The following is a 72,089-nucleotide window of genomic DNA, read 5'->3' on the forward strand; positions in this document are numbered from 1 at the left end:
TTTTGAGCATGTTTTTCCTTTGAAAAATGAAGTGCCTAGCGATGTGCAAAATAATACTTCCATATCTATGCTTGTTAACTCTCATGTTATGCCTGAATCTGATGCTATTGCTAATGAGCATGAAAATGAATTGAGAAGGAGTAAAAAACGTAGAACTGAGATTAGATTTGGTCCCAATTTTATCACCACCTTCTTAACTGAGAATTTTGATATCGATACTTTAAATGGTGAATTAGTGTCTATCTACTTAATAGAAGACGACCCTAAGACATATGATGAAGCAATGAGTTCAATAGATGTGATATTTTGGAAGAGGCTATTAAAAGTGAATTAAACTTTATAGTTTCTAATTACACATGGGACTTGTATGATTTGCCTAAAGGTTGTAAACTCATAAGTAGCAAGTGGATATTTAAGAAAAAATTGAGGCCCGGTGATAAAATTGATAAATATAAGGCTAGATTTGTGATTAGGGGTTTTAACCAAAAGAAAGTTGTTGATTATTTTGATACTTATTCTTCTGTGACTAAAATAGCGACCATTAGGACTCTTATTGCTTTGGCCGCTATTCATAGTTTAGTGGTATACCAAATGGATGTCAAAACTATATTTTTAAATGGTGATTTAGAGGAAGAGATCTATATGACTCAACCTGAGGGTTTTATGGTCCCGGGACAAGAGTATAAAGTATGCAAATTGAGAAAGTCCTTATATGGACTTAAGCAGGCACCTAAGCAGTGGTATGAAAAATTTAATTTCATATTAATAGATAATGGCTTTATTGTTAATTCATCTGATACCTGTGTTTATTCTAAAATGATATGATTGGATTGTGTGATTATATGTTTATATGTGGATGACATGTTAATCTTTGGCCCTAATGTGAATGTTGTAAATGAGACTAAGAAATTTTTATTTTCTAAATTTGAAATGAAAGACCTAGGAGAAGCTGATGTGATTTTAGGAATAAAAATCAAAAGAACTGTTAATGGTTTCTCTTTGTGTCAGTCTCATTATATTGAAAAAATATTGAAAAGGTTTTGATTGTTTTGATGTAGTTTCAGTGAGAACTCCTTATGATCCTAGCATACACTTGAAAAAGAATAAAGATTTCAGTGTTTATCAAACTAAATATGCTAAAATAATTGGGAGTGTAATGTTTCTCATGAACTATACTCAGCCTGATATAGCTTATGCTATTAGTTCATTGAGTAGATATACTCATAATCCCAGTAGTGAACATTGGCATACTCTCCATCGCTTGTTAAGGTACTTGAGAGGTACTATGGATTTATGTTTGCATTTTACTAAATTTCCAGTTGTTTTAGAAGATTTTTGTGAAGCAAACTGGGGTACTGATAATGATGAAGTTAGCTTGATCAGTGGCTATGTTTTTACTTTGGGTGCAGGTGCTATTTTGTGGAAGTCTACAAAGTAGACTTGTATAACACGTTCTACCATAGAATTTGAATTCATTGCTCTCGAGTTGGCAGGGCAAGAAGTTGAGTAGCTGAGAAACCTTTTGACAGATGTGCCTTTTTGGGGAAGACAAGTGTCACCAGTCTCTCTACATTGTAACTCACAGGCAGCAATTGGGATTGCTAAAAATAATGTATATAATGGTAAAAAGAGACGTATTCGCATTAGACATGGTGCAGTTAAGCAATTTTTGAAATATGGTGTTATTTTCTTAGAATATGTAAGGTCCAAAATAAATTTGGCGGATCTTATGACCAAGGGTTTGACAAGGAAAATGATCCTTGAATCGTCGAGGGGGATGGGGCTAAAGCCCATGGATTGAGGTAATATGGTGGATACCCATTTGCAGTCAAACGAAGCTTATAGGCCTTCAATAAACACTACATATCCTATCCCTATGGCGTGAAGTAGTGTATTATAAGGTTGAGCTTATTTTTGCTCTTAATGATCCATAGCCTTAAGGCGGTCTATGAGATAGACTTGATAGATCAACTACGTGAGTGTAAAAGGTTGGTCACCTTTTTATGAAAGACTTGGATTATCTTTCTAGAGCACTCATGAGACCAAAGGTTTGTATGCATGACCATAAAAGCACTTTGTAGTATCGCTGAGGTTGCTTAAAATTCAGGATATGGTATGTGTTATGAGGGTCACAACTTATGTCCATCTAGTTCAAGAGTACTTTACTTTTTGGATATTTGTTGTTGCCTCATATCACTACGTGTCAATTCAATCGAAAGATATTGACACTTAAAGTACATGTTCCTTTTATATGCCTAAAAGTGTTTCTATTCTTTTGTCTTTGCATTTGTGGGGGATTGAAAGCATTAAGAAATGGTTAGAAAGCAAAGTCAAGGTCTAAAGCTTCTTTAAGCTTATCCAAAAAGAGAAGTCTAAATGGATTGTTATAAAAAACATTTACAAGATACATTGTGAGAAAATAATGTAACTTCTTAATTTTTTTTGTAACTGTGTGTTTTCAATTCTCCTTGAACGTAAGAATTCATTTGATGAGTAAATTTTTGATAAGTTAATTCATTCCTTGAACGGATGAACTGATTTGGTAAGGAGTTAATTCATTCAATTCACCATTAACTCACTCTTGTAACATTCTTTGTTCTTCACTTATATAAACCACTCTATTTGAGAACAAAAGATACACCACCAACAAAGTAAAAGAAAAATATCTTCCTCCCAAGTTCTCTACTTTTGGACAATAGTTTTGAGCAACCTCCAAACTTTCAGCCACGAGTGCACGTGTTTGAAAGTAGCTGTGGAACCTCGGAGAGCGACCGGCTAGAAGGATTTGCACTGGAGTTGGGTCGAAATCGCTTTCAAGGCAGTGGCTTGCCACGCCACAGTATTTGTGACTATTTTATTATAATTATTAATTTCAGTTTTATATCAATATTTTAGTACTTTTTTCAACATTTACAACTTATGATACCTATTATTGAGCAATATAAGAAGTTTTATGGATAATTTGTTAATCAAAAAAATTTGGATTATAACGGGTTCAAATTATCATTGGACTTAGAGTCAAAGTCATCCTTTTTTTTTACGTAGAGCAATAATAATCCTCCATGTTAATAGTAATATTGGTGTTAGTTTAGTCGACCTTCAAACTTTTTGTCTTTGTTCCGTTTTTTTTAAAAGATTAGAAGGTTCATCATGTTAAAATCACGTGCAAATAGTACAATTTTTCTTTCAGTGTTACAGTTTTTATACAATAAATTGATATAATTCAAAAAACAAAGAGAAATTATTGGTTTAGCTGATGTTTGAGCGTATAAAATAAGGACCATTTTTCTTCTCACCTTATCTCATGGAGTTATTATTTCTACAAAACATAGAGTAAGATGGCTGAATAATTCATACACTAAATTGTGGTAAAATCAACGTAAAAAATTAAACCTAAGTTGTAGGAAAATTATTTAGTTATTTCAAAATAATTTACATTTGAAGTGTATTGATAAAGCCATATCTTTAAATGTATTTTAGAAGGCATCAAGAGATGGACTTGAGAAGACTTACTCTAGAAGTCATCAAGAGATAGACTTGATAAGGCTTACTCTAGAAGTCATCAAGAGATAGACTTGATAAGGCTTACTCTAGAAGTCATCAAGAGATAAACTTGAGAAGGCTTACTTTGGAAGACATCAAGAGATATACTTGAGAAGGCTTACTTAGGAAGCCATCAAGAGATATACTTGAGAAGGCTTACTTTGGAAGTCATCAAGAGATGTACTTGAGAAGCTAAGTCTTACCTATAAATACTCTTTCAATCCTTATAACAATTCTAAACATTCTATATTTACAGCAATCCTGAACATTCTAAATTTTCTCTTTAGTTTTCTCTTTCTTCTTATAATCCTGTTTAGTGATTTTGGTTATTATTTAAACCTATGATTTAACTTGCTGACATTTGTATTAATAATTTTGTTTATTCTTGTATCCTCTGATTAATTAGGAAAGATTTATTTAACTCATAAGATCCTATAATTGATCAGGGAAGTGCTTGTTTAATCATGGGGAAACACTTCACACTGCTGAAATAGTTTCTTAGGACAGTGCCTAGCACGACTCAAGTATAATTAATATACTAACATGTTAAGAGGTAGTTAGATTACTATTATAGTTACCATATTTATTACAGTATTATCACTGAAGTAGTAATATTATTATACACTGTTGTGTTATTATATTGCTAATATTGTTATTATCATATCTTGTTAATAGTTAAATAATATTGTTATTATTATTTTTTCATTATTTCCCAATAATCTAAGAAACTATGGCAAATTATTCCACTCTTGGTACTTTTGCTACCGAAGCAACTCCTAATGCTCCTGTTCTGGTTATTCTACCATATGCAAAACCGTTTCCTGATGTTTCAAATATTGAAATATTCGCTAATGAAAACTTTAAAAGGTGGCAAGAACAATTTTATTCACTACTTGATGTTCACTGTGTTTCATATGCTTTGGCACAAACACAACCTGTTGTAGACGTTGATGGCAAAATTTTGAAGTCATGGCAATACGCTAATAAGGTATATCTCCATACTATTTTACAAACAATTTCTAATGAATTATTTGATGTGTATTGCAGTTGCAAAGAAGCAAAAGTCATCTGGAAAGCTTTAATTAAGAAATTCACAGCTGAAGATGCAACCAAACAGAAGTTTGTGGTTGGAAAATTTTACAATTGGCGAATGAGCAATGTGAAAGAAATAAAAATTCAAATAAATGAATATCAAAAACTGTTAGAAGATTTGAAAGCTGAGGACATCGCTTCACCAGGAAAATTTGTTGCTGGAGTATTAATTGAAAAATTGCCTGAATCATCGAATGACTATAAAAATAACTTGAAGCATAAGCAGACAAATTTTACTATTGAGGAAATAATAACTCATATCTATTTGAAGATACCAATAGAAAGGAGTCATTCAAAGCTAAGCAGGCTGCGCTCAACGCAAATTTAGTACAAGGTCAACACAACAACAACAGAAGGTATGGTAAGAAGTCTCAAAGTTATAAGCCTAATAGTCCCAATTTTAAGAAAAAAGAAGGCACTTGTTTTACTTGTGGAAAATCAGGTCATTATGCTGCTCAATGTAGGCACAAAATAAGAAATCACAAAGAAATGAGAAATCCTCCCAAAGCTAATTTAGCTGAAGGAGATGAAATAATTGCAGCTTTTATTTCTCAAGTGAATGTGGTGGCACATGTAAAAGAATGGGCGGTAGACTCTGGGGCTACTCGACACATTTGTACAAATCGAGAAGTATTTGCCTCCTATACATTAATAGGAGATGACAGTGAAGTAGTCTACCTTGGAGACTCAAGAACTGCTAAAGTTTTGGGCAAGGGTAAAGTACTCCTCAAATTCACTTCGAAAAAAACTTTAGCCCTAATGGATGTGCTATATGTTCCTATAATGCAAGCAAACCTAATTTCTATGGCTTTGCTGGATAAAGCTGGAATGAAAGTGTCTGTTGAATCTAATAAGATTATTTTGACAAAAAATAATGTATTTGTGGAAAAAAGTTATTGTAACCATGGACTTTATGTACTTAATATTATCAATAATATTGGGTCTACTTCTTTATGGCATGCTAGATTAGGACATGTTAATATCAAATATATAAAGAATATGCAATCACTTAGTTTAATATCTGATTTGGATTCAAGTAATTTCGATAAATATGAAATATGTGCTAAAGCTAAAATTACTAAAAAGTCATGTTTTTTAGTTGATAAAGAAACTGAACTGTTATCTTTGATTCACACTGATTTGGGCGATTTAAAACAAATTATGACTAAAGATGGTAAAAGATATTATGTGACTTTTATTGATGATTTCTCCAGATTCACTAAGTTGTATTTGCTTAGAAATAAAGATGATGCATTTGATGCTTTTGTATCTTATAAATCTGAAGTTGAAAATTAGCTTAGTAGAAAAATCAAGAGAATTAGATTTGATAGAGGTGGAGAATATGTATCTTTAAATGCCTTTTATGAAAAAAAAAGTATTATTCATGAAATAACTCTTCCTTATTCATCTGAGTCTAATGGTGTAGCTGAGAGAAAAAATAGGACACTGAAAAAAATGATGAACTTTATATTAATTAGCTCTAATGCACTTGATAATTTGTGGGGTGAAGCTATTTTATCAACATATCATTTACAGAATAGAATTCCTCATAAAAGAATTGAAAAAACTCCTTATGAATTATGGAAGTTATAAACGTAATTTAAAATATTTAAAAGTGTGGGGTTGTCTTGCTAAAGTTCTACTTTCTGAACCTAAAAAGAGGAAAATAGGTTCTAAAACTGCTGATTGTATGCTTATTGGATATGCTAAACATAGTGTTGCATACAAATTTCTTGTCTTGAAATGTGATGTACTTTATAGTAATATTATAATTGAGACAAAGAATACTGAATTTTTTGAACATATTTTTCCACTATGTGATAAAATCTCTCATGCACTTATTGAAAGAGAAAATGAATTTACCTCTAATATTGAGGAACTGAGAAGGAGTAAAAGGCCTAGAAAAGAATATTTTTCTTATGGAAATGATTTTCAAACTTTTCTTGTTGATAATGAACCATCAAATTATTTTAAAGCTGTATTTTCTTCCGATGCTAAATTTTGAAAAGAGGCAATAAAAAATGAACTTGATTCAATTATGAAAAATAATACACGGGTTTTAACTGATTTACCTCCTGGTGCAAAACCGATTAGTTGTAAATGGATTTTCAAAAAGAAACTTAATTCGGATGGATCTTTCGATAAATATAAAGTTTGGTTAGTAGCTAAAGGATTTTCTCAAAAGCAAAATGTTGATTAATTTGATACATTGCACCAGTAACAAGAATTTCTTCCGTCTGAATATTAATCGCTTTGGCATCAATTCATAAGTTTTTTATCCATCAAATAGATGTAAAAACAACTTTCTTAAATGGCGATTTAGAAGAAAAAATTATATGGTTCAACCCGAAGGATGTGTAATTTTTGGACAAGAAAATAAAGTTTGTAAATTAATTAAATCTCTTTATGGCCTTAAACAAGCTCCTAAACAATGGCATGAGAAATTTGATCAAGTCTTAATAAAGGATGATTTTTCTTTTGTTGAGGTGGATAAATGTGTTTATCCAAAAGTGGTAGATAATGATTATGTGATAATTTGCTTATATGTTGATGACATGCTTATAGTTGGTACATGTTTAAATATAATGAAACGTACCAAATTATTTTTGTCTACTAACTTTGATATGAAAAATCAGGGTGAAGTGAATATGATATTGAGAATTAAAGTTATAAGGAGTGAAGATGGTATAATATTGTCACAAGAATAATGGAGGTAACTCCTGTAGCGACTCCTTATGATGCTAATTCTAAATTGAAAAGGAATAATGGTGACCCAGTTGCTCAGTCTAAGTATGCACAGATTATTGGGAGTTTGATGTATTTAATGAATTTTACTAGGCCTGATATAGCCTATGCTGTGTGTAGACTGAATAGATACACTCATAATCCCAATAATGAGCATTGGTCTGCATTAATACGTTGATGAAATATTTGAGAGGAACTGTGAATTTTGGTATCTTGTATAGTGGATTTCCTTCAACTTTAGAAGGGTATTGTGATTCAAATTAGATCTTTAATTCAGATGAGACAAAATTCACTAGTGGTTATGTGTACACTCTTGGTGGTGGTGCAATATCATGGAGATCAGCTAAGTAGATGATCATTGCTAGATCAACTATGGAATTAGAGTTTGTGGCTCTGGAGTTAGCTGAGACTGAGGCTGAATGGCTAAAAAATTTCTTAGAAAATATCCCTTTTGAAAAGGATGATCTGTTTCCTCATAGCCCTTTGAAAAAGGATGATTTGTTGTCTAATATCCCTTTAAAAAAGATGATTTGATGCCTCCTATATATATACACTGTTATTGTCAAGCCGCAATTGCTATTGCGAAGAATAAATCTTACAGTTGTAAGAGTAGACATATGAAATTGAGTCATGATGTCATTAAGCAATTGCTGAGAGATGAAATAAATTTCATTAATTATGTGAAGTCAGAATTGAATTCGGTCGATTCACTAACTAAACCTGTAGGAAGAAAATTAATTCTTCAAACCTCAAAAGAAATGGGGTTAAGGCCAACATGATTGTCAATAGAGATGGTAACCCAACTTATGTTATTGGAGATCCCATAAAGTAGGTTCATATGGGTAATAACAAGTCGATATTGACTCTACGCACTTATTGAGAGTGATTGAACTGCTACTAAAATTGATGGATGAGTTATTAACTCTTAATGAATTCATAGTCTTTCTAGATGGTGTATTTAAAGCAGTATACACTTGATGAAATCACCTATATGAGAAGTGGAATGAGGTCGTTCCTATGAGATTTTTGGCCTTAGTCTCTTGAGCTCTTATGAATACCAGACACGCGCATGACCTATTGGCGCAAAACTGCATTGAACAATAAAATTACGATCAAAATGTGATTGATAAAATCTCTGGCTTACAACAAGAACTATTCGGTTCATAAAAATATTATATTTCACCGATAATTCTGTAAGTTAAATTTTATTGGTCTAAGTTTGGTTCATAGTCCAAAAGACACCAACTGCATTTTGTCCATGCAAATCCAGCAAGTTAAAATTCCTTTTCTATAAATTATTTTGAAATAATGTGGGGATTGTAGGAAAATTATTTAGTTATTTCAAAATAATTTGCATTTGAAGTGTATTGAAAAAACCATGTCTTTAAATGTATTTTAGAAGCCATCAAGAGATGGACTTGAGAAGGCTTACTCTAGAAGCCATTAAGAGATATACTTGATAAGGCTTACTCTAGAATTCATCAAGAGATATACTTAAGAAGGCTTACTTAGGAAGCCATCAAGAGATATACTTGAGAAGACTTACTTTGGAAGTCATCAAGGGGTGTACTTGAGAAGCTAAGTCTTACCTATAAATACTCCTTCAATCCTTACAACAATCCTAAACATTCTAAATTTACAGCAATTCTGAACATTCTAAATTTTCTCTTTAGTTTTCTCTTTCTTCTTATAATCCTGCTTAGTGATTTTGGTTGTTATTTAAATCTATGATTTAACTTGCTGACATTGTATTAATAATTTTGTTGATTCTTGTATCCTCTGATTAATTAGGGAAGACTTATTTAACTCATAAGATCCTCTAATTGATCAGGTAAGTGTTTGTTTAATCCTGGGAAAACATTTCACACTGCTGAAATAGTTTATTAGAAAAGTGCCTAGCACGACTCAAGTATAATTAATATATTAACATTTTAAGAAGTAGTTAGAATACTGTTATAGTTGTCATATTTATTACAGTATTATCACTGAAGTAGTAATATTATTATACACTATTATATTATTATATTACTAATATTGTTATTATCATATTTTATTAATAGTTAAATAATATAGTTATTATTCTTTTTCCGTTGTTCCCCAAAATAAGTTTGGGGCGGACCAAAAATGCATTAATATTGCGAATGTGGAGGACTTTAGCGCTTCATGTTAAAAAACAAGAGTGGCTTTGAGTGATAGGCTAAGGATAAACTACTATTTTGGGCATTTTATTAATTTTCTTTAAAGAATTTTAATATTTGGTACAACATTCTTATGTAGAAAAACATATATCAAATCATATTAAAAGCATCTTTTTTATTACTAGATACATATATTATTACTTTCTTTGTTCTCTCTCTGTTTCTCACTATCTCTCTTCTATCCATCTATCTATCTATCTTCTATCTATCTATCTATCTATCTACTAGTTTGATCGTACGTGTAACTTTTGATTATTTAATATTAAAGATTTGTCTATTGCGAATATTTTTAATGACGTGCAAAAAGTTCAAATCACTTCTATAAAATCTTACACACTTCAATATAATAATGTAAACATAAATTATATTTTATTGTAAACATATATATATATATATATATATATATATATATATATATATATATATACTACCATCAGAAGTTTAAGTGTTTAATGGATTATCACTTTTGCGCTCGTCATGCATTATCTCTTTTTCTTGTTGCTAGAAGCTAAGCGAGGCGCATCGATTTGAACCATATTTGTAGTACGTTATTTTTTAATTTATTTTTTCTATCTTTAAAATATTTACTTATTTTAAAGTTAAATTTTTAGAAAATCTTTGATTACTTACTTAAAACTTTTAGAAATTTGATATTTCTTATATTTTGCTTATTTTAATGCTTTCATATTTCTTTCTAGATTTTTCAGTTCTTAAAATCAATTTTAGTTGATTTAGAATTTTAAACTAATGAAAAAGATATTAGTTGTTATTAATTATGATGACTTCTAATAAAAAAAGGTTTTACTATAAATATTTAGTTAATTTGCAACTCTTAAATATATAGAAAAATAGTGAAAAGATGATTTAATCTAAAGCTGAGATAGAAATTCTAAAATTTAGAATTTTTTCAAATAAGTAAAATTTCAATAACCAAAATTTATTTGGACAAAAATTTAAATTAGAATTTTATTTGGTATAAATAAAAGTTTAACTACCTATCATAATTTTTTTTTTTTGAGAAAAAAAGGCTTAAAAAAAAAATACTCGTGGGACTTTTTCTCTTTTAAAATCGTGTCCTTTTTAAAAGAAATTAATTCTTAATATCCATCTTTTCTTTTAGGTGTCCTAAATTTTTTCCTAATATTTAGGAATAATAATTTCTTTGCTATTTATATATGCTAAAAGAAACCTCTCAATATACATATTTTAGGAGTCTATATTAATTAGATCTTATCATATTTTCTTTCTATACCATATATTTTAGGACTCTTCGCATATACTTTAGGAGTTGATATTATATATAGAATAATACAATAATTGTAGAAAAAAAGGTGAAACGACAATTTTGTCTAAAGATGAGTGTTTTAATAATGGGCAAAAGGTTCAATTCACTTTTCTAAGGTCTTCACACTTTTAATATATTATAAATTATAGATTATATATATATATATATATATATATATATATATATATTTGACATTTACTTGCTTACCTTAATTTTTTTAAAACCAATTTGCTGTGTCATCTTTTTCGCATTTAGCCGTTTAGAAATTCCAATAACATATTTCAATTGTCGACCTATATATATATATTTTTTTTCATAATGAGACTTGAAACTAACAAGCTTAGACACGGACTGCCTATCGCAACATGTTTGGTTTTACTGCATACGTTATAATCTTAATAATTTTACTTGCAAATCTGTCTGGCAGGTTATGAGGAAAAGGAACAATGTCACCTTATTCAGCAACAAGATTTGGCATAAGAGATTTCCCTATAAAATTTCTTTCTTTACGATAAGAGTTTTACATGACAAAGGTTGTTAAAAAAACTGCCGTTAGCTTGTCTTCTATATGTACTATTGTTCTATATAAAAATTACATGTAAAAATTACATATATAACGACATGCTTACTAGTAATTACTAAAAATCCTAACTTTTTCTAAAATCTCATAAAATGCCAACATTTGATCATTGAGGATACAAGTTAATTAACTTAGATACATACTATGGATACATGTTTTAATTAAACTAATTAGCAAGTTTTAAGGGAAGTAACGGATCACTTAGCATTAAAACAACAATTAATCTAACTAATTATAGTAAAAATAAAATAAAATCCCTTGATTTATGGCAATTAGTTTGTTATTCCACCTTTCTAATAAAAAACCTTTCACATAATCTGTTTTGAAATAGCAAAAACTTCATATCGCGTGTTCCAAAGATTCATACGATCAATTGTTTTTTGATTTGTTGATTTTGTTTGTTCATTTGAAATAAATATTTCAGTGTTGTTATATCATTCCGGTGTTTGAGTTAACGAAATCAACTATGTGGGCTATAAGAGCAATAGAACCGTGATTAGTGAACATGTAACTTATGAAAAACTGATTTCGACAATTGCTGGAGAACTGAAAATAGACAAAACCAGAAAAAAATTGAGGCTTGTTACATTGTTGAAGGAAATGCCTGTCTGTTGTTGATTCGTTAGATTGACTGCATAAGTTAGATGATATCTTTAATTGAAAAATCATACAAACAACTTGTTTCTGCCAATTTTGATTATTTGCTGCAGTATTGCTGTTGGGTTTTTTATTCTGTTCTTATGTTGTACTAGATACATAATAACAAAAGATGTATCATCATATATTAATATGTATCTTATTCAATTATTGATCTTTCAAATACCTTCACTTTTCCTATAAATATTTTTAAAGTAAATTTTCATTACTATATGTATTTCGGATTGTGTGATATCTATGATGATGTATTACAGTCTATCTCATGAGGTTGTTACATTGACTGCCCAAATTACAATAATTGTTTAAACTAAAGATTATGCAATGTTAACTTGTTTCTGTCAATTTTTGATGATTTCCTGACAGTAAAGATATTTGAAATGTTTTAGCTAAATGTATTTTGTATTAGATACATAATAACAAAACATGTATCTTTCTTTATGAATATGTATCTTGTTCATTTGTTGCTCTTTCAGTTACCTGCATTTTTCCTTTAATCACATTAGATACATAAAGAATTTAATTTGTATCTCTTTCAATTTTAATCATTACAGTTGCCTGCTCTAACATATATTCCATTTGATTTCATTTTGAACAGCATGTATTCCATTTGTATGTATCTATTATAAGAAAACATATTTTAATATATAATGATAGTAACTAATAAATTTTTATATTTTTATGTATCTATAACCATTTTTTGTTAATCGAAATACATGTTTGACTCTAACTTGCATAACAAAAAGCAAAATTTATATTACTAAATCTTAATAATATTGACAAATTATATTTTATAATTGATACAAATTTTATAAACTTATATCTATAAATTTATGGGAAATACATCCTATAAGAATGTATCTCTTTTCAATCATTTACTATGACAGAACTACTAATATACTATTTAATAGCATTGTTAGTTCAATATATCTTAATTTCTATCTGATGTTTCACAACAAAATACATAATGAAACCAAATATAACTAATTAACCAAGGAACAAAAAAGCTATTTATTTCGGTAACTGTCTTTCTTAAAATTTTTAAAAAATAATAATATCATCAATTAAAATGTCGAATTAGATAGATAAAAAATTCACTAACAAGTTGAGAAACTATTCATCATTATTTATCAGTCAACTACGTTGTCACTCCTTCTTTGGAAAGAAGTTGCAAGTACGTCTGTTGTGACCTTTATAACCACATCTCCCGCAATAATTACTGCTCGATGTCATTATTTCACTTGATTTCTTGTTCTTGTTTTTCTTAGGCCTTCCAGGTAGACGTTTGTATTTTGATGGTAGCTCAACTTCGTCCATAACTTCTTGTGGCACAATCCAATACTTCTTATCGGGCATTAAAAACATCGATTCTTCTTCATATGACTTCCTTAATATTTCAGGATAGTAAAACTCGAAGCAATAAGGCTTCATATCAACTACATACTTGCTTCTTAAATTGCATGAACTTATAAATCTAAGAGGATGAGGTGGAATTTCCTTTATAACGGAACTCAGTGCCTAAAAATAAAATAAAAAAAATAAGTTGAGATGCAACAAATACATTAAGACAATACAATATATACAAAAACTCTAAGAACATCATAATTTAGATACAAAATGTATGTTTAACCTTAAAAACATTTATCTTAGAAGAAAAAAACATGTATTTTTTATAATACGTCTTTCAATAAAATTTAAACAATAGTAGATACATGTCAAAACATTAACAGTAACTCACAGATACAAGTTAACACAAGATGTATCTATGTAGTTATAAACTTGTATCTTTTGTAATACGACTTTCAATAAAATTTAAACCACACTAGATACATTTCAAAGCATTAATAGTAACTCACAGATACCAGTTAACACAACATGTATCTATGAACTTATAAACTTGTATCTTTTGTAATATGACTTTCAATAAAATTTAAACAACACTAAGTACATTTCAAAGCATTAACAATAACTCACAGATACTAGTTAACACAACATGTATCTATGAACTTATAAACTTGTATCTTTTGTAATACGACTTTCAATAAAATTTAAACCACACTAGATACATTTCAAAGCATTAACAGGAACTCACAGATACAAGTTAACACAACATATATCTATGTACTTATAAATTTGTATCTTTTGTTATATTAATTTCAATAACACATAAAAAACACAAGATACATATAAAATTGACAACAAAGAATCAGACAAACAATGAATTTCTAAACGTATCATCCATGTCTAAATATGTATCTCGGCTTAATATTTATCAGATCTAAACATGCCAATAACTTTGAAAGAATAGACCTTCTTAAAACGTTGAAAGTTCATCGTTTCTCATCTAATCAAAGTTCTAATGTAAATCGCAGCCTGGATGTACAATTCATTAGGAGAAATCTCTTTAGTATTAACAGCTCACCCTGTTCTTGACATGTCTTCCATTAACCCATACTGTAAAAGAACGGTGCAAAAAGAAGGTTATCATCACTTTCACTTTATCCTTTCACATTGTTTAAGTTTTTTCCAGTTTTCACTTGAAAAAGGAGGAGGTTGCTGTAAATGACCATCACTTTCTCAAGAACAGAAGCCAAAAGGAACAACTACGATAAATCCACCAAAACAGTTTCAAGGTTGTAAATTGCCCTATGAAAATCAAATTGTAGTTGGATTGCTGCACGAAACTGCAAGTTCATAAAAATTGATAAATGACGTGTGAGCATAAACAAAAATTAGATAAACAATATTTTTCAGAATTCTACCGAACTACTGGACCTAAATGATTTCGCAGCTTATTCATATATTCAAATCAATAGCAAAAGGAGAAGTAAATATCAACAACAACATACTCAGTATATTTCCAAATCTCTATTCATAATGTTAATTCAAAACAGTATATCCTAAACAAACAATAATAAAATAAATTGCATAACAAAAAAACTGAAAAAATTACTTTGTAAACCCAATAGAAGGAAACAAGCATGACTCGCAGAGCACTAGTGCTGCGACAAGCAGTGGTCTACTCTCTCTATGTCAACAGTATGATAGTGATGAAGATGATTGATTCGGTGATCTCTGTAACCTTTATATGTCCAGATAGATCCACCAAAACTATTAATCATCGGTGTGATTTGCTTGTGCTTTAATAAGAATAGAAGAAATTGAAGTTGATTTTAGGGAGACAATTTACTTTAATTCAAAGGTTTGAATTTTAGAGAGAAATTGAATAGAAACTTCTGCTTGAATTAAGGCGTATAAAGAGGAGAAAATGAGTTAATTTTTGGTAAAGTTACGGCTAAAGAAAAGGAGGTTTTAATTTGTATCTCAATTTTACCAAAAAATTGTAAATGTTGGGATTTAAGTAATATTTTAGAAGTGGAAGGATTTTTAGTAGTTTAGAAACATAAGTTATTTATTTAGGTGATTATTCCTTGTTCTATTCATAGAGAAGAAATCAATGTTTACCTTTTTAGTGGTGTCAATATTGCTAGAAAAGCTTGGAAATTAGTTGGAATCATGATCATATCAAGCAGAATGCAATGAGATGGTGGATTGTCAAGGGCAATAATAAAGTTCATAACTTCATTCTTCAATGTCTACCAACTATGATATGTAGGGAAGTATAGAAGAACATATGGACAACCATATTTTTGAGAACAAAACGAATGTCCTCTTATAGAATTATCTAACAAGTGGATAAATTTATGTCTAGGTCTATTAAATGTCATTTTATTGATCTTCGTTTTCCATCGAATTGCCAGGAAAAGTACAACAACAACAATTACATACCAAGTATATTCCCATAAATAGAGTTTGAGAAGGGTAAAGTGTACGTAATCTGTATCACTACCTCAAAAGAGAGGTAGATCGAGACTGTTTTCGATAGACCCCAACTCCCGCGACTCTAGGAACGGCACAAGATGAACGATACAAATGGGAGAAACCTGAAGGATAGGTTGGTTCATGTTAAATGTTTCGAGCTGCATCAAAGGAAATTTAAGATCAACTGGTGGTGGAGGCATCATCAGAGATCACAAAGGAGAAATGATCAAAGATTTTACAAAATATTATGAACATTGGAGTAATAATGTAGTAAAAATTTATGTAATCTTGAAAGGGATTAAAATGCGCTTCAAGTATAGGCTTCTCAATGTTGTGATAGAATCTGAGTTTCTCTTAATCATTAATATACTCAATAATTATTAATATATGGTCAACACGTACATTGTAGCTTGTCCTATTAATTTTGTACACATCAAAAGAGAAATTAGGAGAATCTATTATATTATCTATTTTTTAAAAAAAAATTAATTTTTTGTTTGGCCTCATGGCCCTTTTATTAATCATCCAAAACTATCTGGCACAAGGCCCATTCTTGCACAAAAAAATCAAATAAAGTTTGTTTTGGACCAAATCAATTTCTAAATAAATAAATGAATAAAAAGGTCCCACTATCGAAACTTGAGAATGCTTTCCATTTTCACTTTGCCTTTCCATGTTGCCTTGTCGGTGGAAAAGTAACTTGATAGTTCTGCTTCTGTGATCATTTGTGCTCCTTTTCAGTGGATACCAATCTTCTTTTTATAGTACACGAAATGGGATTGTGGAAGTTGTGAAGGTCGTCTGAGAAAGAGGTGCTCCCAGAGGTAATCTTTTCCTTCTCTCCCTTCTTCCTAAATGAAAATCAACAATTTCCTTAAAGACAATAGGATTGTTGGTGGACCTGCTGCCCTTCTGTACTCATTGCTCAAGCTGGTGCCGTCCTGTATTTTGGTGATGTATTTTGTGCTAACTAGCTTAGCAATCTGATTAGCGTCTGTAGATCCTAGAGTTGGGAACACTTGATGTAAATATTGTTGCTGCCTAGAAACTGCACCCGTAGGTGCTTTATCTCTGTTGTCCAAACTCTGCATATGGCTTGATGTATTTAGTTCTTATCCGTAATGAAGGTATTTGTGTCTTCTCCATGTTGATAATTTGTCTCCCTTTGCTTGGTAATTGTTGAAATGAGTGAAAGCTCAGCTTAGTGGTATTGTCAATAGCTAAATTAGCTGTGTAATCTGCTAGAGCATTCCCTTCCCTGTATATGTGCTTAATTTGTATCTCTAGATGTTCCTCATTCCTCTTGATGTCCTCTAGAAGCTCAATAACCTCCCATGGAACTTTCCATTCCCTTTTAAGCACTCTTACTATTAGCAAAGAGTCTGACTCAAGTTTCACTCTTCTGATGTTGTTCTCTCTGCAATACTTAATTGCTTCTTGTATCGCCCTCATTTCAGCAATCACATTGGTTGTAATACCAATATTTTCTCCTTGGGCATACACCAAATCTCCTTCTCCATTTCTTAGACAAATACCATATGCTCCAGTCCCTGGGTTGCCTCTGCATGCTCCTGTTGGGTTCTATATGTGTGTTGAATGGAAAATGGAGAAATCAAGTGCAAGAGAAAAATTGAGTTTACACCAAAATGGAAGTGTACTCAAAATTGGAAAGTTTACTCTTTCTCCCACGTTGGTGGAAGAAGAGAACTTTAAAGTGTTTATATTGTGAAACACACTTCCACATGGATAAGTGAGGCAAGAAAATAGAGATGCCTCGTGTTGTCGTCGTCGCTTGCTCGGCTCGGATTTGGAAAATGATCGATCGATGAGATCTATCTTTTTGGACGAACTTTATTTGAATTCCGAACAATGCCAGGAGAAAACGCAGTAAATATTTTCTGTGTTTAATCCTCCATTTACGTATGTATATATGCATGCAGTAACACAGTAAATGTTGCATTGCTTCAGAACTGATGCACTGTTTTCTACTTTTTAACTGAAGCACTGTCACTGATTCATGGAAAGATAAAGGATGCAATCTTTGATGAACAGACATGAACTTACAGCAAAGGTGCAACCTTTGGAGTGAACTATTGCCTCCTTTCTAAAGAGGCATCTTGTGGCTATAAATAACCTGGTTTTCATCCACAGGTTTGATATAGAAATTACAGAAATTTCAGATTATAAACTCTTCATCTTCTCTTGAAAAAACTAAGAAGTGTGATCATTAAATCGTTCAGTGCGTTCGTAGAATACGCCTATTTGAGGTACCGCTATAGTCGGATTGAAGGTCATTTTATCCTAGGAGGAAAAATTCCACAACTTCGGGTACAGTGAGGGGAATTATTTCCTTAAGGAAAATCCGTGAATTCGGACGACTTAGCCTTATTCATTTCTACTTCATCTATTATTTCTGAAAAAATAAATACACCTCTTGGAAAGATCATTTTGATCTTGTGTTGAGGGCATTGATATACTTCATTGTGTTCTTGTTTATAAACTTGAACTAGATGAAGTTGTTGTTCTGCTATACAGATTCTGCATACCTGAATATATTGTGGAAATAACAATCTTAAGAAATAAAGTTTACAAAATCTGTATTACTTGTTTTTGGAGATTAAAGCTTAAGCTTTCTACTCTGCTTGAATTTAACTAGTGATTAGAAGACATAAAATCTTCATCACAAGTTAAGGTTCACTCGGTTGACGATTTGAAGTAATAAAAACTTCATCGCTAACTAGAAACAAGAAAAAGAGTTTCAAGTGATTTAACTTTATAAATAGTATTCTGAAAAATACTAAATTTTTCTGTCTTGTGGTGACAGGAAAAATGACAACTGAAAGTCAAATGCATGACGTGGCTATGACTGTGGGGGTAAACAATATTGCTTCATCAAGTCGCACAAATGCTCCGCCAATAATGGCACCGGTGAAGAAGTCCGAAAAATTTTTGGGCATTGACTTTAAGCGGTGGCAACAAAAGATGTTCTTTTACCTCATCACTTTATGTCTACAACGGTTCACTAGAGAAGACGCTCCTGAGGTGCCCGAGGGAACCTCGGACAAAGACCGCTTCGATATTGTAGAAGCTTGGAAACATTCAGACTTCCTTTGCAGGAACTATATTCTGAGTGGTATCCAAGACGACCTCTACAATGTCTATAGTGGAACCAAGACATCAAAGGAACTGTGGGGGCACTTGAATGGAAATATAAAACAGAGGATGCGGGAATTAAGAAATTCCTTGTTGGACGATTCCTGGATTTCAAAATGATAGATAGCAAATCTGTTGTCTCTCAAGTACAGGAGTTGCAAGTCATCATACATGATCTCCTAGCAGAAGGTATATCTTTGAAAAATACCTTAGTTGAACAAATTAAAAATGTTCTTAATACTCACATAAACTGTTTTGTAGGTTTAATTGTGAATGATGCTTTTCAAGTAACAGCGATAGTTGAGAAGCTACCACCTTTGTGGAAAGACTTCAAAAACTGCGTAAAGCATAAACACAAGGAGATAACCGTTGAAGATCTTATTGTCCGACTTCGTATTGAAGAGGATAATAAAGCTGCCGAAAGAAGGTCAAAGGGGAATTCTACAATTAATGGAGCACATATTATAGAAGATGATCGAAACAATTCTAAGAAGAGAAAGAAAGCTGAACAAGAAAGCAATCAACCCAAGAAGAAATTCAAGGGAAAATGCTTCAACTGTGGCAAGATTGACCACAAGTCCACGGATTGTCGAGCCCCAAAGAAAGGTAAGAAAAAGGACCAAGCGAATATGATTGAGTCCAACAAAGAATATGATGATCTGTGTGCTATGTTCACGGAATGCAACTTGGTGGGGAATCCACGCAAATGGTGGATGGATTCGAGTGTCACACGCCATGTTTGCACAAACAAAGAGTTATTCTCATCATTTTCTCCAGCTCAAGCAGAAGAAATGCTCTACATGGCCAACTCCGCTACTGCTAAGGTGGAGGGAATAGTAAAAAATTGCTTAAAGATGACTTCCGGCAAGGTCTTGACACTGTACAATGTGTTATATGTTCCGGAGTTACATAGGAATTTAATTTCTGTTTCACTCCTAGATAAGAACGGATTCAAATGTGTAACCGTTTCTGGGAAAATTGTAATTAGCAAAGGAGAAATGTATGTAGGAAAAGGCTATCTGACCGAAGGCCTTTATAAGATGAAAGTAATGACTGTTGAAATAAATAAAAGTTCGAATTCGTCTTATTTACTTGAGTCTTATGATTTATGGCATGAACGTTTAGGCTATGTTAATTATAAAACATTACAAAAACTGATTAACTTAGAAGTTTTGCCAAACTTTGAGTGCAATAAATCTAAGTGTCAAACGTGTGTGGAATCAAAGTATGCGAAGCATCCTTATAAGTCCGTTGAAAGGAATTCCAATCCCTTAGACTTAATACACACTGACATTTGTGATATGAAGTCAACACCATCACGTGGTGGGAAAAAGTATTTCATAATTTTTATTGACGATTGCACTAGATATTGTTATGTCTACTTGCTAAGTAGTAAGGATGAAGCAAAAGATGCGTTTAGGCAATATAAAACTGAATTTGAAAACAAAAAGATCAAAATGATAAGTGATATAGGCGGAGAATATGAATCTCCCTTTGCGCAAATATGTTGGAATAATCCATCAAACTAAGGCCCCATATTCACCTCAAATACTGTCAGTACTACAAGAAGTACGAGGCAACCCATTTAGGAAGTCTATTGTGATCCGCTCCCACTTCCACTCAGGACTAGGTAATATCTGAAGAAAACCAACTAGGCTTTGATGCTCGGCCTTCACCTATTAGCAACACAAGCAATAAGTTACAAAATCTGCCATATCCTTCCTTATGCCACCCCACCAGTAAAGCTGCATTAAATTATGATACATCTTGATCACACCTAGATGGATAAAGTATCTAGAACAATGTGCCTCCTCCAAAATCAATATCACCCATCCACCAATACACAAACTTGGCCTCCAATCCTCAATACTTTATCAGAATCAAGAGATGCCTCCCTTGCATCACCACTCAACACCTTATCTTGAATCACCCTTAAACTATCATCATCAAATCGGTGAGCTAGAATCTTGTCTATCAGGGAAGATCTATCATCAACAAAGGGTAAAACATGCTCGAGTGTTGAAATATCAAGCCTAACCAACTGGTTAGCTAAGCACTAAACCTCCAAGGCTAAAGGTCCCTCCTAGTTCAAGAGATAAGCTAAATTCCCATACTAGTCAACTTCCAGACAAGGAATCCACAATCATATTAGTCTTGCCTAGATGATACAAGACAGTGAGGTCATAATCCTTAAGAACCTCAAGCCACCACCGTTGCCTCATATTAAAATCTTGTTGTTTGAAGAAGTACTAAAGACTACAATGGTCTGAAAAAATCTCACAAGGAACTCCATACAAGTAATAATGACACAATTTCAACACAAACATTGTAGACAGGTAATTTTGTCCCTCTCAAAAAACATTTTTTCCATTTTTTACCTTATCCTACCGTGTACCCTCAACCATATAATCATACCCCACAAAAATACAAAAATAACAAACTCCCTACCAAATTAAATCTCTAATATTCCCTTATCCCAACAAACCTTATCCTAACCAATTCCCTATTCACCACCCCATATCCCATACCCTACCCTACTACCCCACTACCCACACTACCTAATAGTTACACGTCACACAAAGGGAAACATTGATCACATACTCCTCATGGCCTCTTACTTTCATAGAGAATACATATACGCAAAAGAAGGGGCATGTACAGGGGATTCCATTTTTTAGCCCACAAAACACACTCCAATTATTTTTTTTCTTCTTCACGGGCACACAATCACAAGGGACTCCTCATTACAATTCTCCCTATAAACACATAAACCTCATTGAAATACTCACAGAGAAGGGATTAGGCAGTCACTCCATTTTTCTTTTCTGAATAATGCACATCACACACACACTCATAGAACAACAATACACCATCATAAAAAAGGCACCTCATATAGATACACAATACAGAGGGGAAGGGAAGGGAAAGGACTCCATTCTCCCTTTTTATTTCTGAATAATGAAAAACACATAGATATCCACACTAGAGAACACATAGAATTCATCTTCTTCTTTGCACACACTCACCTCACCAAGAATGCACAGACACACATATTTTCCATTGAGAAAGAGAGTGAAATCGAGTGAGAGAAAGAGATAGTGAGATGAGAGACATAGAGAATCAAGAGACAGAGGCGAGAGAAATAATTGTGAGAGATAACTGAGAGAGGCATAGAAAGAGATCTACAAGAGAGAGAGATCTGCAATTGAGAAAATTTGGGTGAAGATCGAGCGGGCATCAAATTTCCCAGCTTCTTGACTATTTTTTCAGCGAGTTGACTATTTTTTGATGATTCTTTTTGTTAGAATTATTTACAAGTCATTCTTTGTCGAGTTTAAAGTTTGAAATTCTAAAATCTCATCTATCAGTCTCGGTTTGTTCGTATTTTATTATTGGTATTCATTTATTCTTCGTCAAAGTGCTATTGCGAGTCGGGTTTCGGGTCTGTTGCGGTTCAAACTAATTTGGGAGTCGAGGTTTGACATTCGTCGAGGTTTTAGAGCGGCTTTTATCATCTTCTTAAGTTAATCAAAAGCATTTGGAAGGTCCAATTCTATCTTCTCTCTTTAATTTTATGTAATCATGAATGATTTTGTATGTTTGAATTTTGATTGTGTATTGGTGGATGTTGGATTTGAACGTTGAAAACTTGAATTGATAATCAAATCAAGTGTTAATCATTGGTTAATGGATTCGGGGGATCGAAATTTGATAAAAGAAGAATAAATTAGTTGTTTTGATTCATTGTTCTTGTTACTTTTGCGTCTAATTGTCAATTTTGCGATAGTATCATGCTAGGTCAAACGGGGTAGGCAAATAATAGGTTCAAGTAGGAAAATTTAGAACTCGTGGATTGATTGCATGTTGAAAATGTATGTAGAGTAGCTTGGTTTGTATAGTTTTTTTTGGATCAATTGTGTTCATTTGGCCAGGGTATGCCTCAAAGGAGATTGTATTTATTCACTGGAGAATGCCTCGATGTATCATGTTTTCAAAGGACGTTCGTGATCAAGACCCGAGGCATCAGGTCAATCACGAGAGCACAATTCAAGATTAGAGTAGGTTAGAATAGGATTTATTTTTTGCATTTTTTTATTTTGGACTGTATAATTGGATTGAACGCTAAATTTTGTATTTGTTTTGTTTTGTGTGTTTGATTGATTGTTTTATGTGTTTTGTGTGGTTTATACATTTGTAATGTCAAATTAGCTGATACACTCCATCAAGAGACCGTGGTCGAACTACGAGATCGAGGGGTGCCTAACACCTTCCCCTCGGTCAACAGAATTCCTTAGCCGAAATCTCTATTCACAAATCAATTTTAAAGAGTCAAAACCATTTTAAAAAAAGGATATCCAAGGGTGACTTGGCACACCCGATTTATGCCAAGTGACGACTCTGAGTTAATTGTAAAACGAATCCATTTCGAAACAAATCTCATTTTTTGTCACTTTAATAATAAGAACCCTTTCAAAATTTAAAATCAATTCTTTTTGGGAGTTAAAAAAAAGGGGTGTGACTGCTCTAGCCATTCTGCTGGGGACTATTTCAGAATTCGAGCTTATTTTGGAGTTGTATCGGCTTAGTTTGGCACTATTGGTGTATGTACATTTTGTTTGTGTTGTTTTGTATTATTGTATTATCATTGTTGAGTGCCTACATGCTCCTTGTCTATAGTTTTTATCTTATGTGTTACTGTTTTATATATAGCATTATGTGCATAAACCGAGTCATTCTTTCTGCAACAAGTCCGTAGTACACATGTTGTATACGACCTCTAGTTGAGTCACCCTTATATTAGGGGGAGCCGTCGGTGTTATGGAGTAGGTGGTAAGCAAAGTAGCCACTATCGACTATACGATCCCCCGAACAGTCTTGTTAGTGAACCCCAACATAGGTCAACCGTTAGGTCATGCTTATGTGCATCATATTAAAGACCTAGCGGGGCTCACTTGGCCCTTTGTAGGAGACTAGCCTCTAAAGCATCCCTACGTGCTAAATGTTGCATCTTTGAGGGTAACGTGGTCATTTGACGGACTAATTTGGGGAAATCATGTGTTAAAAGTAAAGTATGTAGACAAGAAATCGTTTGAAAAAAAAAGAGTTTCGTAGCTTTTGGTGTTCTTTATGGCTTTTGTTCTTCACAATTCAAAAATTCAAAAATATTTCTTTATTTTCTGCACTCATTTGTTCAAAAACCAAGACATCAAGAAGATTTCTCACTTTGTCTCCTTTAGCATGCATTTATAATTTGAAATTTTCAAATAAGATTTTTTAGCAGTTTTTATAAAAGAAAATGAAAAATGGTAGAAGTTTTGTACATTTCATATAGTGAAAATGCCAAAAAGATTTTCTTTCATAATTGTTGGTGTCAGTTTTAGTTGAAGTGTCTAATTAAAAACCCAAAAAAGATTTTATTTTCATCGTCTGTCTTTAGTTGTGTCTCTCAATTCATGGTTTAGTTTATCATTTAATCCTTAATTGTTCAATCTGGACGAACTACGCACCCCTGATTCTCCTCTCTCGGGAGTGAGATACGTAGACAACCTATTGTTGGTTTGGGGATCTTATTTAAAAACTTCAAAAAGATTTTCTTCACTCTTTATTAAAGTGGATGTCATATATTTCTTTAAAAGAAAACTGCAAAAAGATTTTTCTTAATAGTTTCAAGTTTCATTTTCGTATGAAATTCAAAATTGAAAACCCAAAAATATTTCTCTTTGGTAATCATAGATGTCATTTTGTATAGGGATGTTAAAGCTGAAAAATCCAAAAAGATTTTCGTCAATTGTTTTGACAAGTTGTTATTTTCTTTTCTTCTTAAAGTTTCGAGAAAAAGAAAAAAGAAAAAGAAAACAAAGAGTTCAATTGGCTATTTTGGCAAGACTTCACGAACTATGCACACCTGATTCTCCTCTCTCGGGAGTGAGATACGTAGGCGCCCTTCTTGGGTTCGGTGATCCTTTCAAAAAAAGAAAAGGAAAAAGAGGTTTTGAAAAGGTGTTGAACTCTAACACATTTATTGCTTTTTTTTTTTTAGTCACATCACACCAGATCCAAAGGGTTAGTTGTGTCCAACAAAGATATAGAGAGTGACATCATGGATCAAACAAAGAATCAGGAAAATGAAAGTTTGAAGCAAGAGATTAGGAGGCTAAGACAACAAATGACAGAAATGCATCAAGCTTGGGCCAGTGGGTTGCCTCCTCCTCCATTTCCCTTTTTTGATTCTACAAATACCTCAAGTTTTCCACCAAAATCTCAAAGTCAACTTTCTACTGTTGTTGATGCACCACAACATGACTCAGAATTCATTCCAAGCCAAAATCATCTCAATACTTCCACCACTTTTCCTCTAGCTTCTCGGCATAAGCCTGCTACATTCACAACACCACATGTCGTCTGTGATCTTGTTGCTCAATCCTCTACTGGGACTTCCATACTGGCTCGCCCAACGGTTGTGCGTCCCCATGCTACTAGTGAACCTATATTCAATACTCTTGGTGATCATTGTTATACTCCTAAGCCTGCTTTTAAGTTAACTGGACCACCAAAATTTCTTAACAAGAAGTACAGTGTGCCAGAAGAGTCGGAGAAAATAGTTGTAAAAATGAAGAGTGCAGAAAATGCTATGAAAAATTCTCTAAGACCTACAGGTAAAAAAGATGTTTCATACCAAGACTGGGGCATGCCTTCAAGTGCTAACGTTCCTCCAATCTTTGAGATGTCAAAATTTGAGGAGCAAGATGGGCATGAGGAATCCGTGAAACATTTAGGACAATATTGCAATCAATTAAGGGAACCTGGAGGGAAGAAGAATGAGAAAGATGACACTGCTATTGTAGTTAGAGAACGGGCACATCCAAGAAGACGTCGTCGTCGTTGTCGTCAGTCTCAAGCCTAAGTTCATACCTAAGCTCTCCATAATCACTCCCGAAATCCATTATACTCTATTTTCCCACCTCCATATCTAGTATATTGGGCACAACCATATGTTCAATTCCCCCCTTACCCACAGTGGTGCGCACCAACTCCTCAAAGTCATCCTCCAATTCCACAAACATACCAAAGCCCTTCTAGGCCCGATGTTTGATCCAAGTTAAACAATGAAACGAGGTAGAAATTGAGGGATAATTTCTCACTAATTAGAGAGTATGCCAGTTTATTTTAGAGATTGGCACAACGAGGCATGATACTCCCTTAGGTATACTCCTGACCCGCATTCAAGAAGTTTTGATCCTAATGTACGATGTGCATATCATTCTGATGTTCAGGGTCACAGTATTGAAGATTGTCGTGCTTTGGAAACAGAAATTGAAAAGATGATTCAAGACAAATTGATTATGGTGCAGAACATTGACAGTGAGGAAAACTCTAGTCATGCTGATATGCAAACCAATGGCTAAGATGTCAGGCTGAGCAATTGAGAAGTCACCCCTCTCCCTACTAGGAAGAGGTCTGGTAGTTTGTTTTGTTTTATTTTCTGTTATCTGTATTATTTTAGGGTTTTAGTTCGAAACCTATCTTGTTTTGTCCATTTGTCGTTATGTTCAAATCCTTCTATATTTTATTTTAATTAAATGGAGTGTCCCTTTTTCCTTTGTATTTTAAATTTTTGTTGTTTGTTTGTTTTCTTTACATAGCACATTTTATGTTGATTCTAGTGAAATGACATGCTAGCGGAATTTTCAGCTAGATCTTGAAATCCAGTTTAAGTATGAATATTGACTCAGAGGTTTGAGTTAGTAAAAGAGAACATTTGAGGAAATAGGTAGAGTGCTGAGACATTTGGTGACAAGTTGAAGCCTTCTTTGAAAATTAAGGCACTTATTTTGAGAATCACAAGAATAAATTGGTCATCAATCGAAAGACATATCTCAATTAGGTCAAATAGTGGCTGCGTGAACAGAATGAAAATCAGCTCTACAAAATCACGAGTCATTCAATGTGAGGAATATGCAACAAAAGTGGAGTTGTATGCTAGAAAAGTGCAGAAGAAATAGTGACGCATAGACTCAACCAAAGTTAATGTTGCAAAAGATGTCACAAATGATCTTCATCTTTCACTTCCATATTGCATGATATGTACTTGCATTTTTAAGGATTGATATGACGAAGGCATTTCATTCTGCTATCCAAAAATGTGTCATCCTTTGTTTACCCAATTTGAGCTTTAGTCCTATTTTCTTTCATATCCCTCTTATGGAATCAAGATAGAGTCAGTGAAACTAAAAAAAAAGGTGTCGAGAAAAAAAAGTATGTCCCAAAGGAAAGAAAAGAGAAGAGTGTCAAAAATAGGATCAGAAAAAAATCTCAAAGAGAAAAGAGAAAAAAAAAAAAGAAACAAAAATCAGAATCAATCAAAAGAACAAGCTGCCAGAACTACGTATAACCCGATTCTCCTCTCTCGAGGGTGAGATACGTAGGCTGCCTTACTAAGGTCTTGGTCCAACCAAATAAAAAATTTAGAGTCACCCAGTCAAAAGAAACTGGGGCATGAGTTAATCCTCATTATTTGAGTCGATTCTAAAAGTTGTAAGTCCTACCCCACTTCAAGTGTCGTTTGGGCCCCATGCCATTCTTTCTTTCTAACCCTATCTAAAAGCCAACTTACAACCAAAGAAAGACCTTCAAATCAATCTTGGAGGATGTTAAGGCTAATCATGCAAGGGATATGATGATGCATTTGGGAACTACTTGTCTTTCTCAGCATAAGAAGTCTGGAGAGAAATAAAAATGAGAGAGTCTTATTGGTAAAAACCCTCATGGGCACCATAAGAGATGGTAAGTTCAGAGAGATAAAAATGAGAGAGACTTATCAATGAAAACTCTCATGGGCACCATAAGACGACTGTGAGTTAAGGGAAATAAAGATAAGAGAGTCTCATTAGTGGAAAACCCTTACAGACACCATAAGGAAATGGTGAGCTGAGGAAAAGAAAATGAGAGAAGCTTGTTGGTGAAAACCCTTCAGGGCGCCACTAGCCGAATGGGGTATTAAATGCAAGTGGCCTAAGGAGGGAACTCAGTTTCAAGGCCATTAACTCAACAACAATGGGTAGAAAGTTTGGATGAAAAGATCAAGCTGCTTAATCCAAAATTCATAGCATAATCATTAGTGTTGACTGTCATTTTTAGATGAATTTTTTGTTTCTTTGTTTCAAAAGGGGACATTCATTGTCTTTTCTTTCTTCTCTTTATTTTTATTTTATCTTTCTTGAGTCAGTTATCCAGACAAAAATTGTCATTCTTTTTTTTGCGTTTCTTGTCTTTGAGTTAAGTCCGTGTCAAAATAAGTGAAAAAAGATTTTATAACTAGCTACCAGCTTCTTTAATTGCACAAAGCAAGACAAAAGCTAGCACATGAAAGAGATATAATTGTGAGCCAAAAAAGGGCATACAGAAAGTTTTGTTAACAGAGAAGTCAGGGAACTCATGGAAATACCAAGGTTCAAAGGGTTTATCTGAGAAGCATAGCAAAGCAGAGATACTGTGTTTGTTTTAGTCACTCTTAATAATCTGAGTTCGAGTCAATAATTCAGCAAGTCAATGATAAATGCTAATGGTTAGAAGCAAGGTTAAATATGATGAAGGCAAGAGCGATCGCCGCGAAAGCTAAAGCCACAAACCAGCCACTATGTTTTAAACTCACAAGTTTTCTTTGATGAAACATGAAACATATAACATATTACCTTCAAAGCAAGGACTTCATAGCATAAATATCAAGGGCTACAATGCTTCACTTCTACAAATACAGGAAACAAAGTTGCTGCACAGGTTTGATAATCAAATTATGGTAAAAAATCATCATCCTATATCCCTTGGCGACACACTTTCTTGGTTTGGCAATTTAAGCAGCATTGATAAGAAGATGCACTTCTCTGGTTTGGTAATTCAAGCGGTATAGGTAAGGAGACGCACTTCCTTATTTTGGTAATTCAAGAGGCATTGGTAAGGAGACACACTTTCTTGTTTTGGTAATTCAAGAGACATTGGTAAGGAGATGCACTTTCTTGGTTTGGTAATTCGAGCGGTATTTGTAAGGAGACACATTTCCTTGTTTGGACAATTCAAGCAATATTTGTAAGGAGACGTACTTCCTTGTTTGGGCAATTCAAGCAACATTTGTAAGGAGACACATTTTCTTGTTAGGACAATTCAAGCAACATTTGTAAGGAGACGTACTTCCTTGTTTTGGTAATTCAAGCGGCATTGGTAAGGAGACACACTTCCTTGTTTTGGTAATTCAAGAGGCATTGGTAAGGAGACACACTTTCTTGTTTGGGTAATTCAAGAGGCATTGGTAAGGAGATGCACTTCCTTGTTTGGGTAATTCAAGCAACATTGGTAGGGAGACACACTTCCTTGTTTTGGTAATTTAAGAGGCATTGGTAAGGAGACGCACTTTCTTGTTTGGTAATTCAAGAGGCATTGGGTATTTCTAGCAACATTTGTAAGGAGACACATTTCTTTGTTTAGGTAATTCAAGCAACATTTGTAAGGAGATGCACTTTCCTTGTTTGGGTAATTTAAGCAGCATTTGTAAGGAGATGCATTTCCTTGTTTTGGTAATTCAAGAAACATATGTAAGGAGAGGCACTTCCTTGTTTGGGTAATTCAAGCAAAATCTGTAAGGAGACTAACTACAACATTTGTAAGGAGACGCATTTAGTTATTTTGATAACTCAAGCAACATTGGAGCCCGCCCGAAGCACAAGGTGAATAAATGGAAAGTCAAGCAACAAGCTGAAACAATTGAAAGCCAAGCAACAAATTGAAATTGCAAGTCAGGAGCCCGCTTGAAGAAAAGGGTGATGAAACTCAAGTTAGGAGTCCAAAAGCAACTGCATAGATAGAATTTTTTTTGGAATTCCATTTATGTTTTAACATTGTAATTTTCATTTTGATGTACTAACAGAGCCACGGACCGAAACCTCGACGGGACCTCACTCGACTCTCTAACTCGATTGTCCTTCTTCCTTTGAATAATGGTCGGGTCAAAATTCTATCTCATTGTCTACATCTTTGTATGAAAACACTTTGTGTTTACATGCAAAGAGGGGAATTATGTAGACACGTAATTTTGTCCCTCTCAAAAAGCATTTTTTCCATTTTTTACCTTATCCTACCGTGTACCCTCAACCATATAATCATACCCCACAAAAATACAATAATAACAAACTCCTTAACAAATTAAATCCTTAATATTCCCTTATCCCAACAAACCTTATCCTAACCAACTCCCTATTCACCACCTCATACCCCCTACCCTACCCCACTACCCCACTACCTAACAGTTACACGTCACACAAAGGGAAACATTGATCACACACTCCGCACGTCCTCTCACTCTCACAGAGAATACATATACACAAAAGAGGGGGCATGTACAGGGGATTCCATTTTTTGGCCCACAGAATACACACTCTCCAATTGTTTCCTTTTCTTCTTCACGGGCACATAATCGCAAGGGACTCCTTATCACAATTCTCTCTATAAACACATAAACCTCATTGAAATACTCACAGAGTAGGGATTAGGCAGTCACTCTATTTTTCTTTTTTGAACAACACACATCACACACACACTCATGGAACAACAATACACCATCACCAAAAAGGCAAATCACATAGATACACAATATAGAGGGGAAGGGAAGGGACTCCATTCTCCCTTTTCATTTCTGAATAACGAAAAACACACAGATATCTATACTAGAGAACACAAAGAATTCATCTTCTTCTTCGCACACACTCACCTCACCAAGAACACACAAACACACATATTTTCCATCGATAAAGAGAGTGAAATCGAGTAAGAAGAAGAGATAGTGAAATGAGGGAGATAGAGAATCGAGAGATAGAGGTGGGAGAAATAATCGTGAGAGAGAACTGAGAGTGGTAGAGAAAGAGATATGAGAAAGAGAGAGAGAGAGATTCGCGATTGAAAAAATTTGGGTGAAGATCGGTCGGGCATCAAATTTCCAGCTTCTTGACTATTTTTCTGGCGAGTTGACTGTTTTACGGCGATCTTTTTCGTCGGAATTGTTTACAGGTCATTCTTTGTCGAGTTCAAAGTTTGAAATTCTAAAATATCATCTACCAGTCTCGGTTTGTTTGTATTTTATTGTTGGTATTCATTTATTCTTCGTCAAAGTGCTATTGCGAGTCTGGTTTCGGGTCTGTTGCGGTTCAAGCTGATTTGGGAGTCGACGTTTGACATTCATCGAGGTTTTGGAGCAACTTTTATCATCTTCTTAAGTTAATCGAAAGCATTTGGAAGATCCAATTCTATCTTCTCTCTTTAATTTTACGTAATTATGAATGATTTTGTGTATTTGGTATGTTTGAATTTTGATTGTGTATTGATGATGTTGAATTTGAACGTTGAAAACTTGAATTGATAATCGAAGCAAGTGTTAATCATTGGTTAATGGATTCGGGGGATCGAAATTTGATAAAAGAAGAATAAATTAGTTGTTTTGATTCATTGCTCTTGTTACTTTTGCATCTAATTATCAATTTCGCGATAGTATCATGCTAGGTCGAATGGGGTAGGCAAATAATAGGTTTGGATAGGCAAATTTAGAACTCGTGGATTGATTGAATGTGGAAAATGTGTGTAGAGTGGCTTGGTTTTTTTAGCTTTTTTTTTTTCGGATCAATTGTGCTCATTTGGCTGGGGAATGCATCAAAGGAGATTGTATTTATTCTCCGGGGAATGCCCCGACGTATCATGTTTTTGAAGGAGGCTCGTGATCAAGACCCAAGGCATCGGGTAAATCACGGGAAAGCAATTCAAGATTAGTGTAGGTTAGAATAGGATTTATTTTTTGCATTTTTTTTATTTTGGACTATATAATTGGACTGAACACTAAATTTTGGATTTGTTTTGTTTCGTGTGTTTGATTGATTGTTTTATGTGTTTTGTGTGGTTTATACATTTGTAATGTCAAATTAGACGATACACTCCATCAAGCGACCGTGGTCAAACCACGGGATCGAGGGATGCCTAACACCTTCCCCTCAATCAACAGAATTTCTTAGCCGGAATCTCTGTTCGCAAATCAGTTTGAAAGAGTCAACCGTTTTGAGAAAGGATATCCAAGGGTGACTTCGCACACACGCTTTATGCCAAGTGGCAACTCTGAGTTAATTGAAAAATGAAACCTTTTTGAAACAAATCTCATTTTTTGTCACTTTAATAATAAGAACTCTTTCAAACTTTAAAATCAATTCTTTTTGGGAGTTAAAAAAAAAAAGGGAGTGACAAATATTACGGTTGCCAACTTAAAATCATGGGTAGGGTAATTTTCCTTATGACTCTTTAAATGATGAGAGGCATAGGCAATCATCTTACCTTCCTGCATCAACACCGCATCCAAACTAACATTAGAAGAATCACAAAACATGGTAAAACCCACACCCTCTTTAGGAAAAGTTAATTTCGGAGCCAAAATCAACAACTCTTTCAGCTTTTGGAAGCTCTTCTCTCATGTATCTGACCACCAAAAAATCACCTTTTTTGAGTCAATTTGGTCAAAAAAGCTATAATATATGATAAAACCTCTATTAAATATCAATAATAGCTTGCCAAACCAACAAACTCTGAATCTTGGTAGGAGAAATAGGTCTAGCCCAATCACGACTTGTTCCTATCTTGGTTGGATCAACCATAATACCATTCTTGGTCACCACATGACCTAAGGAAGAGATAGAATCCAACAAAAACTCACACTTAGAAAACTTAGCATACAACTTCTCATCATGAAACCTATGAAGTATCATCCTCAAATACTTCACATGGTCGGCCTTACTCTTGAAAAAAACCAAGATGTTATTTATAAATACAATCACAAAGAAGTCGAGAGATAGTTGAAATACCTGATTCATCAACTCCATGAACACTGCAGGAGCAGTAGTCAATCCAAAAGACATGATCAAGAACTCATAATGATTGTATCGAGTCTGAAAATTTATCTTTGGAACATCCAAAGCCCTAATCATTAAATTGTGATACTCGAATCTCAAATCAATCTTGGAAAACACCAAAACTCCCTAAGGCTAGTGAAAAATACCATATTACAAGAGAAAGGATACTTGTTTTTAATTGTCACTTTGTTCAACTGCTTATAATCAATACACATTTGCATAGAACCATCTTTCTTCTTAACGAACAAGACTAAAGCACCTCAAGAAAATACACTAGATCTAAGGAATCCCTTACTCAATAAATCTTGCAACTGCTCCTTAAACTCCTTCAACTTAATTGGGGCCATTCTATAGGGAAGAGAAAATAAGCCTATTGCCCAAATCCACATCAATAGCAAAATCAATATCACGATCCAAAGGCATACCAGGCAAATCCATAGAAAATATATTCATAAACTCATGAACAACCTAAATTTAATCCATGAGAGGCGGTGAAGCAATGCTAGAATCATGGATATCAGCTAAATAAGACAGATACCCCATCTCTATTATGCCACAAGCATGCAAAAAGATATAACATCTTTGGACCCGAATTAAGGATACCCTTTTAAGTTAACCTCAACACACCCAATGTAGCTAAGGGCACGATCTTAACATAATAGTCCAAAGTAGCATGATCAGGAGCGTATCAATTTGAATCCAAGATAATATCAAAATCAACCATATCTAGGACAATCAAGTCTACCCAAGTCTCACGGCATGCAAAGGTAACAACACAAGATCAGTACACCAGATCCACCACTAAAGAATATCCTATGGGGGTATAAATATGAAAAACTATAGCAAGAGGCTCACATACAACATCAAAACTAGAAAAATATGTACACTCGTAGGAGAAGGTCGATCCAGGGTCAAATAGCATGGAAGTAGATCTGTAGAAAACCAGGACGATACCTATAATAACATCATCAGAGGCCCAGATGTTGCCTCGATTTTTCCCTTTATCATCCAATTTTGTGCGGGCATTCACACACTTAAAGCTTCTAAGAATAGTCATGGTGATTATCCTATCCCTTTTCCCCCTTTTCCATTTTTTTTTCAGTTTTTGTATGAAATTACACCATTTCCAGCACACCCAATCCTTATTGAATGTTTGAAAATTGACAAGCCAAGTATTGGAGTAGGATTTGAATGTGCAAAGCAGTGCTTTAGAAAAACTGGACCCTTGAATGGTCTGACCTGAAAATTTGACTCTTTTCCTCTCTTTTCATCCCGATGAAATCAAGCCGAAGTCGAGGTGGCATTCTTCAAATCGTCGTCTCATTTCGCTGCCCGAAAAAGGGTAATATTCCTTCCCCTTTTATAAAATTCTTGTATAGCTTAAATTTATTGTTTGAGTAGTCTACGTTTCTCTTTGGTTTAGCTATAATCCTTGCTTGTCTTAGCTTCAATTTCACTCATCTATTTCGTTTATGTATTAGAAGTTAATGTTGTTATTACCTATTTGTATTATGTAATTTTGTTTGGCTCAGATTATGCATTTGATCCTGTTTGGTTGGCCTATTAGATTCTATATTAGAATGATAATATTATCTGATTTGTTTTTTAAATTATATTATCATTGATTTCTTCAGTTGAAGTAGCTCATTCTTTCTAGTATAATCTCAATCTTTCATATATGCTAGCATAGTTTGGATTCAAAGTTCATTTCTAAAGTTTCTCCTGCTGGTGTAGCTTTTCATTTTTAGTTTGTGCTATTCTATTTCAAAGCTTAATTATTTTGTGAATATAACCACTCAGCTACGTAGTGATTTCATATAAATGTAAAAAATGTCATTTTTAGATAAATTATACCCACATATAATAACTAAAACAGATTGGATTATAACTAAAACAGATTGGATAAATTATACTGAAGTTATCCGCACCCCCTCAAGTTATCCGCACCCTCCTTCAAATGCTAATTAAAGTTATGGAAGTAGTATATAATTGGATTTATTTGATTAATTTATTAATCATGATAAAATTAGATTTAGATATATTATAAATATCGTTTAGATGAATAACATACAAAAACCACAACAATATAAAGAATTAAAACAAATAATATCTGAAAAACGTAAAGAATTAAAAATAAGGATAGAAAGACTACAGTATAACATAATTGCTGGAGTTAGTAAATTCAATAAATGCACAAAAAGAAGAAATAACAAATTTAGAATCAACAATAGATAGTCTAGGATATATATATCAACATAACTTATATACATTTAAATAAAATGAACAAAGAAGAATTTATAATAGATGAAAAAACATATGAAAATCACGAAGGATTAAAAATAAAAATAGTATTCTCTAATTTAGGAAGGAGATATAAGAAAATAGGTGAAAATTTATATTTAATGTTAGAAAAAGAAGAATTAAAATTAGAAGATAAGTTGACAGCCATGGTAAGAATAGAAAGAGAAAACGAAGAGATAGACAGAAAAAAGGAAATAGATAAAATAAAACAACAAACCACAGAAGAAATACAAAAAATAGAAGAAACTAAAAATAGTAGGATTGCTGAATTAGAAAAAGAACTACAAATGCTAAAAGATTTATATGAAAAGAGACAGAAAGAAAAAGAAGAAAAAGAAGAAAAAGATAAAGAACAAAAATTATTAAATGACATAAATCAATTTAAAGAAAAATTAGAAATAAAAAATAAAGAACCAGAAACCAGTGAATTAGAAATAAATACAATAGATGCTGAAGAAATAGATAATTATGATTCGGAAGATAGTGAAACATATACGGAAATTCTAGAAAACATAGGAAAACTAGAAATTAATGAAAAACAAGAAGTAGTTAATAAAGAAAATCTAGAACTAATAAATACAGAAATACATACTCTAGATAAAAATATAATACCTAGTACATCAGAAATAAGAAAACCAACCTATAATTACAAAAATAAGTTTAAAAGATATAATCCAAAAGATGAATATAATAAATGGACACCAAAATAAATACTTAATTACAACTTTTTAGATTTAGACTGTGTAATAGACACAAATAAAATAATACAACTATGGGTAGGATACATGTCAAAACAATTATTAGATAATAAAATAGATACAACAAATACACCAGAATATATAGAACAGACATTAATAGGAACAGTAAAATTATGGTTTTTAAACCTACCCGAAGCAAGTAAAAAAGTACAAAGATCTGATAATAAAACAGAAGGAACATCAATACCTACTAAAATACTACCAACAAAAATATGAAATAGCTATAAGAGAAGAAATTAGTAGTATAACAACAGAAGAAGAAGAGCAAAATAAAGAGAAAGATTCGAATAGGAATTTAATGTTAAAATTAGCAATATGTAATATGTGTTATATAGATGAGTATACATGTGCATTTAAAGAATATTATTATAAAAGAACATATACTATAGAAGAAAATAAAGAAATAAGAAAATTATATTTTAGTAAATTACCTAAACCATTTAGTTCAAAAGTAATAAAGAGTTGGGATGAAGCAAATATAGTAGATACCCTAGGAGCAAAAGTAAAATTTTTACAACAATGGTATAGAAATCTATGTGAAAAATATAGAGAAGAAATAAAAATAGAAAAAATATTAATAAGAAATTTAGCATGTTGCAAATATAAAATAACACCTCAATTTGGATGTGAAGAAAGATATTATAAGAAAAGAAAAAGACATAAGAAATATAAGAAATACAAAAAATCAAAATATAAATATAAGAAATCAAGAAAAAGATATTATGTAAAAAATTATAACCATAAAAGACCATATAAAAAAAGAAATCTATAAAAGAATGTACTTGTTATAATTGTGGAAAACTAGGACATTTAGCTAGAGATTGTAAATTACCAAAAAATCCAAAAAATAAACAAATATCAGAAATAAAAATAGAAAATACAGAATATATGTAGATAGATTATATAGATTATGAATTAGAAAGTGAAGATAGTATATATGAAATTTCGGAGAATGAAATAGATAATGAAAAAGATAGTGAATTAGATGAATCAAATGCCTGAAAAAGATATAAAAATGAACCAAATAACTGAAGAAGATATAAAAATAATAACAAAGAAGAATATTTAAATGAAGAAGGAACAAATCAAAAAATAATATTTGATAGTCATATATTTGATGAAATAAAAGGAAAAAAATTAGATTTAAGTGTAGAAAAAATATTTAAAATACCAACAATAAAAAACATATTTAGTAGAGGAAAAGAAGAATACTACGTAGTAAGCCAAAAGGAACATGTAATAGACTGTAGATATGCAAAAGAAAGAGCTAGTATACCACTAGTAACAAAAAGAATAATTAATAAAGAAATAAACGATATAAAAAGCAAAGACCCAATAAAATATGTACACCTTGGAGGAACAGAGATATTAATAAAAACATGTTTTAGAGAAGTAATAGACACACCAATAGAACTATATTTAGCAGATGATAGAATTATAAAACCTATGGAAAAAAGTATAATAACAACCATAAAAGGAAATTTAATATACCAAAAATTTAAATTTATAATAAGTGCGAATTATTCACTAGCAATAACGGATAAAAATATAGATAAATCATTAGTATTATATTAGAAAATATCAGGAATAGAACTAACCCCAGGAAGTAAAATATTTACAGCAAGATGTAAAAATCTATATGTATTAACAACAAAACATAAAATAACAGGAAAAAATAAAATTAATAAAATACAAATAGAAAGTCCTTTTGAACAATTTGTAAAAACAATTAATAATAATGATTATAGTTACAAAGACATAGATATAGAAGAAGATTTAGAAATAATAAATGATAGAATAAGTATAACAAAAATAATAGCTCATGAAAAAGCTAGAATCATCAAGCTTATAAAAAAGAACAAGTTATGAAACAACTTCAACAGTTAATTTAAATCAATATTATATAACAGGAACAATAAATGAAAAAGAATATTTAATACTCTTAAACACAAGACAAGAAGAAAATTATATAGCAAAATATCTAGTAACAAGTGAAGAAATAAAATCTAATAGTGATATATGCCCAGATCTACCAAGGAGTCTAATGAAGATTAAAGATACGACAGAAAAAGAAATAATAATAGGAGTCAGAAAAATAAAAATAGAATTTGAAATAAAGGAAGAAATGCAAAAAGCAGACATAATATTAGGAATAAAATGGTTAGAACAAGTAAAACCATACAATATAGAACATACACAATTATCTATAACATATAATAAAGAAAGATTATTCATAAAAAGAACTTTAACATGATATGAAAATATATGTACTTGTAAAAATAATCATAGAAGGATATTATAATAGGTATTATACACCTTAGCCAACTTTGTTTTTCTCTAATTCTTTGAATATATTCTAGCATTTCTTAATCTGTATAATATCTATCTGAATAATTATCTAGGTAGTAATTGTGATTATCATCACTTAAGTATATTTCTCCTAACTCGTCTTCTATCTGGTTTATTTCTAACTCTTCATCTGGTCTCCGAATCTCTTTTGTTATAACTAAATTTTGTATTTTCTTTGTTAGCCACCAGCGAACCTGGGTATTATCTATTTTCACAATAATTTGTTATATACAATATATGGTTCAAATGCTAATAAACATTTATATAACGAACATAATTCTTTTCTATTTATTTTCCATTTTATTTCTGTTTCATTAAACGTACCTGAGTAGTATCTGCAATGAGAAGTACTCCTCCATAACTATGTTCACTAGCATCTGCTTCTACTATATATATAAATTTTTTATTTTCGTCTGGGAATTGTAATTTTGTAATTGTTTGCAAAGTATTTTTATTTTTTGGACTTGTTTTTTTATCTTCTTCGCTGTAATTATATTCTACATCCTTTTTTAAGTTTTTCTGTAAAGGCTTTAGGTTTTCTGCTAATTTTGGTATATATTCTCTTACTTGGTTTACTAATCCTAAAAGTGATTGTAATTTTTTTTGTATCTAATTCTTCTTTTGAATTTATAATTTTTGTACTATATGTTGTTGAATTTTTACTCTACTTTTAACTATTTGTATTCCTAAAAACTCTATCTGTTTTTTCATAATTTCGGATTTCTTTTCACTTAAACTTATTCTTAATTTTTTTATTATATCTGTAAATTGTTCTAATAATTTTAAATGTTCCTCTTTAGTTTTTGTATATAGTAGTATATCATTTATATATACTATACAATTAGGTAATTTTTTTAAAATAACTATCCATAAAATGTTGATATCTACCTGGTGCATTTTTATATGCAAATGGTAATACATTCCATTCATAAAATTCATGTGGTACCGTAAATGCGGTTAATTCCTTAGATTCTTCTTCTAACTTTAAGTGGTAAAATCTTGATTTACAGTCAAATTTACTAAAATAGTTATATCCTTGTATTTGTCTTATTTTTAATATCTTATTTGGTATTGGATAATTATATGTCATTGTTTTTGCATTTAAATTTCTATAATCAATAACCATTCTATATCTTTTTTATATATTCTGGTGTATTTGTTGTATCTATTTTATTATCTAATAATTGTTTTGACATGTATTCTACCCATAGTTGTATTGTTTTATTTGTGTCTATTACACAGTCTAAATCTAAAAAGTTGTAATTAATTATTTATTTTGGTGTCCATTTATTATATTAATCCTTTGGATTATATCTTTTAAACTTATTTTTGTAATTCTAGGTTAATTTTTTTTATTTCTGATGTACTAGGTATTATATTTTTATCTAGAGTATTTACTTCTGTATTTATTAGTTCTAGATTTTCTTTATTAATTACTTCTTGTTTTTCATTAATTTCTAGTTTTCCTATGATTTCTAGAATTTCTGTATATGTTTCACTATCTTTCGAATCATAATTATCTATTTCTTCAGCATCTATTGTATTTATTTCTAATTTACTAGTTTCTGGTTCTTTATTTTTTATTTCTAATTTTTCTTTAAATTGATTAATCTAATTTGATAATTTTTGTTCTTTATCTTTTTATTTCTGTCTCTTTTCATATAAATCTTTTAGCATTTGTAGTTCTTTTTCTAATTTAGCAATCCTACTATTTTTAGTTTCTTTTATTTTTCGTACTTCGGTGGTGAATACTTTATGTAATTCTTCTATAGCTGTTAGTTTTTCTCCATCTTGGGTATATACAGTATTGAATAATCCATAGTCGAAACAAGTTTTTATTAAGCCTGGGTATCTCTGGCTGCTGCACGATATCTTCCGGTATAATCATATCTCTGGTTAATCCTATTTTTACAATTTGTATAACTGGTTTGATCTCGTCGTATAATATCTCTGCTGGTGCAGTATAAAACTTTATATAAAATAGATTTCCTTTGGTTACTCTTTTATAGGTGGTCAAAATAAATCCTTTCCTAATGTCTCTTGCAGTAGATTATTTTTCTGGGTTAAGTAACATCATTATCCATTGTCTGACATCTTTCATATCTGTTTGTCGTAGTTCTCTTGAATTTGAATAAATCATTTTATGGTCTCTTGAATAATAGCTCCATATTGGGTTTCCAATGATATAATTATTTTCTAATTCTTGAATAATTGTAGCTATTCCAATAAGTCGTTTATTTGCGTAAAAATCAGGTAGTGACATGTAGATAGCTTTCTTGATTTCCTTTACGTAAATAATGTATAGGAACTATTGGCTTTTTAATTTTGTTGACTTTTTGGCACTTGCCATAATTGCTTTTTTGTCTTTGGGTGTGGATAACTTGGGTAATAAATAGATCTATTATAGTTCTAATGAATCTATTTTTATTTGTGGATGTATATTTCTTAACTTCTCTAAACATTTTTATTTTTAGTGTATTTATTTTAATTTTATTAATGTTCATATCTTGGGGGTGATTAGATGATATTTGATTAAATGTTTTACTGTAATATTCTTTAGTGTTTTCTGTTAGTCTTTGTAATTCTTGTATATTATTTTGGAGGTATTCTAAATATTCTATATCTTTTGTTCTAAAATATTCAATTAAATTTCTTTCCTAAGTATTTCTGTCAATCTTATTTCTTCCATATCTTGTCTCCAATATTTTAAATACTCATAGTCTATCATTTTATCCTAAAGTAGTTGTGATACTGCAAATTTCTTTGTAATAATTTATTCTAATTGTACTATATCTGATATTAAATTCTAGGTTATCTATTTCGTTAATTATCTTGTCTTTTTCGTTTATGAATAATTCTATGTCTAAATCATATTCTAAACTGTCTTTTAATTCTAGTTGTTTTATGGTTTTATTTATCCAAATTAATCTTTCTTTTAATTGTTATCTTCCTTTTCTAAGATGGTTTCTATAATTAATTTCTTCGTATAGCCAACTTTGTTTTTCTCCAACTCTTTGAATATATTCTAGCATTTCTTAATCTGTATAATATCCATCTGAATAATTATCTAGATAGTAATAGTGATTGTCATCACTTAAGTATATTTCTCCTAGCTCGTCTTCTATCTGGTTTATATCTAAATCTTCATCTTCAATGTTAAATATTTTTTCCCATATTATTTTCTATACGTCTATAATTTCTATATCTCTAAGTATGTATAAAACTAGTACTTCAAAATTATCTGTCATTTAGGTGGGTTAATTAAATGATTTTTCATAATATTCTTTAGTTGTTTGTTTTAATCTTATTAATTCCTCTATATTTTCATTAAGGTATTCTATATATTTTATATTTTTGGTTCTCATATATTCTTCTAAATTTGTTTTCATTAATTTTTCTATTAATTGTATATTTTTCATATCCATTTTCCAATATTCTTAATTTATCATGGTTGATGTGTAGGTTTGATATGTAAGTATTTATAAGAGTAGTTAGGTAGGTGAGGTATGTAATTTATTCTAGTCATAAAATATTTATCAAATATTTTTTTCAATATAATTTTTCTTATATCTACAATTTCTATATCCTTAAGTACACACAAAATAAGTATTTTAAATTTATCTACCATTTCGTCAGATAAATAAGTATTAATTTTTCATATGATGCTTTTTTAAAATATTCCCTTCAATCATACACATAACAAAATATGATCATTTTAGATTACTATATACTAGATTATTTTTCAATGACATATTCTTCGGTCACTATTAGCATGATAATCTGGATACTTTTTCCTTAAACAGTGCCTCTACTCTGGCTACTCCCCTATTACGACTTTCTTGCCTCACCAGTTTCACCTTTAGGATGACATAGTTCTTAGGGATTTTTCTCCTTTTTCACTTTGCTAATAAACTTCTTAACATGCTTTTTTTTCAAATAATTCTACTATAAAGTAACTAACATGAACTTATTTTATCATATCATGATTGTTAGGAATTTATGAATTTAGCTATTCATAATTATAAATAAATATACCTGTTCTGGTAGGTTTGATAATTCTGGGCTTTGTTCATCCATAGCTTTTGCTTAGAAATATATCTGTTTTTTCTTAAATATTCAAAAGTTTTTTGTTTACAAAGAAGGAGGCTTGCTTCAACACATGAAGACTTGCCTCTAACTGAGCAAAATGCTCGTCTATTTATAACCTAAGAATAAAAGTGTGTATGCTATTTTACTTTACACCTGTCCTAATTTATCTTTACACGTCTCCTACTAAATAATTACTTCTTTTACAAAAAGTCTTACAAAGACAAAAAAGCAATTATGGCAAGTGCCAAAAAGTCAATAAAAATAAAAAGCCAATAGTTCCTATACATTATTTATGTAAAGAAAATCAAGAAAGCTATCTATATGTCGCTTTCATGATTTAATAGCTTGTCTTTTATTTTTTCTATTATTGCTCCGTTGTTATCTTCTAACTGGCGTCCTTATCTTCTTGGTTGATTTTTTCTTTTATTCTAGCTGGACTTCTGGGATAATATTATCTTCTCCATTACATCTCGAACATTGATGGTCTGGATATTTGTGTCTAATTATCTTGCAATATCTTGTTAATAACTCATCTGAAATAAATTCTTTCCTAATTGCTCTTGCAGTAGATTGTTTTTCTGGGTTAAGTAACGTCATTATCCATTGTCTGACATCTTCTATATCTGTTTGTCGTAGTTCTCTTGAATTTGAATAAATCATTTTATGATCTCTTGAATAATAGCTCCACATTGGGTTTCCATTGATATAATTATTTGCTAATTCTTGAATAATTGTAGCTATTCCAATAAGTCATTTATTTGCGTAAAAATCAGGTATCTCGATTTTGGGTATCTCTGGCTGCTGCACTATATCTTTCGGTATAATCATATCTCTGGTAATTCTATTTTTACAATTTGTATAACTGGTTTGATCTTGTCGTATAATATCTCTGCTGGTACAGTATAAAACTTTATATAAAATAGATTTCCTTTGGTTACTCTTTTATAGGTGGTGAATAATTTATGTAATTCTTCTATAGTTGTTAGTTCTTCTCCATCCTGGGTATATACGGTATTTAATAATCCATAGTCGAAACAAGTTTTATTAAGCTTGGGTTGGTTTTGGGTAGTGCGATTAGCTTGTTGTAACCTTGCAATTTTTGGGTTATATAGTTTGTGTTTGGTTCTTGGATATTTGTAGCTCTGGGGTTAAGGTTTAGAAAAGTTTGTACTTTGTAGATATTTTCTATGTATCCTCGGGCTATATGGTTATAAGCTTTTTTATCTTGGTTCAAACTATCTCGATATGTGGTAATTTGTGGGGGTATGTACAAGGGGTCTTTTTGTGCTTTTGGTATAAATAGTTTTTCAAATATTTTAGTCATGTTCATGTTCTGGTATCTTTGTCCACTAACTCTTTTGCTTGTACCTGCAATTGTAGATTGATAAACGTTATGGGTTTTATGGAGTGTCCCAACGTCTTCTTTTAGCTCTGAAATTTTAATGTCTTACGATCGACATAGCTCTGCACACTGCTGAGTTAGCTGATTTGTAGCTTCAGACTTTAGTTTAAATTCATTAGTCTTTAACTTTTCTATTTCATTACCCATACTGTCCACTTTTATTGAAAGCGTAGTTAGGGTTTTGAGTATCTTTTCTAAAGCATCATCTTCTAGTATATCAGTTTGTGTAACTTTGTCTTGATATGTATTCTGCAATAACAATTTTGTTAGTACTTATTACTTCAATTGTAAATGTAAAATTTAATATACTCAACACTAGTCTCCGAATCTCTTTTGTTTTAACTGAGTTTTGTATTTTCTTTGTTAGCCACCAACGAACCTGGATATTATCTGTTCTTACAATAAATTTGTTATACACAATATATGGTTCAAATGCTAATAAACATTTATATAACGAACATAATTCTTTTCTATTTATTTCCCATTTTATTTCTGTTTCATTAAACGTACCTAGGTAGTATCTGCAATGATGTTCTAATTTTTCATTTTCATACCTATATTTAAGTACTCCTCCATAACTATATTCACTTGCATCTGCTTCTACTATATATGTAAATTTTTTATTTTCGTCTGGGAATTGTAATTTTGATAATTCTTTACAAAGTATTTTTATTTTCTGGACTTGTTTTTTTATCTCCTTTGCTGTAATTATATTCTACGTCCTTTTTTAATTTTTTCTGTAAAGGCTTTATGTTTTCTACTAATTTTGGTATATATTCTCTTACTTGGTTTACTAATCCTAAAAATGATTGTAATTTCTTTTTTGTATCTAATTCTTCTTTTGAATTTATTATTTTTTTGGATTATATGCTGTTGCATTTTTACTCCACTTTTATCTATTTGTATTCCTATAAACTCTATCTGATTTTTCATAATTTCGGCTTTCTTTTCACCTAAACTTATTCCTGATTTTTTTATTATATCTATAAATTGTTCTAATAATTTTAAATGTTCCTCTTTAGTTTTTGTATATAGTAGTATATCATCTATGTATACTATACAATTAGGTAATTGTTTAAAATAACCATCCATAAAATGTTGATATCTACTTGGTGCATTTTTATATCTAAATGGTAATACGTTCCATTCATAAAATCCTTATGGTACCGTAAATGCGGTTAATTCCTTAGAATCTTCTTCTAACTTTAAGTGGTAAAATCCTGATTTACAGTCAAATTTACTAAAATAGTTATATCCTTGTATTTGTCTTATTTTTAATATCTTATTTGGTATTGGATAATTATATGTCATAGTTTTTGCATTTAAATTTCTATAATCAATAACCATTCTACTTTTACCTATTTTTTGTTCACTATGTTTATTTACTATAAATGCTGGACTGTGGTGTTTACTATTACTTTTTTGTATATATTGTTCTCTCTAATAATTCATCTATATGCATTTTAAATTCTTTTAAATCGTTAAAATTATATGTTAATGGTTTTTGGGTTATTATGCTACTTTTATCTATTAATTCAATTTTTATAGTAGTTTTATGTTTTCTCTATCCTCTTAATACTATATAATTGTCTTAGTTTTTTCTTTATTATTTCTACCTTATCTTTGAAAATATAGTTATTTCTTTTTTATTTATCGAAAATACAACTAGTTCTACTGTGTTTTCTGCATTTTTTATATTTTCTAACTTTTGTGTAATTTTTTCACTTCCTTCTATCAAATCAGTTTTCTTTCTTATTTTATAAATAACTCTTTTTGCTCTTACTTTTTGTTTACATGGTGTTGTAAACCACCAATATGTATTAGTTATTATATGTGGGTATAATTTATCTAAAAATGACATTCCTAAAAGCATATCTTTTGATGTTAGTTCATAATTATAGATTTCTTCTATTGTTATTATTTTATCCCATATCTGTATTTTCACATTTTTAGCAATATGTAATTAAGCTTCCTTCATTATTAAATCCTTTGACTACTATTGGTGTTTTTAATTTATCCAATTTACTTTCTGGTAAACAGTTGTATCTACATAAGTTTGTTTCTGCTCCTGTATCTATCATAAGTGTATAACACCTATTATAATATCCTTCTACTATTATTTTTACAAATACATATATTTTCATATCATGTTAAAGTTCTTTTTATGAATAATCTTTCTTTATTATATGTTATAGATAATTGTGTATGTTCTATATTGTATGGTTTTACTTGTTCTAACCATTTTATTCCTAATATTATGTCTACTTTTTGCATTTCTTCCTTTATTTTAAATTCTATTTTTATTTTTTGACTACTATTATTATTTCTTTTTTCTGCCGTATCTTTAATGTTTATTAGACTCCTTGGTAGATTTGGACATATATCACTATTAGATTTTATTTCTTCACTTGTTACTAGATATTTTGCTATATAAATTTCTTCTTGTCCTGTGTTTAAGAGTATTAAATATTCTTTTTCATTTATTTTTCCTGTTATATAATATTGATTTAAATTAACTGTTAAAGTTGTTTCATAACTTGTTCTTTTTGATGAGCTTGATGATTCTGTTTTTTCACGAGCTATTTTTTTTGTTGTACTTATTCTATCATTTATTATTTCCAAATCTTCTTCTATATTTATGTCTTTGTAAATATAATCATTATTATCAATTGTTTTTACAAATTGTTCAAAAGGACTTTCTATTTGTATTTTATTAATTTTATTTTTTCCTGTTATTTTATGTTTTGTTGTTAATACATATAGATTTTTACATCTTGCTTTAAGTATTTTACTTCCTGAGGTTAGTTCTATTCCTGATATTTTCCAATATAATACTAATGATTTACCTATATTTTTATCTGTTATTGATATTGAATAATTCACACTTATTATAAATTTAAATTTTTGGTATATTAAATTCCCTTTTATAGCTGTTATTATACTTTTTTCTATAGTTTTTATAATTCTATCATCTGCTAAATATAGTTCTATTGGTGTATCTATTCCTTCTCTAAAATATGCTTTTATTCATATCTCTGTTCCCTCCAAGGTGTACATATTTTATTGAGTCTTTACTTTTTATATCATTTATTTCTTTATTAATTATTCTTTTTGTTACTAGTGGTATACTAGCTCTTCCTTTTGCATATCTACAGTCTATTACATATTTTTTTTGACTTACTACGTAGTATTCTTCTTTTCGTCTACTAAATATGTTTTTTATTGTTGGTATTTTAAATATTTTTTCTACACTTAAATCTAATTCTTTTTTTTATTTCATCAAATATATGACTATCAAATATTATTTTTTGGTTTGTTCCTTCTTCATTTAAATATTCTTCCTTTGTTATTATTTTTATATCTTCTTCAGTTATTTGGTTCATTTTTATATCTTTTTCAATCATTTGATTCATCTAATTCACTATCTATTTCATTATCTGTTTCATTCTCCGAAATTTCATATATACTATCTTCACTTTCTAATTCATAATCTATATAATCTATCTACATATATTCTGTAGTTTCTATTTTTATTTTTGATATTTGTTTATTTTTTGGGTTTTTGGTAATTTACAATCTCTAGCTAAATGTCCTAGTTTTCCACAATTATAACAAGTACATTCTTTTATAGATTTTTTTTTTCTATATGGTCTTTTATGTTTATAGTTTTTTTACATAATATCTTTTTCTTGGTTTCTTATATTTATATTTTGATTTTTTGTATTTCTTATATTTCTTATGTCTTTTTCTTTTCTTATAATATTTTTTTTCACATCCAAATTGAGGTGCTATTTTATCTTTGCAACATGCTAAAATTCTTATTAATGTTTTTTCCATTTTTATTTCTTCTCTATATTTTTCACATAGATTTCTATACCATTGTTGTAAAAATTTTACTTTTGCTCCTAGGGTATCTACTATTTTTGCTTCATCCCAACTTTTTATTATTTTTGAACTAAATGGTTCAGGTAGTTTACTAAAATATAATCTTCTTATTTCTTTACTTTCTTCTATATTATATGTTCCTTTATAATAATATTCTTTAAATGTGCATGTATACTCATCTATATAGCATATATTACATATTGCTAATTTTAACATTAAATTCCTATTCGTATCTTTCTCTTTATTTTGCTCTTCTTCTGTTGTTGTACTACTAAATTCTTCTCTTATAGCTATTTCATAATTTTTCAATATTTCTGTTGGTAGTATTTTAGTAGGTGTTGATGTTCTTTCTGTTTTATTATCAGATCTTAGTACTTTTTTACTTGTTTCGGCTATGTTTAAAAACCATAATTTTACTGTTATTATTAATGTCTTTTCTATATATTTTGGTGTATTTGTTGTATCTATTTTATTATCTAATAATTATTTTGACATGTATCCTATCCATAGTTGTATTGTTTTATTTGTGTCTATTGCATAGTCTAAATCTAAAAAGTTGTAATTAATTATTTGTTTTGGTGTCCATTTATTATATTCATCCTTTGAATTATATCTTTTAAACTTATTTTTGTAATTATAGGTTGGTTTTCTTATTTCTGATGTACTAGGTATTATATTTTTACCATGACTGTCAACTTATCTTCTAATTTTAATTCTTTTTTTTTCTAATATTAAATATAAATGTTTGCCTATTTTCTTATATCTCCTTCCTAAATTAGAGAATACTATTTTTATTTTTAATCCTTCGTGATTTTCATATGTTTTTTCATCTATTATAAATTCTTCTTTGTTTATTTTATTTAAATGTATATAGGTTATGTTGATATATATATTCTATAGACTATCTATTGTTGATTCTAAATTTGATATTTCTTCTTTTTGTGCATTTATTGAGTTTTTAGTAACTCCGACAATTGTGTTATACTGTAGTCTTTCTTTCCTTATTTTTAATTCTTTACATTTTTCAGATATTATTTGTTTTAATTCTTTATCTTGTTGTGATTTTTGTATGTTATTCATCTAAACAATATTTATAATATATCTAAATCTAATTTAATCATGATTAATAATTAATCAAATAAATTCAATTATATACTACTTCCGTAACTTTAATTAGCATAGGCTTTGATACCATTGGAGGGGGGTGCGGATAACTTGAGTATAAAATAGATCTATTATAGTTCTAATGGATCTATTTTTATTTATGCGTGGATATTTCTTTTAACTTCTAGTTTCCATATTTGTTGGTTCGTATGAATCAGTCCTTGATATACGCTTGAATTAAGTCACGATCTTAGTAGCTGTTACTCACTTCTATTGAGACATTTTTCTGATTAGCTAAAACTTGGTAAATTGAATGAGAGCTCAGTTTTCAGTACGCAACATGGGTCTACTTTGAGATCTATTTGTTGTTAAATTTCTTTAGAGTTTGAACAACCGTTATAAAAAGGAAAGCATTAAGTATCTAATGGGGTTTTCCCTCAGAATTTGTTCTGCTCCCCTCTGCTTGTTTGTACCTAATCTACACGCGAAAGTTGTCCTTTGAGGGTAAAAGGCAGATTACGTGACTTCACTTGCATGTAAATATTTCTCTTATACTTGGTCATCTAATTGCAATATTCTCTGATTACTAATTTTGAAAATTGTTGTACTTCTAGTTTATTTTGGCTCAGTACAGCCTGTTAATTGGTTTTAGTCTTTGCTTAGGTTATTATATTAACCTGTAGCCTTGCTCTAAAGTTCTGGAATTCATTTTGCTCAAGCACTCTGATTGCTAAATGAGTACTAAAAGCTGAGTAAACTTTTGATACGGTTAGCTCAAAATCATCCTCATGGTGTCTTTTCTATTTTATCTTAAAGATCTTGCATATATGACGTGTTAGAATAATTTTCTGGTTTGATGTTAAAGATATGATTGCTACATTCTCTTGTACTTTGATTATTGCAATATTTTATAATAGTTTTTCTTCTTTCTCATGCTTTCTGTAGATACTACTTTAGTATGTTTTTTCTTGATCTGAGGTTCTATCGGAAACAACCTCTCTACCTCCCAAGGTAAGGGTATGGTCGTTTGTGGTATTTGTAAACTTTTACATTTCACCTTGTTTGTGGTATTTGTACTTGCAGGGTGTCATAAAGATGCAGAATCCATCGTGTTAGCTCTTCCCTCATAATAAATTTCAATATATATTTATTCTTTCGAGACACCTCTGAACATATCATATATAGGAAATACTTTCTCCATGTGAGAGCTTATATACCTAGAAATATGTTATTGGATATGCATTGGACCACCTCGTCTTCAACTTCATGTTAGCTTGCTGGTCCTTCCAATTTTATTGTCTTTGTTGTAGAATAGCGTTGTGCAATGCGGATGTTGTTAGTTTTAGCTGTATAGTTTTTTGTATGTTGAATTTATTTTGGCAAATTGTGGATATCAATTTGAATAGAATAATTTATTTTTATATATTATTATGTTTCTAGTTTTCAATATAATGTGCTTGAGTATTTGAAAATTTTCAAAAATTGTGGCGGAGACCGTCGTTATTACTGGTATATTGAATTTCCTTTTACCTAATTGCAATATAACAAAAATTTACAAATTGCAATTTAATAAAATTTTAGCTTCACTTATTGTGTTGCTTATAGCATTGAAAATTCGAATACGTACTTGGCTTATAAAAGCGTAGCTACAGTTCAATTTTTTGTATCAAATATCTCAGTTGACAATTATGAATTTTTAAATTGTAGCTAAATATAAGTAATCTATGGAACTAAACTATAGAAATAGCTACAAAAATTGGATTAGCATGGTAAACACTTAGCTACAAATGTAACACCTTGTGGCTATGTTGTGAAGATAGCTACAGCTTTTGTTTGTTGTGGCAAAATATTTAAATCACTTGTCATGACAAGAATTTTTTACTATAACAGCTACAACACAAATATTTCACAACTATATAAATATTAGTCCTTAGCTACAGACCATGTAAAGTCTGTAGCTAACTATTAGCCACACTATATCTAGCTACGAAGAAAAAGTTATGGTTGTAGTATTTAGCCACAAATATTTTCATATTTAGCTACAAAATATTCTGTAGTTATACATGCATTATTTTGAAGTGTATCTTGAACTCAACACGAGTTCATTGTATAGTGTGTTTTATGTTTGTCATGCATGAAGAAAATTTATAAGAAATTATACGTTCTCTAGACTCTACCGTTATAAAAAGTGCATTAATATATACAACAAATTAATAACTTGACTTCAAGTTAAATTCAATTAAAATATTATGAATAACATATAAATCACATATCCGTTTACGTGTCCACAAGTATATATAAACCTAATGTGTATAGTGTAACGATAGATGCTTAATTTTATTTTGTGATATTTTCTTCTTTTTACCAATTAGACCCTTCCATAACTGTGATTTTATATTTATTACTTGCGGGGACAGGTGACATGATTTTCAAGGTGATCGGATTCGTTTTAAGAAAGTTTTTCAGTTGTGGAAGTTAGAAACATTGAAAGTTTGACCAAAGTGAAGATTCAAAATTGGCAAGGTCGAATAAGAGTGTTGATGATTCCACTAGATGTAATGATAGGTTGATTTATGGCCTAGTTGGAGGTTCAATCGTGGTTTTGAGGTTTCTGGGTGCGTTTTTGACCTTTGGTTGGAATTCTAGCTTTCCTTAATCCTAGAGTTTACCACGGCCGTCGAAATGACCTCAAAATGGTGATTCGACGATTCCTGGAAGTTCAAAATGAGTTCCGAGATTTTGGATAATTTCTATAAAATGAGTTCCTGGAAGTTTCTATTCGGAAGGGGGAGGTTTCGAATGAGGTCCGAGATTTTGGATAATTTGCATATTGCTGGCGCCTGGCGCCTGGCGCCTGGCGCCCTACTTCGTTTTCACTAGGGCCCACGAGTTCAGAGAGAAGAGAGGTTTGGCCTTCTGCTATTACTTTCAACGTAATTCTCTTAGTATGCTTGTTAACAAAAAAAAAAAATTATTGGCACTTTCCTCTAATGATTTTTACCGGCACATTTCCTCAAATTTTCCACTAGTTAGAACCATTTCCCAATGGATTTGATCAACTTGTCAAAATCATTTTCATCGATATAGCACTTGCCAAAATCATTTTCCAATAGATTAAATATTTTCAAAATACATATGAAGTTCATAAAAATCAAGTCAATGGGCACCATAGGATAGTATATATCATGCATGGTATGAATATGTATTAACGCATATACATCTCAAGATGCATCGGCCAACAATTTTAATTATTCAATTTAAATATGATATAATAAGTATATCAAGTCGTGTCTGAATTGTATAAAAATTGGTGTGTCAATAATTTTATGATTTTTGAAATAGTTAGAAATTAATATATTAATAATTTTATGGTGTTTGAATTATATAGTGATTGGTGTATCATCAATTTTATTTTAAGGTGTCTTAGAAATTGGTGTATCAATAATTTTATAGTGTTTGAACTCTTTAGAAATAGGTGTATCAATAATAATAATTTTATAGTGTCTGAAATATATAGAAATTGGTGTATCAATAATTTTATGGTGTCTAAAATGTATAGAAATTGATCTATTTTTATGGTGTTTGATCGATACAGAAATAAGTGTATTAATAATTTTATGGTGTATTAATAAATTTATGGTGAATGAAATTTGTATAAGATGTGGTTTGAATCATTAACGATGTTTTTTCTTAGAAGTATTAAAAATTAATGTTCATTGAATTAAATAAATTAAATTTAAAAAGATAAAAAATATCAAATTAATGTGTTGTTTTTATGGTTATCTTATTTGCTATTTTTTTTTTTTAAAACTTAGTTGAAAAATAAAGTAGGAGAATTTATAAAATAAAATATCAATAATTAAATTGTCTCCTTAAATCATGCTATTTTGACTTTTTTTTTTTTTTTTTAACCTTTGGCAGATTTTGTTATATTTTATAAATTACAAAACTAGTGGTAGTTTTTGTAGTATTGACTCTTACATTGTATAACTATGTGATTTGCCCAGAAAGAAAAAAGGCAAGACGAGACTTCTAGAGTGAAGTCAGGCCAATATGAAATATAAATAAAGTGAAAGTCTGAAGAAGTAATATAAAACCCCTAAAGTCTGGTGGCACAAATGTAAGAGCATCTAATACATAATAAAATCTAAAAATACATAGTCTATCTCTAGAAATGACATAAAAGAATAAATAAAGATAGGATGAGGTAGTAGTACCTCGACAAGTCACCAACTCAATAGCACGAACTCAGCCTCTGCGTCTCGTACTGGAACTAGGATCTGCATTGAAAGGTCATAATAGGAGTAGGTACAGTCCATTTGTAATCAGTAGGTATCATAGAGCGACTGATCAAAGAAGAAAAATAATAAAAGTAAAGAAAACTATCAGCAGGTCACTTGCAAACAGATAAGTTCCTAAATGACAACTCACACCGTCTCCAATAACAGTTCAAATATAAATACTGAAATGAAATAAATAAAATATACACGAAAAGTAAACGGGAGCTAACCATAAGTCAACAAAAACAAATATCATGAAATATGCATATCGAATGCAATGCAATGATGATAAAATTCTCAAAATCCCATGTTAAAACAAAGATTAAATAGTGTTTTGATGATATAAATCAATGAAAAATAATAGAATTAAGGTTTTGGAGCTTACCCAAGATCAAATGGTGAAGAAAACCCTATAAATCACCCCAACCTGAAGCTCAAAGTCCAAAATGGTGAAAAAGCAATAAAGGAGAGGTTATATACAATGGTTGTTGCTTAAGCAGCTAAATGGCCGCTAAAGCTACCACTAAACTGGTACTAGGCTGCTAAAACAGTTACCGCTTGGTACCACTTAAGCGAGGCTTTTCTGCTAAATCGGCTACCGCTTAAGTGATCTTAGGTCCCTAAAGTGGGTACTGCTTAAGTGGACCTTGGCCGCTTAAGTAGCTGCACCAGATATCATCAATTGCAGATTTTGGTGCAAGCCTACCAAGCTCCAAATGGACCCTTAGGATTTGATTGAGATCCCACAGAGATAACCTATATATGATATCAGGCTAATTTCATCGTTTTGGACTCAATGTCGATGTCAGATTTTTGAGAAAAAGGATCATTTTCAATGAGTTAACCCTCGGGATTTCTTTAAGGCATATTTCACTAGTTTTTCAAACAGAGAGTCAAAACGCAAACTAAGCGCTACAAATCTTAACCAACTCTAATACTAACCCAAATTTGATATTCCAGACCTGATGGAACTATCCAAATCGCCATTCATAACTTAGAATATCAAATATTGACCGAAGTCAACAATAGAACTTTTAAAGCCTCTAAAAATTTCAAACTCTCTCAAATCAGTCTTGATCGCTGTGGGAATCATGATAAACATCTCACACCCCAAAATGACCATGTAGGAACTATGGGAAAGGGCAAAATTCTCAAGACACAAAAAAAATCAAGATTTCATACTTTAGGTCAAAACGCACCCGTTCATAACTCCATGAACAATACAAGAGCACTGGTCAACCCAAAAGACATGACCAATAACTCATAATACCATATTGAGTCTGAAAAGTCATCTTTGACATATCCAAAAATCTAATCTTCAACTGGTGATATCAGAGTCTTAAATCAATCATGGAAAATAACGAAGCACCCTGAAACTAGTAAAAAAGATCATCAGCGTGAGGAAGAGGATACTTGTTCTTAACTGTCACTTTGTTCAATTGCCTATAATCAATACACATATGCATAGAATTATCCTTTTTCTTCACAAACAAGACAGGAGCACCTCAAGGAGATACACTAGGTCTAATGAACCCCTTACTCAACAAATCTTGCATCTGCTCCTTCAATTCCTACAACTAAGCCGGGGCAATCCTGTAGGGAGGAATGAAAATGGACTTAGTTCTTGGCTCCACATCAATAGCAAAATCAATATCATGATCCGGAGGCATACTATGCAAATCTCTAGGAAACACATCTATGAAATCACAAACGACCCAAATAGAATCCATAGGATATGGTGAGACAACATTAGTATCACAGACATAAGCAAAATAAGACAAACGCCTCCTTTCTGTCATGCGATGAGTATGTAGAAAAGATATAACACCCTTTGAGCCCAAATTAAACATACCCTTCTAAGATAATCTTAGCACACCCGGCGTAGCTAAGGGCTGTCTTGGCATAACCGTGAAAAATAGCATGATAAGGAGATAACCAATCCATACCCAAAATAACATCAAAATCAACCATATCTAGGACAATCAAGTCTACCTAAGTCTCACAGCCCGCAAGGGTAACTATACAATATCAATGCACTCTATCACCATTAAGAATCTCCTACAAGGGTAGAACATAAAGAGGCATATCCAGGGGCTCACATGAAACATAAAATCTAGAAACACTATATGAAGACACATAGGGCAATGTAGACCTAAGGTCAACTAACACGAAAGTAGATCTGTAGCAAACTGGAACGATACTTGTAATAACTACATTAAAGCCTCCGCCTCACTCTCAAGCTGAGTAGTCAGCTCTCCTACCTCTATCACCTCTAGCACCTCTAGCACCACTAGAACCACTTCTAATTGCAGCTATTGGAGTAGGGAAAAGATGAAGCCGAGACCCTACTGAGTGGATCCTTACACACATAAAGGGCAATCCATGTCGACATGCAAAACTCATCACATACAAAACATCACCTATGGCCTGATTTAATTTGAGAAGGTGCAGATGAACTAGAATAACTACACTAGACTGAAGAACTAATCCTGGAGCTTCCACCAGCATGACCTGTTACCTGGCTACCAAAAGCTGTAGAACCTGAAGGCCTACCACCTGATCCTAGCAACACGACCTCAATCATCCTACCATGATTTCCGCAAGAACCTCAACTAGTGAAATTTCTACCTCAAGAGGCATGTCCACTAAATTTTCCCCAACGATGCACCTTCTTGGTGCCTCTTTGAGTAGTCTGGATAATAGAATCGGTCATCAGTTCATGCTCAATAATACTCTAGAAAAATCCCCTAAAACTACCATCTGGGCTGTAACCAATTGATATGTATCATCTAACCCCTTCAAATACTTTTAAATCCACTCATACTCGATAGAGATACTAGCAGCTGAATATATGGTTCAAGTGTGAAATCAATCCTCATATTCGATAATAGACATTAAGCCCTACTACAAGTGATCAAACTCATCCACTCATCTGATTACTCAAACTATATGGTACAAACTTGTCACGACCTAAAACTTATTGTGCGTTGCACCTATATTACTCACACGGTGGGAAAACCATCTATCCCAAAACACCATCTCATAAGTAATAATTAGAAAATAAAGAACTAATCTATTAATAGATAAAATCAAGGCTAAATTAAAAAAATAAGTACAATCAAAGGTTAAACATTATACTTAAAAAAATAAATCATCACTAGAATTGAAAGTCATTTGTAATAAAACTATTAAAGGATGTCAAGAAAAAGATGCAACCCTAAAAACTATAATGAAACCTATGTTAAAAAATAAGGAACTATGCTAGTTACTAGAGATTCTATGCTAGCCTGGATATGCTGCTTACTATGAAATCTGAAGTCAACTATTGGGATTACAAATGAGACCTCGTAGAAGCTGCTGGAATAAGTGCTGCACTCATAAAAGTAAAAGCAGGTGCAATACCATCATAGTAGATAACAACAGTGTACTGGTAGGGTCATTTGGCCAACCTAGGATAAGTATATGAACACATAATCAAATTATAGTACAATAAGTTAATCTACACTCAACAAGTTAGCATAACAAGCAACAAGTAAGCAATTTAGGATCAAAATCGACAAGTCAACATATTATCACAAGTCAAATTCAATCGAGTCAAGTCAGAACAAGCATATAATATATTTTCCCAGTCACTCATGGAATTATCAAACTCACCCGACCCTCAAATATACACGCTAGGGGTAATACAACCACCCTATAGCCATGATCTGCAGGAGATAATAGTCCATGTACTAAACCCCAAAAACAAGTGTCTACCAACCTTGTTTCATTGAAATCCTGTGAGAACATTCTACATACAGACCATTCCACATTTAACAAATAAGGTAGGTCAAAAATGATATACCAATTGTAAAATTATTTGCATTGACCACACCAATCAACATGCACCAACGTGCCACACTATAAAGTAGTTAAAATGAACATATAATATAAATTAAATTAAACTAAAATATCATCACTACCTTAAACCAAGCTTGCACAACTCCTCTATGCTGAAGCTTTGCCTTTCCATGCAATTTCCATTTGCTCGTGGTCTAGAATAGGCATATAAACACATAAGTAATATCATGCCTACCATGTTGGAAATTATAACTTACCTCAACCGCTAAGGTGAAGTTCATGATCATTCCTTTCTCATGCATAGCTGTTCTATTGCAATTCACCTAAAATTATCAATTCCATGGTTAAATTAGTGAATTAACAGAATGCATGGGTAAATTAACAATTAATAAACAAAACCCATTAACTTATTGCTTAATTTTCTCTCTTGAACCAGAAAATAACTTACTTCTATCTTAAAATTGTAATGACCTAAAATTTAATGAAATATGTAAAATTTGTGATTTTGTGTGATCTGACTATTTTACCCCTTTTTGTAGTTGAATTGTGGTATTTTTAAGGTATGGGAGTGATTGATATAGTTTTCTATGTATTTTGATATTATTTATGTGATATTGTGGTTTCTGGTGCAATGGATTGTTGAACAGACTGCGCCTGCAAATCCAGAACATCAATTTTAGGGTGGTAACATAGTTAGTGTAGTTTTAAGGTACAAAAATCTTATTTTGACCCTCGATTTGAAAAATTGTGATTTTGAGTTTCAGGGATTGACTTTGTGAAAATGATTTCTTTTTGAAATTTTGATATCACTATTAAGTTCGATGCATCGAATTTAGTATGGTTACATAATTCGGTTTGGTATATCCGATTTTGAACAAACCCCAAGCACCCTGTCAAAGTCTATTTCAGACATAGAAAATTTGGTTTACCAAGTTGCTGGTGCAACCTAAATCACAAAGGGTAAAACTCATTTGAGAAATGAGTTTTATGCTTATGTACCTGGTAACCTGGTATGAGTATAAATAACCCCTTTTTGCCCAATTTTTGCTCATTTTTCATCTTGCTTCTTGAGAGCTAAACCCTAAAATAGTGTGAGAGCTTAAAAGTGAAGTTTGTGGGTGCTTGAGAAGCTAGATTAATATCTATTTCTAGATTCTCTTATGGATTTAAGGTAAGAATTCACCCATTTCCTTATCAAATTTCTTGATTAATTTTTCAAAACCTCCAAAACCTTAGCTTCGGTTCTTAATTCTAAAATGAATTTCAAAAGTTTTATTCGTTAAAGCTCAAAAATAATTTTCTTTGATTTGAACCTCATTTTTAACTCAATTTGACTTGAGTTTTAAGATGTGGATTTATAAAGGTATGGGGAACATATTTTGAAATAATGTTATGATTTTTCCTTCTTTTTACAAAATCCATTCCGCGGGTGTTTTTTGACCTCAAATTAAAAGTAGGCAATATGGGCATTGTTAGCCTTGTTTTGATGCATAGATTCTATATTTCTTAGTTTTAGTTAATTTTAAAATCATTCATGAGAAGTAGGGATTTTGTGGTTGAACTGTTGTGGACTAATTTTAACCTTCAAGGTAGGTTATGGCTTAACTCTTTCAGACTGAGTTGGATAGTAAATGTTGGTACAAAATGCATGTAAATATAACACCCCAGATTTTTGTCTCTAAAATTTTCTTTGATTTTAAGCTCACTGCCCAGGTCATGACTTAGGTGATGAGTTGTGAAGACTCCTTATGAGTCATAATGTGTTAATCATAGCCAGACCAGTAAGTGTCCTACATTTTCTAAAATTTCCATTGAGGTCACGACTTGGACCTCACGAGTCGTATAATGTGGCTACAGGTTGTGGTGAGGGACTAGTGACCATACCAGTATAGGTGCCCAATGTTTTTGTAATGATTAAGAGTGGGACACAATGAGTTGTAATTTCCAATCATGAGTCGTAGGGTGAAACTCGTGAACTGACCAGTAGAGGTGCCCTAAGTCATTGTCTAGACAACGAGTAGTAGTGATGAGTTGTAGGGTGACCCTACAAGTCGTAAGATTACTCGCAATGACTGGCGGTAATTTTTTTACAATTTAATAAAGACACTTTGGACATTTTCCTCTTTCCCCAATTATAACACATGACCTCAAAGCCCTTTTGGGACCCTATTAGCATCCAAAAACAACATTAAAATACACTCTTTACTCTTTCAAAATCCTAAAGTCAAGAACCTTGGTTTTCAAAGGATTGGTCTTCTAGGGCTTAAGGGTGGTTTCTTCATTAAAATTCTTGGTGACTCAATCATGTATCTCTCTCCCTAAACTTGTATTTTCATTATCGCAGGAAATGCCTCGGTTTTCTATGGCTTTGATATTGGGTTTTGAATGATGAGTTGAGGGTTTTGATGATAAGTGTGTAAATTGTTATTCCCTTGGTTTATATGAAATTGTTTATGCTTTGATGACAGATTCAAAGCTTATTGGGGTGCATAGGTATGGTGATGAAATAGGGGTCATGGATTCCCCAAATTTTATGAAACTAGGGGGTCATGGATTCCCCCAAATTGATTTAATAAATGACGAGGGTTGTGGATTCCCTCGAATAAATGAATTGTTGGTTTTGGAATTTGTGTTTCCTCAACCCAGTTGAATATTTTTTTTTGAAATATGAATACTCATAGCACTTTGCATATTTATAATGCATTGCATAAATTTCTAAATGAATGAGAAAGATTTTCAAAAACCTTGGGGGTCGTGGATTCCCCCAAGTTGATGTTTAAGGGAGTTTGGGGTCGTGGATTTCTTGAGTAATGGCATGACATTTGCTTGCAAGATTTTGATGGTATGACGATGGATGAAACCCTTTGAGGTTGCTCTACCCAGTAAGGGACCAAGTCTCTCAGAATCAATCTGAGGCAATCAAACAATAAAGTGCAGGAAAACTAAAGACAATACAAAAAGTAAGACACAAGGATTTTTACGTGGAAACCCTAGATGAGAAAAATCACGGCTTGACCTCACAAGCACCAACAATATACACTATAATTAACCTCCTGATTACAGTCTAGATTTTAGCCTAACCCTAGGCTCCTTGCACTAGCAACAACTTTACTTCCAGCTCATCTTGGTAACTCTACTAAGTACTCCTTCTACACTAATTAACTATAATCATCTTTACACTTAGGCAAACCCACCCAAGCGACACTCTTAACAATAAAGCACTACTCTTATAACATGAGTAGTTCAGTTACAATCAGCACTCAAGAATGCTCACTTACTCTTTAAATATATTAAAAAGATAGGAACATGAGCAATGCTTGAGTTGTCTTGAAAATAGAGTTTTTCTTGCCTCTCTTTTAACTCTTTAGAATGTACAAAAACCTCATTTGATGAAGAGATGTATCTTTTTTTTTTTATAGATGTGTAATGATTAGAGATGGAATATCATTGGACTAGCTATCCAAGTCAGTACAAAATAACACCTGTAAGTTTGTTACACAAGAGGAAAAAATTATGTAGATACTGTGTGCCAGCTGTACATACTTTGCATGTTTAGGGACTTGGTCCCTTGCAATTTAGCTGCTCATCATCAAAACTTTATATAGCAATTTCCCCTCTTTTTGATGATAATAAACCAAACCATATAATTTGAGAATCAGTGCACATTCATCACATTTAATCAGAGTGATTACCCCCTGAGGATGAATGTTCCCCCTACCATTATGCTTCATCTATCATGCAACATAGGGTCCTGTTCCGTTGTTGTCATTTAAAACAATTATTCCCCCTATCATTATGTAGGCCCCTGCGTTGTCATTTAAAATAATTCTTCCCCTTGTCATTATGTACCTTCATCATTTAGTGTATTAGTATGCTTCCCTCTATCAACATGATTCCCAGCAATTTAGCATACACACATCACACACACACACATTTGGTCCTTACATTTAAAGATATGAAGTCAGTTTCGCCCTTTTGGCATTATTGTAAAGGATTGATAGTAAAACATAAGTAAAGATAAACCCAAATTAGTTAACTTATGGATATTTGGGAAACACTAATATGAAAAATAACTTTGCAATTTAAAGAGAACAGATGTACACAGAAATCAAGGATTTATTCATAAGTAGGATAAGTATCATAGCAGTGCATAATTTGAATGTTCAAAAATAAGCCACATGGATTTTAGGAAGAATTAACAAGTGAAGGACTGGGAAAAGTTTGAAGGAATAGGAACAAGTTGTTTTTTAAGATTCCTCATCTCTACATTCAACCTCAGGATCTCACCAGTTAGGATTGACACCTTCTTCATTAGTTCAATATTCTCAGATTTATGTATGTTATTGTCACATGGGCTTTCTTTGGAGAGATGCTGAATTTTATATTGAAGCTTGCTAATTTCGTTATCCTTGCTAGATGACTTGTCCTCCAGTTCCTTTATTTCCTTAATTATCTCTCTTTAGTAGGTGCTACCTGGTTTGACACACTTAGTTTTGACCAATATTTTCATGCCAAACATCTGAACCACAAATCCTTGAGTTCCAAAATCACAGACAATGCCATGATGATCTAGTACTTTGTTTAGCCAGTATACATAAGGCATTCCATGCATTCCATTTTTCTAAAGAACTACTCTATGAATATGTTCTATCATCAACGAAGGCAAACTGCAAACTCAAAGCTACCCAGGCATTCCATTACATATAATCAGTGGTTGTGGTAATGTTTTTCTTTTGTGACCTAGGCAGAATTACCTTATTCAAAAAGTTATAAATTAGTTGAAACTCACTCTTGAATGAGTTCTTATTTACCACAACCATAAATTTCCCTTTGACTTTGGATGCCTTTGCCAAGAATTCTATTGAAGGCAGTTGTTTAGAGATATTTCTCACCCCATATATAGGAACTTCCAAAATCCTTCCCAATGTTTTCTCATTCAATTTTATTTTCTTTCTTTAGACCTGTGAAGTCACATGATTTCCATTTTTTGAGAATTTCAAAGTGAGATAGAATTCCCCGACTATCTTATCAAATATAGTGAGAATAGGTGTAAGACTCTGTAAGATCCTAGCTCATGTTAGCTTACTCTTTTATGCTAAAAGGGTCCAAGACTTAGAAAATTTTACTAAGTGTTAAGACTTAGTCATTTCCAAAGCCTTTTAAACTTTGATGATCTTAATTCTGACCTTCCCGGCCTTAGAACGTTAATTTTTAAGTTGATTCATGATCAGGGTGGTCGACAACATGTATCGAGTAAGTTTCAAATTTTTTTGATGAGGTTTGAGGCTTGTTTGGATGTTCAAACCAGCGAGTCAGTGCGATATGACCGCGGTGCACCACTTATCATGTTAGTGCGGTGCAACGCGGCGTATGACCTAATGCGTTGACTGAGTGCTGTGATGCGTCACTGGCCACATCAGTTTAATTAATTCTGTGTATATGGGGGTATTTGAGTCATTTTCCCTTACTTTACTCCATTCATAACACGAGATTAAGGTCCTAAAATGGAAAAATCACTTATCTTTTCACAAACTCTCTCAAGAACAAAACCCTAGTTTCTTCAAATCCAAGTTCAATCTTTAAGAAAATCACCAAAAGGTCACAAAAATTCATTAGTTAAGGTATGTTAGATGTTCATTCATGGTTCCTCTTCACCTATGGAGTCCAAGAATCCGCTTTAAAGTTTAAAATCATGACCTTTACATGTTTTAATGAATTTTATCCATGAACTTCCATGAATTTCAATTTTTATATCATGTTTACATGTATTTTTGTTGGAATTAGAGTTTGATCCATTTGAAGGATGATATTTTCATGTTAAATCCTTAACCTACGATTTTTGTATTGAAACTATGTCATTATGCCATAATTTAACTATTCCCATGCTTTTAACTCAAGACCCCTATGTGTTAGATAAAATGCCTAGATGAATGGGTTTTGAAAATTGATTACTTATGATGTCCTCAAAGTTGTATTATGGTTCTATTGTTATTTCTATCGAGTTTTGGGGGTTATGAATACCCAAAAGCATAGCTATTTACTTAGTCTCAGAATCTTCAAAATGGTTTCAGATATGTTATGGGCATTATTAGTTCAATCAATTTTCATAATCATTTAAACTTAGATCAATTTAGTATTTTGAGTCAGTTTAGTTGGGAGTAGGATTTAGCATCGAGTGAATTTAGGGATGACGTCTTCCCCATCAGTCAGGCAGAGTCGTTAGTAGCATTCCCTGTATTCCAGAACTTTGTAGTCGGCGTAGGATATATGGAGTCACCCATCAGTTTAGGCTGGACTTCCTCTCAAGGGTCACCCGTTAGTTTAGGATTGACACCGTGGTCCTTGGGGATATCAGTTTAGTAGATCCACACAACCATAGTTAGTACCTGTGGCATGGTACTGACACCCTTCCAATTGGGGTCACAGGTTGGACCCTAATTAGCTCATATTGGGGCATGTCGGTTAGATAATAGCTCCCATAGTCTCAGTTTAATATTCAGTACAGAGTTCAGTTTCAGGTTTGCTTGACTGTAGCATATAACTACCAATTATTTAAGTATCAGTATGTTAGTATTTCAGTTTACAGACTATTTCAGAATCATATTATATGCTTGGTCATACATTCTTAGATTTTACAATTTTCATGCATTTATATTCAGTTACCTCATGCTATTCATTAAGTCAATCATTATTCATGCACATGAACACCTGTATATTAGCCTAACCTCATCTAGCATACCAGTACATTTAAAGTATTAATCGTATACTTATTTCTTGCGCTTTGATATTTAATATCATAGGTTTGAAATCTTAGGTTCCCGACCGTACTTGGACATTCCAGCGCATCAACAACAACAACAGTGGTGAGTCCTCATCTATCATGGACATGATTATTATTTTAGTTTATTTTAGTATTTTATTTTAGTTAGACAGTTGGAGTTAGTTGGGGCCTGTCCCATCAACTCTTTTTCAAAAAGTTTTAGAGGCTTTAAGATATTTTAGGTAGTCAGTCGGTTGTTGATCTTTTCAGTTAGATTTTCAATAATTTTACATATGTTTCAGACTTTTGGGTTTTCAGTTGTATTACTTTCATATTTAAAAGCCTTAAGGTGTATTCAATTATTCCCCACAAGTGTATTTTGTTATTATTATCCAGTGCTCGTAATAGGTACTAGTTCATGGGTTAGCTTATGGTCTTTTGGGACTGTAAGCACTATGTGGCATCCAGTCTATATTTTTGGGGCATTACAAACTTGTTATTAGAGCCTAAGGTTTTACAGTGTCCTAAGAAGTATAAAATTTATGTTGAGTAGAGTCTTGGGTATGGGTTTGAAGTGCGCCACACTTATAAACAAGAGGCTACAAGACTTTTCAGGAAAAGTTTCCCTTCTTTCAGTATTCATGTCGTGCGAATGAGCATGATCTCAAATTAAACTCCCTTGCTAATCTATTCTTCCTTCTGATAAGGATCTACATGAGTTCCTTGACTTGGTTCATAAGATAACAGATATTATGGGAGTGACTTCTAGTGAGGGTACAGAATTGGCTGCTTACTAGTTTCATGATGTAGCTCATACTTGGTATAAGCAGTAGAAGGGGGATAAGGCACAAATGCAGGGCCTATTTAATGGGAGGAGTTTGATACAACCTTTTTAGTTATATTCTTTTCTTTGGATTTAAGAGAAGATAAGATGCTAGAGTTCATTAATTTAAAGCAGGGAAATATGAGTATGAAGTAGTATTCACTTAAGTTTACTCAGTTAGCCAGGTATGTTCCTCATGTGATGGCTGATAACAGGTCTAGGATGGGCAAGTTTGTGTTTGGTGTATCTGATAGTGTCGTTAAAGAGTGTAGAACTACAATGTTGATTAAGGTGATGGACTTGTCAAAGCTTATGGTCCATGCTCAACAGATTGAGGAGGAGAAGTTTAAGGAAAAAGAAAGAAAGAATAAGAGGGCTAGGATAGGTAGTTTAAACTTTGCTCAGCCGAGGTCAAAGGGTGGTAACAGTCCCTAATTCTGTCATAAATCTTCAGCTCCGGCTCCATCTTCAGCTAGTGCTCCTATGCTAAAGTTCAAAAATGACAATTGGGATAGGGCGCTAGGCTCTAAGTCCCAAGGTGGTGTAAACAGTGGACACAGAAATCCTCTTTGCCAAAAATGTGGTGGAAACCATCAGGGTGACTGTAGAGCTGACAGTGATGTATTCTTTGGGTATGGCAAGCCAGGCCACTGGATCCGAGAGTGTTGGGTAGTTGCATTGAAGGGAAGGGATTTGCACTAACAGGGCCAGCCCCATTTGCCATCAGCCCCAGTAGGTCGCCCAATTCAGCAGGGCACCACCTCCAGTGCCACCATCGGTCAGTGCTAGAACAGACTATATGCACTTTAGTCCCAATAGAATTAGGAAAGTTCTCCTGATAAAGTTACGGGTAAGTTTCAAGTATTTCATTTACATGTATATGCTTTGTTAGACCCCAAAGCTTTACTTTCTTTTATAACCCTTTATATAGCTATTAATTTTGGTATCAATCTCAAAACCTTAATCGAATTCTTCTCAGTGTCCACCCTAGTAGGTGTCTCTATTATAGCCAAACAGGTAGGAATTGTTTGACAAAATATCCTAGAAAATCACTTCAATAGATCTTGTGGAGTTAGAGATGACCAATTTTGATGTCATTCTCAGCATGGATTGGCTCCACACATGTTATGACTTAGTTGAGTATAGAAATAGGGTCATTCAGTTTCAGTTTATGAATGAACCGGTCCTTGAATAGAGGGGTAGTACTTCAGCCTTTAGGGGTCAACTTGTTTTATATCTTAAAGCAAAAAAAATAATATCAAAGTGGTGTGTTTACCGTCTTGTTCAAGTCAAAGAATCTATTTTTGAGATTCCCAATCTCGAGTTAGTTTTAGTAGTGAGGGAATTTCCAGATGTGTTCCCTGAAGACCTTTCTAGAGTTCCTCCCAAAAGGGAAATTGACTTCGGAAACCCAACCTATCTTTATTTCACCATATAGAATGGCTCTATCCTAACTCATAGAGTTGAATGAACAGTTAAAAGACCTCCTAGATAGGGGATTCATTAGGCCTGTCCTTTTTGTGCGTAAGAAAGATGATTCTCTTAGAATGTGTATCGATTACTATCAGTTACATCAAGAATAAATATTCACTCCCTAAAATCAATGACTTGTTCGACCAATTTCAAGGTGCTAGTTATTTCTCTAAGATAGACCTCTGATCTGGCTATCATCAACTCAGAGTCAGAGAATGTGACATTCTAAAAATAGCTTTCAGAACTCGGTATGGTCGCTTTGAATTCTTAGTCATGTCATTTGGACTAACAAAGGCCCCTACATCATTCATGGATTTGATGAACAGATTGTTCAAACAGTACTTGGATATGTTGGTCATAGTCTTCATTGATGACATTCTTGTCTGTTCCCACAACAAAAATGATCATGCAGACCATCTCAAAATTATATTGTAGACTCTTAGAGCCCATCAGTTGTTCGTCAAATTAAGTAAGTGTGAATTTTTTCTAAGATCAGTAAATTTCTTTGGCCATATTATGTCTGGTGATGACATTAGGGTTGATCCTCAAAATACAAAAGCAGTGAGAAACTGGTCAGACCTATCTCTCTGTTAGATTTAAAAGTTTCTTGGGTTTGACTGGCTATTACCGATGGTTTATAGAAGGGTTTTCATCTATTGCATCCCCCATGTCTAGATTGACTCCGAAGAAAGTTGAGTTTTTAGTAGTCAATTTTTTATGAGAAAATTTTTTCAGGAGTTGAAGACTCGACTCACCTCAGCCTCAGTTTTGACATTACCAAATGGTTCAAAGGGATTTGTTGTTTACTGTGATGCTTCCAGAGTTGGTCTTGGTTGTGTGTTAGTGCAGAGAGGTAAGGTCATAGCTTATGCCTCTATACAACTTAAACCCCATGAAAAAATTATCCTACCCATGATCTTGAGTTAGCTGCTATTATGTTTGCCTTGAAAATTTGGAGGCATTATCTCTATGGGGTGCATGTTGATGTGTACATGGACTCCAAAAGCTTGCAGTATGTGTTTTTGCAAAAAAATTTGAATCTTCATCAGATAATATGGTTGGAGTTGTTGAAAGTCTATGATATAAGTGTTTTGTATCACTCGGGCAAGGCTAATGTTGTGGTAGATACCCTTAGTAGATTGTCGATGGATAGTATTGCTCATATTGAGGATGATAAGCAAAAGTTAGTTCAGGAGGTTCATCATCTTGCTAGATTAGGTGTTCGATTGGTTGATTTAGCTGAGGGTAGTGTTTGGCTTCAGAGTAGTTTGGAATCTTCATTGGTTGCTAAAGTAACAGAGAAGTAGGATAGGGATCCTAATTTAGATATGCTGAAAGAATAAGTAAGAGACTAGAAAGTTGAGGTTTTCTCCTAAAAGAGAGATAGTATGTTGTATTGTTAGGGTAGACTGTATATTCCATATGTTGATGATTTGAGGTAGTGAATTCTTGCAGAGGCACATGGTGCGCGTTACTTTATTCACCCTTGATCCACTAAGATATACCATAATTTGCGGGAAATCTATTGGTGGAGTAGTGTGAAGAGAGATATTGCAGAGTTTGTAGCTAAGTGTTCTAACTGTCAGCAGGTTAAGGTTGACAACAGAGTCCTAGTGGCACCTTACAGGAGTTTAGTATTCCTACTTCAAAGTATGAAGAGGTAAACATGGATTTTGTGATAGGCTTGCCTCTACGCATCATTAGCATGATTAGATATGGGTCATTGTAGATAGAATGACCAAATCATCCCATTTGTTGCCAGTTCATACTTCTTATTTGGCTAAGGATTATACCAAGCTCTATCTTAAAGAATTGGTTAGGTTTCATGGAGTCCCGTTGTTTATTATTTTAGATAGAGGTACTCAGTTTACCTCTCACTTTTGGAGAGATTTTTAGAAGGGTCTTGGCACCCAAGTTCATCTCAGTTTAACTTTTTATCCTTAGACAGATGGTCAGTTAGAGAGGACCATTCAGAACCTAGAGGATATGTTAAGGGCGTGTGTTCTCAATTTCAAGGGTAGTTGGGATAATCATTTACCCTTAATTAAGTTTACCTACTATAACAATTATCATTCCAGTATTTAGATGGCTCTATTTGTGGCTCTCTATGGAAGGATATGTAGATCTCCTATTAGTTGGATTGAGGTAGGTCAGACTGCAGTATTATGGCTTGATTCAGTGTTCAATGCAATGGAAAAAGTTCAGTTAATTAGGGAAAGGCTTTAGCTAGCCCAAAGACAATAGAATTCCTATTTAGGTGTGAGGAGAAGAGATCTTAAGGTTGAGGTTGGTGACTTGGTCTATTTGAAAATCTCTCCCGTGAAGGGAGTGAAGAGGTTTGGCAAGAAGGGGAAGCTTAGTCCCCGATATGTTGGCCCTTACAAGATCTTGTGCCTCTTTGGAATTGTAGCTTACGAGCTTGAGTTGCCTGCAGATTTGGCATCAGTGCACCCAGTGTTTCACTTTTCTTTGTTGAAAAAGTGTTTTGGTGATCCAACACTCATTTTTCCTTTAGAAACTTAGATGTTCAGGATAGACTTTCTTACGAAGAAGTCCCAGTCGAAATCTTAGATCGCTAGATTTACTGACTAAGCAGAAAAAATGTTCCCTTGGTCAAAGTTCTCTGGCATAATCAATACATTGAGGGAGACACTTGGGAAGAAGAAGCAGATATGCTAACCAAGTACCATACCATTTCTCCATAAACTCAGATTCAGTTCAAGGTAATAGTTTTCCCTTAGATTATCTTTTCTCCATTCTCAGTCCTAACCATATGGTCATATTCATGTCATGCCATGTATTCACGAATCATTTCAATCAGTCACCATGTTCAGACTCTATTATGTAATCATGTTTCAGTTATGCACATTCAACATGTAATCTTAGTACCTCAGTAATTCTCAGCTTAATCAGTCTAATCGGGGACGAATGTTCTGAATGGGGAGATATTGTAAGACCCCATAAGATCATGGCTCGTTTCAGCTTACTCTTACATGCTAAAGGGGTCCAAGACTTGGAAAATTTCACTAATTGTTAAGACTTAGTCATTTCCAAAGCCTTCTAAGCATCAATGGTTTTAATTATGACCTTCCCGGCCTTAGAACGCTAATTTTTAAATTAATTCCTAATCGGGGTGGTCTACAACATATCTCGGGTAAGTTTTGAATTTTTTGAATGATATTTGAGGCTTGTTTGGATGTTCAAAACAGTAAGTCAGTGTGATATGGCTACGACACGCCACTTATCATATTGGTGGGGTGTAATGCGGCGCGTCGCCTAATGCGTCGACTAAACAATGGAATGGGTTACTGGCCATGTTCAGTTTAATTAATTCTGGGTATGTGTTGGTTTTGAGTCATTTACCCCCTACTTTGACCACCTATATCACAATATTAAGGTCCCAAAAGGGAAAAATCACTTATCTTTTCACAAACATTCTCAATAACAAAACCCTAGTTTCTTCAAATCCAAGTTCAAGCTTTAAGAAAATCACCAAGAGCTTACAAAAATTCATCATTTAAGGTATGTTAGATGTTTATTCATGGGTCCTCTTTACCTATGGAGTTCAATAATCTGCTCTAAAGTTTAAAATCATGACCTTTACAAGTTTTCATGAATTTTGTCCATGAACTTTCGTGAATTTTTATTTTTATATCATGTTTACATGTGTTTTTCTCGAATTAGCCTTTGATTCATTTGAAGGATCATATTTGCATGTTAAATCCTTAACTTATGATTTTTGTATTGAAATTATGTTATTATGCCATAATTTAACTATTTCTATGCTTTAACTCATAACTCTTATGTGTTTGATGAAATGCCTAGATGAATGGGTTTTGAACAATGACTACTTATGATGTCTTCAAAGTTGTATTATGGTCTTATTATTATTTCTATCAAGTCTTGGGAGTTATAAATACTCAAAAACTTAGCTATTTACTTAGTCTCAGTACCTTCAGAATGGTTTCAGATATGCTATTAGCATTGTCAGTTCAGTCAGTTATCATAATTAGTTAAACTTTGATCTGTTCAGTATTCTGAGATAGTTTAGTTGGGAGTAGGATTTAGCACCGAGAGAATGTTGGGATGACGTCTTCCCCGTCAGTCAGGCAGATTCGTTAGTAGCCTTCCTAGTGTTCCAAAACTACATAGCCAATGTACGATATGAGAAGTCACCCGTCAGTTTAGGGTTGACACCCTAGTCCTTTGGGACATTAGTTTAGTGGATCCACACAACCATTGTTAGCACTCATGGCATAATACTGAATCCTTTCAACTGGGTCACAGGTTGGATCCCAATTGGCTCATATTGGGGCACGTCGATTAGATGATAGCTCCCACAATCTCAGACCAGTATTTGGTACAGAGTTCAATTCCAGGTTAGCTTGACCATAGCATAAAACTACCAGTTATTCAGTTATCAGTATGTCAGTGTTTTAGTTTATAGACTATTTCAAAATCATATTATATGCTTGGTCATGCATTCACAGCTTTCACAGTTTTCATGCATTTATATTCAGTTACCTCATGCTATTTATTCAGTCAATCATTATTCATGTATATGAACCCGTGCATATTAGCCTAACCTTATCTAGCATACCATTACATTCAAAGTATTGATCACATACTCATTTCTTGCACTATTATGTTTAATATCATAGGTTCAGACACTCAGGTTCCCGACTGTACTTAGACATTCTAGCGCATCAGCAGCAGCAACAATGGTGAGTCCTCATCTATCGAGGACATGATTGTTATTTTAGTTTATTTTAGTATTTTAGGCATTTAGTTAGTTCAACTAAAATGAACTAAAATAACAATTATGTCCTCGATAAATGAGGACTCTCTTTCAGACAATTTAGAGGCTTTTAGACATTTTAGGCATTCAGTATGTTGTTGGTCTTTTCAGTTATTTGTTCAATAATTTCACATATGTTTCAGACTTTTGGCTTTTCAGTTGTATTACTTTCAGATTTAAAAAACTTAAGGTGTATTTAGTTATTCTACACATGTGTATTGTGTTATTATTATTCAGTGCTCGTAGCAGGTACCAGGTTATAGGTTAGCTTGTCGTCTTTCGGGAACGTAAGTACCGTTTGGCATCCAGGGTGTATTTCCGGGGCGTTAAAATAGGTCCTTTCATAAGATGCATCCAACCTTGGTGTTTAACTAGCTTAACAAGTTCCATCATACCATGTTCTGTTAGCAAATTTAAATAAAAAATCATTCCATTAACACCTTTTGATACTTCAAGAACCTGTTTCTACTGTTGTTGGATACTACCTTACTTTTATCCTAATTATTTCTTCTAGAATAAGTGATCACTGATTTTATTTCAGCTACTTTTATCTTCTTGGAACCTAGTCCCTCAAGATTCAGCTGTATCTCAGTAAAACATTCAGATCATTTTCCAAAAATTTTTAGTGTTTTACTGACACTAATTTTTTGTGATCAACTAAGCTTTTTCCTGGACTATGTGACAATAAGATGAGATTTTCAATGACCCAGGTTTCATCCATCACATCATCGTTAAATAAGTTTGGAGAATCAGGGATGATTCTTTATTGACAGATTGAGTGATGCAGGAATTAAGCTTTGGAAGAATAGAAGGAGAGGGATGTTTTTCAGAAGGTTTAGGAAGGGATTTTTCAAAATACTAAGCTCAATATCCTTTGAGCGATAAGAAAATGGTAAAGTTTCAGCCATCAAAAGGTCTTTTTCTTGGTAGGGCTATTTGGGATTTAGACTTTTCCTTTTGAGAGATAAAGGAGTGGTTTCAGCTGGATTTAAGAGACCAACAGGCACAAAGGAGGGTTTCCTGAGGGAATAGGATACAATCAATGTTAGATTTTTAGGTGACTCACCTTACCCTTTTGAATAGGACAATTCTGTTCTGACACCAGGACAAGGAGGACACAGCTTTATCATGATAGAACAGGAAAAATATGCACATACAAGATACTAACCCTCTCTAGTTTGCATTAATCTTAAACTTTGTGCTCATCACATCTGTCCCTCTTCA

The sequence above is a fragment of the Capsicum annuum genome, chromosome 9 (genome assembly GCF_002878395.1).
Source record: "Capsicum annuum cultivar UCD-10X-F1 chromosome 9, UCD10Xv1.1, whole genome shotgun sequence".
Classification (NCBI taxonomy): domain Eukaryota; kingdom Viridiplantae; phylum Streptophyta; class Magnoliopsida; order Solanales; family Solanaceae; genus Capsicum; species Capsicum annuum.